The sequence below is a fragment of the Hetaerina americana genome, unplaced genomic scaffold (assembly GCF_022747635.1).
Source record: "Hetaerina americana unplaced genomic scaffold, ioHetAmer1.1.p SCAF_52, whole genome shotgun sequence".
Lineage (NCBI taxonomy): Eukaryota > Metazoa > Arthropoda > Insecta > Odonata > Calopterygidae > Hetaerina > Hetaerina americana.
In genome coordinates this window covers 487,892-559,980 of record NW_027287117.1, presented here as the reverse complement: position 1 = coordinate 559,980, position 72,089 = coordinate 487,892, and the positions used below count along the sequence as shown (strand labels likewise).

At 39.7% G+C, this 72,089-nt stretch overlaps 2 protein-coding genes and 1 non-coding gene across 4 annotated transcripts; 1 reads left to right on the top strand and 2 right to left on the bottom strand.

Annotated features, from left to right (window-relative positions):
• Positions 1-15,368: 15,368 nt before the first annotated feature.
• mora (CHORD-like protein) lies at positions 15,369-28,555 on the bottom strand. 2 transcript variants are annotated; one of them, XM_071593180.1, is made up of 7 exons: positions 28,425-28,555; positions 28,131-28,237; positions 27,874-28,023; positions 26,103-26,243; positions 23,229-23,402; positions 21,922-22,143; positions 15,369-16,164 (listed from the first exon to the last, which is right to left on the bottom strand). In XM_071593180.1, the coding sequence occupies exons 1-7, from the start codon at positions 28,507-28,509 to the stop codon at positions 15,955-15,957; spliced, it is 1,089 nt and encodes a 362-aa protein (XP_071449281.1). In that variant the 5' UTR covers positions 28,510-28,555; the 3' UTR covers positions 15,369-15,954. The 2 variants fall into 2 exon arrangements, with proteins under 2 accessions (XP_071449281.1, XP_071449282.1); XM_071593181.1 differs by lacking the exon at positions 15,369-16,164 and adding an exon at positions 18,366-18,580.
• Positions 28,556-50,390: 21,835 nt separating this feature from the next.
• On the top strand, positions 50,391-71,387 carry LOC139694666 (uncharacterized). The gene is made up of 7 exons (XM_071593161.1): positions 50,391-50,403; positions 66,421-66,729; positions 68,178-68,452; positions 69,147-69,356; positions 69,937-70,129; positions 70,172-70,231; positions 70,924-71,387. Exons 1-7 carry the CDS (start codon positions 50,391-50,393, stop codon positions 71,385-71,387), a joined length of 1,524 nt encoding a protein of 507 aa, XP_071449262.1.
• On the bottom strand, positions 68,103-68,212 carry LOC139694684 (U6atac minor spliceosomal RNA). The gene has a single exon (XR_011702196.1). It is a non-coding gene; the product is annotated as a U6atac minor spliceosomal RNA (small nuclear RNA).
• Positions 71,388-72,089: the final 702 nt, after the last annotated feature.

Genomic DNA, 72,089 nt, shown 5'->3' with positions numbered 1-72,089 from the left:
GTAAGGCACTTAGCGCTGCAAAACGTTGCGTAGTTAGGGCCCTTAAGGCAACCCGCCGTGGGTTTTTACGCGGTTTTGGTGGGGAGTGTTAAATGTGTATGTGTACTAATCCGCTTTCTCCACAGGTGACTTCAAGAAAAGAAGATCATCGATATCAAGAATGAAGAGAGAAGACATCTTTGGATGAAGAAAGAAGTTGGAAGAAAGCTTAGGGCGCGTGTTTTAGTTAGGCACTTAGCTGTGCTAAACGTTGCGTAGTTAGGGCCCTTAAGGCAACCCGCCGTGGGTTTTTGCGCGGTTTTGCTGGGGAGTGTTATATTTATGTGTACTAATCCGCTCTCTCCACAGGTGCCTTCAAGAAAAGAAGATCATCGATATCAAGAATGAAGAGAGAAGACATCTTTGGATGAAGAAAGCTTAGGGCGCGTGTTTTAGTTAGGCACTTAGCGGTGCAAAACGTTGCGTAGTTAGGGCCCTTAAGGCAACCCGCCGTGGGTTTTTACGCGGTTTATATTTTGGGGTAGTGTTATTTATTTGTTTGCTAATCCGTTTTCTCCCCAGGTAACCTCAAGAAAGAAGGGAGAAGAGAGAAGAAAGAAGAGAGAAGAAAGAAGAAAGAAGACTTCCTACGATGGAAATAGGAAATGTGGCGACGCTTAGGTCGTGTTTTAGATAGGCACCCAGGGTGCAAGAGTTTGCGAGATAGGATCCCGCCGTGGGATGTTACGCTTTATATATGGGGTAGTGTGATTATATTGTTATTAACCCGTCTTTCCACAGGTCTTGCAATATCGTGGAGTATAGGCCTGAAGGGAGCCTGAAGGGGACCCAAGGGGAATCGCCACGTAAAATAAAGGATAACGAGCCGATTGCACGGCCTCCTGGGCTCGGCATGGAATGTGCAAATATGTTTTTCTGGTGACTTTAGAATTTGATTCGAAAAAATGAACCTCTGCTTTTAGAATGAAATTTTTTATATTATTATTTGTTGAAATTAATAATAAAGTACTGTAAAAGTTTTCAAGGTTTAGTTCTTCCAAAAATTTGAATGAAATTTCTTTCAGCAACTTGTGATGGTGTTTTTTTAGAATATTTGGTTTTTAAATGTAAATTGTTTTGAATTGAATAAATTATTTCAGCTTTTTTGTATTCGTTTTCTTCTAATGAGGTGTGTTCCCTTTTTCAAATTCTTTGAAGCAACTTATCAATATGCACTGATATTTTATTCGTATGAAATAAATTTCGTTAAATGTTTAGGAGAAATTAATGTTGGAATGCTAGAATTTTTGGTGCCTTGAGGATACTAGGAAAAAACATGCTTCATCCTATTATGTTTCACGCTAAAGCTTTGGTTTTCGTACCCTGTAGTCTAAATTCAAGGTAATAAATATTTTTAAAAAAAGTCTTTGTAGCTTATTGAAATTCTGAAAAACCATACATCCAAGTTACAATTTAGTTGTGTGTAACGTTATATATCTAAGCAAAACAATACTTTTTCTTGGTTATAGTTAGTAGTAGTAAATAGTGTGGGTAATAGTTATACAGTGAAATGTGTAAGGAAAAAAAAGAAAAGTAAAAATTGCTCGTTATACACAAGCAAAGCGCCCCGATAAGATTAAGAAATTCATAAGAGAAAAAATCAAAAGTGAAATAAGTGCTCGCTATATAGAAGCGAACTACTTATAATTAAAGTTTCCTACAACGAAAATGTTACTACTTTTTTTCAAAACAATACCTTAAACCCCCCTGCTACCCCACAAACCCTTATTTCCCTCGACTAATAGGTTACATTTTAGCTATGGGTAATTTCATTTCATAAGCAAAACAACATCCTTTTCGGATAGATTTTTTAAACTGATTAGATTATCTAAACACGTAGAAAACATTTGAAGTAAATGAAGAGCCTACCAAACACCTTCGGATACGAACACCCGTACTTTGATGAAGTTGATACATTTTTGTTACCAAACCTACGGATTTTTAATCCAACACCAAACCCACCTTACCAGTTTGCTCTATTGAAAGTTACATTTGCTGCGATTGGAAGTCACATTTTCGGAATGCGTAACTTCATTTATTCAAGCAAAACATTTTTTCCTGGGTAATACATAATAATCAGATTATCACAATTAAAAGAACAAATTAAAAGTAAAAAAGTGATCGTTATAAAGAACCGAACCAAACACCTTCGGATTTTCAAACGAACACCTTTACCACCGTACCAGTTGGCCCGCACTTCGATGGAGATGTTACATTTTAGTTGTGTGTAACTTCATTTATTCAAGGAAAAAATAATTTTTTGATATGTTTTGAAAATGATTAGATTATAGAGATATAAGGAGAAATATAAAGAGAGAAAAAGTTAAAAATAAAAGTTCTCCTTGCATAGAAGCGATCCAATCACCTTCGGATTTTCAAGCAAACACCTTCAATATATATTCCAAATATAACAAAAAGTATTTTTTCCCTTGAATAACTGAAGTTACACACACTTAAAATGTAACCACTTCATCAAAGGATACTGGGAGCCAAGTGGTATGGTTAAGGTGTTTGGTCGGAACCATCTCTTTTTTTTCTCTACATACGAGGGTCATCCGGAAAGTAGTACCCGTTCGTGAAATAAAGACACAAAAGTAAATATTAACAAACATAAAAAATTTTATTTGAAAGAGGATACTTTAAACTACTTCTCAACATAATCTCCAAGCAAATTAAGGCATTTGTCATAACGTGTGACAAGTTTCTGTATTCCTGCTGCATAGTCCTTCGCCGCCAGCTCATTGAGATACGCGAGGGACCCATCTTGCACAAATTTTTGCATAATGCAGATGGTGTTTAACAATTTCATGAACAATTGTTCGAGAAACATTGGGAAAATGCTCACAGATGTCATCAATTGTGACGCGCCGATCGTTCCTCACGAATTCGTCAACTGAGCTCACCAGTTGGTCTGTAATGACAGACGGTCTCCCCGAACGCTCATCGTCGTGTGTGTTCCCCCTCCCCATGTTGAAGTTGCGACACCACCGCCGAACAGACGACTCGTCCATTACATTGTCTCCATACACCTCCTTTAATTGGCGATGAATATCACATGGGCGAACGTTTCTTGCATTGAGGAATTTAATCACTGCCCTCACTTCACAACTGGCGGCGTTCTCAATTTTTTTAAACATTGTAAACAATCACAGAAACAACACAGGCAATGCTAGCGTCACGCAACTTGGCTCAGAGAAGGCAGACAAGCCACTGAAGCTATCTGACCTCGTCCAGCGGCTACTCGCGTCGTCAGCACTTCATGCGGCACGAACGGGTACTACTTTCCGGATGACCCTCGTATTTTCTCTATCTTATCAATTTAAAAAAATATAACCAAAAAAACTATTGTTTTGCTTTTAATGGAACAAGACTTATGTGTAACTACTTTATCGAAGGATGTTGGTGGGACTCTGGTAGGGTGGGGGTATTGGTTTGAAAATCCGAATATGTTTTATTCGCTTTTATATTACGAGCAGTTTTTTATTTTATTTTTTTCTCTTATTATTTTCATTAATTAATCTTATTAATTTCAAAAAATAAATAAAAAGCGCATCATAGTGGCCACATCACAGTCTAGCGGCAAACTGTTGGCTAGAAATGATTACGTTATTCGTTACGTTGTCTTCGAGCATTAATTATTGGTTTTTTGTTAACAAAGAACAAAAATTACATCTCTTGAAACATTTTTGTTTTATTTTTCAGTATTTCAGGTAATGCATAAATTCTAGGTTTTTTTAAATGGTTACGGAGAATATTAACTCTTGAAACCTTTTTGTTGTATTTTTTAGAATTGAAAATTCCTATAAAAGCCAAAGGCCAAATACCCTTTTCATGGTGAAATTAGAAAATTCAAAAAGCCTAAAAACGGAATAAATGCCTTTTGAACACCTCAAGTATACTTACTATACAATTTACAGTATTACTATACTGGTACATATATGTCTTCGAGCATTAATAATGGGTTTTTTGTTTTATATGTAACAATTTTACACTATTGAAACTTTTTTGTTTCATTTTTCAGAATAATATAGTTCGTATTGAAGCGAAGGTATGGGCACTTTTTATTTTCCAACGAGAAAAATAAGAAATTCTAAAAATGTAATAAATGCCTGAATAATTGAACAGCTCAGGTTTACATTTACAATGGAATAAAATTTTGGTTAATCATTTACTATATTATTCTTTTGCCTTCGAATTCGGTTCTTAATCTTATCAATTTTTTAAAATAGAACCAAAAAGGTATCGTTTTGCTTGAATAAATGGAGTGACACAACGAGAACTTTCAATTTAAATACTTTTCAATTTAAAAAATATAACAAAAAAGTATTGTGAATCAATGGAGTGACAAACAACTAAAAGATAAGCACTTCTTCTTGAGGGTTTTCTTCTATGGTATATATTTTAGTCTTCTATACATCTTATGGTACATTGTAAGGGGAGGTAAAAATTGTCTTTACTTTTAATAGATCACAAATTCGCCTCATAAGCTGTGATGTGAAATTTTCGCCTCTTTCAGTGAGAAGATATGCTGGTACCCCATGACGGCAAATGATCTGCTCTACGAAGGCTCGAGCTACAGTTTCTGCGGATTGATCGAGGATAGGTATGGCCTCCGGATATCTCGTAAGATAATCTTGACATGATAGCGATAAAATGTAGCGATTGCCTCTATTGGATACTTTTAATGGACCAATTATATCCAAAGCAATTTTCTCGAACGGATATGACGCTTCGGTGACAGGTTGAATAGGTATTCTTTCCATTCTTCCCTTTCGTTTCTTGCCGCTTACGCAATTACTAACGTAATTCCGAGTGTCGGCGTACAGCCCGGGCCAATTAAAATGTCTTTGCACAATATTTAATGTTTTGTCTATTCCTAGATGTCCTGCTAGGGGGCTGTCATGGCATCTTTGTAATATGTAATCTCTCATGCTTACGGGTGCACAGATATATTCAGAGGTTCGTCCGGAAAATAAGTGTACTGATTTTTTCCCGCCGCTCCAGGCGCGCCCAGCACCGCTCTTACGGGCTGCGATTGGAGGGGGGTATGTTGGCAAGCGACGCTGAAAAAGGCAGTCGGCTCTGAGCTGTGGTGTAGTGAGGAGCTCTGTTAACGCGAACCTCCACGCTCGACCCAGGTCACGGAACGCGATGCCGAAGTTTTTGGAGCAGCGTTATTCCATCAAATTTGCGGTAAAGCTTGGGAAATCGTCTACCGAAACTGTCGGTATGATTAACCAGGCTTACGGGGAGTCAGCCATGTCCAGAAACATGATCTTTCGGTGGCGCAAGATGTTCGTGGAGGGCAGAGAAGAGGCCGTGACGACGAGTCTTCGAGAGGTTCCCGATGATGCCTTCGCGGGAGCGTTCCAGGAATGGGAACGCCGCTGGAACAAATGTATCGACTCACAAGGGTCCTATTTTGAGGAATATTAGCTTAAGATATGTAAAAGTGTAATAAATTTTTTTTCCTGAGCTCAGTACACTTATTTTCCGGACGAACCCTGTATAAAATCCACGTTAAGACCCCCGATCCACTATACACCCTATATATAGAGTACTCCATGCTCGTCTAAGAGATAGTTGGGGTTTCGTTCTTCCGCTAGCGTACGCAGTGGTCGAAGTTCCGGACAAATTGACTGTTCTTGCGCAATCTTGGTTTTATCCCAAACTGGCTCGAATTCCGTGTCTTCATGGAGGGCATTTACTATTGGGTTCACTGCGCGGGAGAGAGCGTCTACGTGCGGAATATCTTTTCCTGCTTTGTACTGTATTGTAAACGAGTATTCGGTGAGCTCCATTATCCACTTAGCCAGTCTGGGTTTCGGCCCGGAAAGCGTAAGTAACCATCGGAGCGGGCTATGATCAGTGATTTAAGTGAACGGACGGCCTAAAAGATATACTTTGAACTTTCTTATCATATGTACGACCGCCAAACACTCAAGCTCAGTGGCGGAGTATGCTTTTTGCTGCTGTGTTAACTGCTTGCTGGCGCATGCTATCATATGCTCGCCATCTTCAAAATTCTGCGACAGCACTCCTCCAATAGCCACGGAAGAAGCGTCAGTGGTCAAAATGAATTCTTTCGAAAAGTCAGGGAATCGCAATACGGGTTGACTCGTGAGACAAGCCCTTAATTTTTCAAAAGATTCTTGTAGCTCTCTTTCCCAAATAAACTCCGTATCCTTCCTTGTTAGCGAGGACTCGAAAATTGAGCAAAAGGCCAAATAAATTTCCTGTAATATCCCACTAACCCAAGGAACGATTGCAGTTGCTTAACGTTACGTGGTGCTGGAAAACTGCTTATTGCATGTATTTTTTCTTCATTGGGTTCCAACCCATTAGCGGAAACGACGTGACCGAGGAATTTCACATCATCAGGTACAAGACAAACTAAATAGTAAGGAGACCTTATTTATATGTACAGCAGATGTGGTTGGGGAGGGAGAGTCGAGTAGGGGAGAGGAGGAGGGGGGGAGGAGAGGCGGAGAGGTTATAAAGAGCGAAAAATGGGGGGTTAATGACAGGAAAAACCGCATAGGGGGGACGAGGGGCTGGAGTATCGGGAGCGGGTTGTTGTATAGCAGGGGGTTAAAGGCTTAAGGACATAGGGAAGGAATTATCAGTAGGAGATAGTGGGGGGGGAGATGGGTTGAACAGGTAACTTTCTAGGAAGCAGAGCCCACTGCTGGATGATTACTCTGTGAGTTGAAACGCGTCGTACGTTAAATAAACTGTGGAAAAGTGCAAATTGTCCTCATTTCATTAATTTCACACGTGTTTGGAAGAATTTACATTTTTGTGGTTTCAGTTTCATATTCGCTTTGCTCAGTCTTGAAAAAATTTCTCTCAAGCCTAGCCCATGGAAAAACACATACTGTCCAACAGTATGTGTTTTTCCATGCTCTCATCATGCCGTAATATGTCGTCGAGATAGAACAAAACTCGATTGATCATTCCATCTAGTACGGTGGTCATAAGACGCATGAATGTGGAAGGCGCGTTCGAAAGGCCGAATGCTATCCAGTTGCACTCGTATCCTGTCGTAAACGTCTGGAGTGCTAAAAGCGGTTTGTCCCCTGTTTTTTTCGTCTACTTCAACTTGCCAGTAACCTTGAGATAAATCAAGGCAACTGAAATATTTCGTCCCTCCTAACTGATCGAATATTTCGTCCATATTTGGCAGTGGGAATACTTCCTTTCTAGTGACGGCGTTCAGAGCGCGATAGTCAATGCAAGGCCTATACTTGACAGGTTCGCCTGGAACATGCTTTTTCTTTACTAGAATCAGAGGAGCCACTACTAGAAGCTAGACCTTTAAGCTAGATCTTTACTAGAAGCAGAGACCATGGACTGGTAGATGGAGATATGACTCCCTGATCAAGCATATCCCCGATCGCCTCCTTAAGAGCTTCTCTTTGAGAATGAGGGACGCGATATGGAGACTTTTTAATGGGTTTGAAATCTCCCACATCTATGGTATGCTGGACCAGGTTGGTGCATTCCAATTTAATATCCCCGTGGATAAAAATATCTGCATGCTCTAGTAAAAGTTGCTTTAAAGAGTCAAGCGCTTCGTTTGGTGTATCAGAAAACGAGAATAGTGACAGAAACTCAGCGGTGGAGTGGTGCTCGGGCCACATTTCTGGGGGTTCTGTTTCAATCGAATTTTCAACTAGTAATTCATGACTTCCTGAAAAAATGTTGAAACAGTATAAGGACCCTTTTCTTCACCATCGGGGGAGACGGTTGCTAGAACTGGAAGTATTAATACATCTCCCTCCCTTCCCTGAATAATGATATCCTCGCCATAATAGTCCTGAAATTTTTGGAGCGAAGCGCTTTCTCATTAGTTTAGAAAAAAGTTCATAAGACTCAATAAGGTGAGGATTTGACTTAATGAATTCGGCAGCGGTACCGCTCAGACGCAGCCCTGCTACGCCTAAGGTCTGATTCTCACTCCACCCGCTAAGATGACTCACTAACTTAAGATTGTTCAAAAAATCCTCGATACTTACGTCCCCATCACCGTTAAAACTCGGAATTAAATGAATGTTATGTCCTGAAAAGGTTTGTTGCATCGTTGGAGGGGAAACAGGGGCGCTTGTGGTGATAACTCACGCTCCCAAGGCAGAGAATCGCCAAAGCGCCCATATGTGCCCTTGCCACCGAAATCCATTATGATTTAAAGACAATACGGCTAGGACAAAATTAATTCGCCATATGTTAGCAATATAACCGATACTCGCTCGGGGTTTGTTTCCTTTTGGCATTACGCGCAACTACTTCTTAAATAGAAATTCAATCAAACGAATGAAGCATGATGGACGGAAGGCAAGTTGCATTTAAATAAGCCAGTCCAAGACTGCGCCACCCCACACCTGGCACCAATATGTTGCGTGGACATCGCGTAGGGTTGGGTTCGTGGAATCAAAGAGTGGCTTTCATTGCTATACATTTATTGGACTTGCAACACAAGGAGCCCGGCCCGGAAGGAAAGAGGAAGCGTAGAGACAAAGGCAGGTTCGGCCTCCGCAAAGAGAGTTCCACAACCTGTAGTGTCTCCGGGGAGGGAGCATCGTAGAGACAGCAGCAGGTTCGGCCTCCGCAAGAGAGTTCCACAACATTTAGTGTCTCCGGGGAGGGAGCATCGTAGAGACAGCAGCAGGTTCGGCCTCCGCAAGAGAGTTCCACAACATTTAGTGTCTCCGGGGTAGTGGGTGACTGTGTCCAGCCACCGTTCGCCATATTTGCTATCGCGGATTCGGCGAAAAGGACCCTAGCTTGCATGAGTCCTTCTAGATGTCCGAGCATCATGTCCCCGCAACATCGTGTATTGAGACTGCCATCTACTTGGCTTTTCCGAAACATCAGAACTAGAATCATGTCCCCGCGAAATACTGATCCGCTGACTGATCCGGTGACTTATCCGGTGACTTATCCGTTGACTGATCCGCTGACTGATCCGCTGACTGAAAAGTCGACTGATCCCCTGACTGATCCGTTGACTGATCCGTTGACTGATCCGCAGACTGATCCGCTGACTGATCCGCTTACTGATCCGTTGACTAATTCGCCGACCGATCCGTTGACCTATCCGTTAACTGATCCGTCGACTAATCAATCCGTTGACTGAACCGTTGACTGGTCCGCCGACTGATCCGCTTACTGATCCGTTGACTGATTCGCCGACCGATCCGTTGACCTATCCGTTAACTGATCCGTCGACTAATCAATCCGTTGACTAAACCGTTGACTGGTCCGCCGACTGATCCGCTGACTGATCCGTAGACTGATCCGATGACTGATGCGTTTACTGATCCGCTGACTGATCCGCTGACTGATCCGCTGACTTATCCGTTGACTGATCCACCGACCGATCCCCCGACTAATCCACTGACTGATTCGTTGACTGATTCGTTGACTAATCCGTTGACTGATCCGTTGACTGGTCCGCCGACTGATCCGCTGACTGATCCGTTGACTGATCCGAATACTGATGCGTTTACTGATCCGCTGACTGATCTGCTGACTGATCCGTTGACTGATCCGCTGATTGATCCGCTGACTGGTCCACTGCCTGAACCGTTCACTGATCCGCTCACTGATCCGTTGACTCATCCGCTGACTGATCAGTTGACTGATCCGCCGACCGATCCGTTCGCTGATCCGTTCGCTGATCCGTTGACTGATCCGCTGACGGATCCGTTGATTGATCCGCTGACTGATCCGCTGACTGATCCGTTCGCTGATCCGCCGACCGATCTGTTCAGCGATCCACTGACTGATCCGCCAACCGATCCGTTCACCGATCCGTAGACTGATCCGTTGACTGATCCGCTGACTGATCCGCCTGTCTGTTATAGTCTCAGGCCCCTCCTTATGTACCTGCCCTGGCCCGGGCGGTAATCCACTAAAATAGGGGATTAGTCCGATCGTCTTCTTTTTTTTCCCAGGGGTTTGTGTCAGGTGCCGGTTTAAAAGTTCTGGGGGATACCTTTTTTTCTGGTTCTGAGGTGTTTTTATTTTGCTTATATTTCTGTTCCGCTTTAGTTTAGTTTCCGGCCTCGTTTAGTTCTTCATTGATGTAATCCACATCTATTCCACGGTCAAGGCCATGGATAACATATCTTATTACGCCTTCCCCTTTGGCGGCCCACGTGGTGTATTGCGCTCCCTTTGCTTCGAGGAAATTTTTCACCTGCTCGTAGTCCTCTTTTGTTTTCAGCTGCACTCTGTTGCCGTCAATTGTCTTTTATTATGAACGTTTTGTCAGTGGCCAGTTCTCTTAACTTTTTAATAAACTCCGTGATGTTCAATATTTTATAGACAATGATGGCGGGTGGCCACTTGTTTCTTGGGATTTTCACGTGATCATTGGTATTTACTATTTTCTCGCCTATATTTTCATCGTCGGTTATGTTAATTAATGGCGCGTATTTATTTCTTGTCTCCACATTAAAGGATCTATTATTTGGGCTTTTTTCTTCCCTTCGTCTCTTTTTCTTGCTCTGTTCGACGGTTTCGAACATCGGTTCATCTACATTGTCGTTTCAACTATTTTGTCCCTCCTTGTCGTGGCAATACCCGTTTGAGCCGGTAACATTTAGGTGTCTGTCTGTTTTCTTTTCGTCTGTTAGAGTTTCGTCTGTCTGTTAGAGTCTCAGGCCCCTCCTTATGTACCTGCCCTGGCCCGGGCGGTAGCCAATGGGCGAGCCCTGTGGGGACTCCGGGGGAGGGGAGAAGTGACGGCACTTCCACGTGACTGTGTGACGCATCGCTCGCCACGTGGCAGACTCTCCCCCTTTCGCATCGGAGCGCGGGTGGAGGGGAAGCTTCTCCGCTGCCGGGAGATTTGAATTTCCTTCGCTCTGCGGAGCGGGCTTTGGCCACAGTAGGCGCACATCAAGGTATTTAATCGAGTCTACGCATTCTATTTCTGTAATTTATGACTACGCACTTGCGAGGTGAGATAGAAGGGATTACTAGATTAATTTACAGCGGAGAGGACGGGAGCCGTTGCCCTAACATTGAATAAAAAGGTAGGAAGGATCGTATTAAAAAAAGAGCTAGCAAAGGATAGAATTTTACCTAGATAAATTAAAAGCAGAATAGACGAACTCGGTCACATGTCTATCTTAATCATAAATAATGTCCATATCTTTCATGCCAATGGCAATATTCACTTATATTCGACTAGAAATCATAACATCCACACAAGTTATCATAAATTAGCAATTTCATATGAAATCCAAATGGTAATGGGTGTAATAATTTAACACAATACCAAACTCATTGAAAATGATTGATAAATTATGTGGTTTCCAATTGAAACTGGAAATCCCTTCTGATGAAGTGTTATTTTTCATTGAATAAATTTTTAAATGAGAAATAATTGTAATACTAGTCTTTTCATTTCCTTGATTGGTTGTCTCCCGTGGCAATGACAGTTTCGCTGGCCATCATGCCTCTGTCTTCAGGTCAATGGTATTTTTTGGAAGCTTTCTGGTCCAAGATCAAGCAATATCAACATGGACGATAGATATCCATTAAACAGTGCGTGGAAAAGGACTATCCAATCAAAGTGCAGTACTTGACCACCAGCCCTATATTAAGCAGACAAGAGAGCTTCTAAAAATACCTTCAACTTGAAGACGCGGGCAGGATGGCCAGCAGAACTGTCATCACCAAGAGACAACCAACTTGGATGGAGAACCCAAAAATGCAACGACAAGCAATTCAATGCCGTGTAAACCTACACACTAAGTAACTGTAATGCATAGTTTTTATTACGTACTTTACGTACGTACTCTCTATCTACGTACTATCGAGTGAACTCTGCCATCACTAACAAAACAGACATTTGGGTTGATTACTGTGTCTATGGTATATATATATAAACCATGAAAGCAGTTATCATCAGTATCAGTTATCAGCAGTTATATCGGTATTGAGTGGTTTTTCATGACATGGATTGATACCTCAGATACCCAGCATTCTCCCTTCTAACACACACACATTGAATTTTTATTTCCAATCAATATGCCCAGCAATAATTCCCACTTTAAATTATTCCCAAAAACCTTCTTCCCCATCTACTACCATGCTGCTATCTTATTGTTTTAATATCATTCTCATTTGATTTTTTTCCCATCTCCATACCATTTCATAAGCTTCCTATATATTTTCTTATCCACTGGCATTAACAACTGTTTTAAGTGATGATATAACAACACTATTTGTTTAAATCAGTGCTACTTTCCTCTGTTAAAGGATGTTAAGCAAGGCAGATGTAATGATGGATAACTGGCGAGACATTTCCTTGTTTACCCTCACTGTTTTCCAATTTCTACTGCCTTGGACTCCCCCAACACACACAGCACTATAAAGCTGCCATATAAAGCTGACATGGGCAGGTAAGGAGGGTGAAAAGGGAGGCTAAGCAGTGGTTTGGAGCTCCTATATAGAGAACTGTGAATCCATCAATAAGTCTATATTATTAAGTCGTTGTACATTGGAATGGTAGATTTTTGCTAACTAAAATATGTATATATGGTTTCATCTGTTAATCTTAGTGCCATGTCCTACCCAAATGGTCCCAAGTACAAACAAGGAGAATTCTCAAACGTATATTCAAAAATGATGATAGACAATGAATTGAAATGAAGATGGGTGGACCTGTAGGTGGTTGAAAACTTTCTTTCCTGTCACATTATATAATTTCTACATTCTGAGTGAGAAACTGCCTCATTGATCTGAAATCAAAACAATGCACTTCTACTTGAAGGCTGGTTTGATAAGAGAGATCTCCTTGGGTACCGTGTGTGAAATTCACACAATAGGATAATAAGATAGGGCTAGTTCCATTCCCTCAGCCAGCTCTAGCTTCCCAGGGAGATCTGGTTAACTGACAGATCGCACATGTAATCAATCGGTCTGTAACGGTTTTTTGTTAAGCTAAATTTTGTTCTTAATTATCATTAGAGGTATTATTTACAGAAACTGAGTTGGTGTCAGCTTGTAAACTAATTGCTTCCAACATTAGTGATGTGTCGAAAAATTCACCCTGATATGATGGTAAAGGAAGAAATCAAATGAACATATTATTGGGAGATATGGTAGTCCTGTGGTTCAATTCGAAGCCATGACTCTTAAGGCACCCTCAGCTCCAGCCAAGCTATTTTTTTCATTAACAGATCTTCCTGGGAAACCATAACCGGCACAGGGAAAGGCACTGACCCCCCCCTACCCTGATGTGTGAATTTAACACGCCGTATAGGGCTTAGTACTGGGTGAACTCTACCATCACTAACAAAACAGACCTTTGGGTTGATTACTGTGTCTATGGTATATATATATATATATATAAACCATGAAAGCAGTTATCATCAGTATTAGTTATCAGCAGTTATATCAGTATTTAGTGGTTTTGGGTTGGGTTGATTACTGTGATTTTTTGTGGTTTATATCATAGTGGTGCCTAGGATCAAAGTATTTAGTGGTTTTTCATGACATGGCTTGATTATTCTTTTGTTTTTATAATTTATAGATTTCTCCCAATTTGCTGTAATCAAATCTCTAACATGAAACATGTAAATAAAGACTTTTCTTATCTAGTTGTGGAGTAATGAAATGTCTTAAAAAATATTTAACTGGCAGCCATTCATTTTTTAACGGCCATAAACCAGCAGCAACCGATAGACCAAATGAACAGAAAGGTAGGTCGGTGCCTGTGTTTGAAAATATGAATTTTAGCTGATTAAATTGAAGTGTGATTTAATGTGTTGAATCATTCAAGCTGGAAAAACAGTAAACAAACACTGAGTTTATTGCAATTAAGTACCCATAGTGAAGGATCTGTTATTGAGTGGCTCTTCGAAATGTTCCTTTAAGACCCATGAAACCCAAAGAGCCTTAATCACTCACTCATATGTAGATGGCTTACTTTCATTTGATCTTTATTTCAAATGATTCTATCCAATTAACAGTCGCCAGGTATAAAGGTTAATGTTCTCCAATTCTTCCAAAGGCTTTTTCTCCCCTCTTTTATCCAATTATCCAATCCTACTTAGTCACATTTTTTGCTTTGGCTAACAAGTTCCCAAAAAAATTCACATTAAACTAAGATTGAAATCATTCCGTTCCGTATCTAGTTCTTTTATTGGCAGGTGTCTCTGGTCCAATAAATAACTGTCGATGAACAGTTTTGATCCAAAGTTACCCAATTCTTGTTATCTTAATTTCATGTGATTGCTACTTTTCCCCATTGCAAATCAAAAAAAGTCTGCATCCACCTTTCCTACCTGATTATTCCCAGCAATCCCCTCTCTGCTCCCATGATTCATAGTACTTCCTAGTTAGTAGGATATGCAGTTGAGAAATTCATTACAATCTAAATTTATCAAATCAATGCCTGTGCAACTAAGCAAGTGTCCCGGGTTCCATTCCTGGGCAAGGCACTCTGGGCACGTGGAGCTCCACCGAAGCTATGTGATTTTTCGGGTACAAGATCTTCCTGGGAAACCATACCCGGTACAGGGAAAGGAACTGGCCCCCCTACCCTGATAAGTGAATTTCACATGCCATCGACCTAAGTACTGGGTGAACTCTCCCATCACCTACCAAACCGACCTTCGAGTTGATTACTGTGGTTATATATATAATATATGCGTGGAATTATATATATAATAAGCGTGGAATATTTATTCTAGCACTTCATCTCGTCTTTGATGCATCCACCCAATTTAAAATAAGATATTTTGTGTAAGTTTATTATTGTATGCATGCATTCATTCATTCAGTGTCATGAATGTACTGGGTAAATATTTCTTGTCTTCCATAATAGTCTAGTACACTATTATACTGCAGTTAGGGAAACCTTGATTGTCACAAGTTGCGAGACACATTGGTATTGTCTTTGTACCAGCTCCTAGGTCATACGTTAATCAAACCAACCATATTCTAAAAATTATACATCCTTACCTGCTACTACGTGGCACCATAAAGGTTGGATTGCCCCTGGGTATTGTTTATGCCAAAGAACACAAACTCCTGTTTTGCATTTAAGTAGGTTTTCAAACACTTTTCAACCTTACAGCCAGTTTCATACACAAACTCATTTAGGGTTTACCCAAGGCTGGAAATATAATAAACAAGTAATTATTCTTTGCCATCATTATCAAAATGAGTTATCATTAAGAGGATTGCTTTAAGTACTTCTCTTAAAGCCTTTTTTAGCTCCACAGTGAGTTGAGGAAATTGCTTGACATTCGAAAACCAAAACTGATCATCTGACATAATAATCAATAAGTAAAACTGACAAATGAAAATGTCTTCCAGTAGATTTTAATTTCAAAACAATAATTTCACACATAGCAGTATAAATATTCCATTGTATCATGCTGTTAATTTAACCTTTTTCAGGACAATTACAAATGCGTCCATGGCAAACACGCTGTTATCACATAATCACCAGATAGCCTGCAACATAGCCATAGAAGTGGGGGAAGAAATAAATGAGATTTAAATTATAAAACTATACTGCTAAGAAAAATCATAATTTTCCTTAAATGCACCAAAATTTGAGGCCAGCTCTCAGTTTGGAGTAAGTGAACAAATCATCAAATCTCACAAATTCAGCTCCTGAGAAACTTAATCCATAATGAGATCTCATATTCACATTCATGCTAAGCAAGGAAAAATAGTGTTGCCAATCTACATAATTCGTGCACTACATACTTTAATCTTTCGCTTCAATGTCTCTTCAGTAGTTTGGCAAGCTGCTAAGGCTCTCAAATGTGCCGCTGTAAGTGTAATGGGAAGAAAATGACGGGGTTAGGCTTTGAAAAGAGATTTCACGGCAGGTGTGACCCTTTGTGTACATAAATAAAATTCTGAACCTAAGAAACAAAAACTTCATAAGTCACTCAGATCCACGCAATCAACCTCCTCTGCGAGCCCTTCCACACTCTTCTTTTCGGACAGGCTCGCTCCTTCACTGGGCTTGCTCTCCGCTGCCTTTCTCGGCAATGCTATATCCACCCAAGATCCAGCCTCTGCCTTCCGTAGCTTCACTTCTATTTTGGTGGCCAGGAAGCTGGAACTACTGCTGGCAACATCCACCACCTATGGATGATCATTTAGGATTTCTGTAAATTCACAACAGCCAAGAATGGACTCTTCCCAATATTGCACACTTTGTGCATGAATTGGTGACCCACCTCAAGATTTTCACAAATTTGCTATCAAACATTGACGCGAGATATAATTTGCATTCACCTTTGTCGGTGAATGATTTGTTTCCTATATTTTCCTCTCAATTCCGCAGTGCTTTGAGAGTGGGAGAATATTTTTAGGGATGAGTTGAGCCCAAAATACAATCGCATTCGAACCACAATCCCCCCTCCTTTGCACTGAATTTTCAATTATTTTAAAAATTCTGAATTCTGAAAAAATTTTCATTCTTCGTCTGACTCTTGGAGTGAAAGGACGTGCCTCACCGAGATCCAGACCTGTTCCGCCGCTACCCCTTGCGACGCATCTAGAATAGCCGCCTAGTCCTAGCTATATATTAAGACTAGTGATAAGTAGTACATATTTATATATATATATATATATATATTTTAATAACCTCATTTTATTTTGTTCATGTAACATAAAGTGTTTAGCTTTATCGTTAGTTATACTATTACAAAGTTGATTGTTTCCCCGAATGTAGCTTTTTTGCTGTGATAGTTGATTGTTTGCTCCAGTAATTGTATTGTAGTTCTTATCTTAGATAACTGTTTTTAATTATATCTACTTTAGAATTTACACCGTTTGAGTCTCTTAAATTATTACATTAGTAATTTTCCTTACGTAGAAACGTCTTTGCGTTTTGTTGATATAGTAACATCATTGTTCTAGTTGCCTTTACCCTTGCTTATTATTTTTAGCTTATTTTTCTGGTGTTGATATTATTCAAATACCTAAACTTCGTGAATCAAATTCTTAATTCTTATTTGGAGGGAATTTGCATTAAATTTAAGATAAATTATAAGTTTAGTGTTTAGAGTTGCCTGTGATTTGCATGTGTATTTAGCTCGTACTCGTCTATCTACCTGGTTTTGGTGTGTTTGAGTGTTGCATTAATTATCATGTATTATTATTATAAGGGCTTGTGCATATATATGTACAAGCCCTTAGTAGATGTAAGTGTATTCCTCGCGGTTTATACATATTTTTTTACCACTGTCATTTCTCTTCGTATTTAAATTATTTAGCTGTAAAGCTCACGCGAAACCAGTAGTGCACTTCTCCTACTCTCCCTAAATTCCTTAGTTTCCCCTCGCCCTTAACCAAGGTCGCCTTCCCCACCTCAACAGCCTTTCCCTTGGGTCACCCACCAGCTACTTAACCCCCCCGCTGCGAGGGTATTCGACCCTCACTCGACCACTAATTTGCAATAAGCCTATACTTTCGCACATATCGAACTTACCCACCTACTTGAGCTACTTGTACCTCAAGAGTGCATTTTCCACACCACCCGAGTTATAACAGTGTAAAACCTAGGCGTTAAAACATATATTAACTTTTCAAAAGTAATCGAGAATAGGATGGCTACCCGAAGGTCCTCCGTCCATGACTCGAAAGTAGCGGCGGAGAGCGAGCTCTTAAGGGCCCGCGTCACCGAGCTAGAGAGGATAGTGGCGGAGCTCTGCTACAGGCTGACGAGGTGTGTGGACGCCTCGGGCGCGGGGGACCGCAAGCAGCACCAGTTTGGTGTCCCGGGTGCATCCGTGTGCAAATGCTAATAAGTCGGTCTTGAAGGTGATGGTGGCGACCCCTTCCCCTCGGCCAGAGGAGTGGAAGGTGGCGATCCAGAGGCGCGGAGCAGCGGCGAGGTCGATTCCGGGAGAGGGAGTGGTGGAGGCCGCCCCCATCCCTGTCAGCAACGGCTTCGCGGCGCTGTCCGAGGACGGCGTCGAGACGCCTGTTTGCGCGGCCGAGAGCACACCCCGATCCTCGACGTCTTCCATCCCTAGGGGTAGTCGCACTGGGAGGGGGGGAATCTTATTGCTAGGGAGTTCCAACGTCCGGCAGTTGGTGGCCCCATTGCGGGAGAGGTCGGATAGGGACGTGACGAACCAGAGGGTTACCTCCTACTGTATGCCAGGGGGGTTAATTCCTAATGCCACGGCTGCAGTGGGGGCAGCGGCCCAAGGCACGAACTGCTCCATGCTGCGGTTGGTAGCCCATGTCGGCACCAACGATGCATCCAGTTACGGATCCGAAAGGATTTTGGGTGCCTTTAGGGACCTAAAATCCGAATTGGATCGTGTGCGGGAGGCATCTGGTGTGGACTTACGGCTGTCCATATGCAGCATTGTCCCGTGGACTGACTGCGGTGCTTACGTTTGGAGTCGTATTGAGTCTCTAAACGGAAGGCTGTGGAAATTCTGTCGGGACATGGGGGCCGAGTTTGTGGACTTGAGACCGGTGCTTGGGTCTTGTTGCGCTCCCTTCGGGCGTTGGTTCGGGTGGCTCATAGGATCTTCGAGCACTGTAGATATTTTTAAGGCAAATGAGTAGGTTAGGCAGTGGGATAAATTTAAATTTAAATTTCCCTGATAACGATATTATAAAGTGTAGGTCAATTAGTGGGTCTCACACAATACTAGGTTACCTAAAGAAATTTCTCGAGTTAAGTACAGTGCTAATGAGACAAAAGAAAGAATCACTTATCAGGATATGGACCGATCGTGTATTAAGAAACCCAAAAGACTTATAAATAACATCACCAGAAAGCAGACCGCAACGAAAACAAAGAAATAATTTCCGTAGTAGTAGTTAACTGCCGAAGTTTCAAAAATAAGATACCGGAATTTCACCACCTCATTCATAGCATAGAATCAGATATAATTATAGGAACTGAAAGTTGGTTAACAGATGATATCGCAGACAGCGAAATATTTCCCAAGTCCTTCACAGTGTATAGAAAGGACAGACAGAATAGAGCCGGAGGAGGAGTGTTTATCGCGGTAAAAAACTCTACCATCAGTAGAGCTGAGTTATTTCCTGATAACTGCATAGAAAGTGTCTGGTGCTCAGTAAAAATACCCAGTGCGAAAAGAATATATGTCTGTGCGTATTATAGACCACCCCATGCTGGCGTTAGCTCAATACTAGATCTAGAAAGGCAGATAAAAAGATTTACATCCCACACTAATGAGCATAGATTAATAATCGGTGGCGATTTTAATGTTCCCACAGTAGATTGGGATTCGTACAGTTTTGTAAATGGAGGTAAAGACAAGGATTTATGCGAGCCCCTCATTTTGACGTTCACCTCAAATTCCCTACATCAATTAGTCACTTCAACAAAAAGGGGAAAGAACCTTCTTGATCTATTAGCTACTAATATACCCGAAAGAGTCTTAAATGTCGGAGTTATTGATGGAATCAGTGATCACAGGGCTGTAAACGCTAAATTTTCCCGAAGCGTAGAATAAATTAACAAACCTAAGAGAAAATATTTATTCAATAAAGCTTACCATGATGGCCTAAAACGTGAGTTAAACTGTTCCTGTTCTTAAGAATGATCTGGTACTTTCCCGGCGAATAATGTTTTCCAAGAATGTTTATTAATGTTCCTTTCTTAGATTTGACGAATTAAGCAACACTAGGAGTGTCAAGGATACCTGGAATAATTTTCTTGCGATAACACATTCAGCAATACAGGGCTTCATACCTAGTAAATATATAAGAGAGAATAAGGAACCCCGTTGGTACAACTCAGAAGTTCGGAAATCACTAAGACGGCAAAGGGCGTGCCATGCCAGAATGAAAAACGCAGAACGAAAAAATTATGGTGCACATTATAGAAGATACCATCTAGCAACAAGTGAGTAAGAATAATTAATGAAAAAAGGTAGAGAAGAATCTTCAACCGACTGTAATGATGAACCCCAATTCAAGAAATTAAGAGAGGTGGGTTAAAAGTGGTAACAATAGAGCAATAGTATGGGACGTACATAGTACAGGCCCAATACTCAAGTGTACAACATAAACACAAACTCTCACAGGCTTGCCAGGAAACAAGTAGGAAGGAACCTCTGTCCACCAACTGCTGGTATAAATGGCGCATTAGGGAAACGGGAGATGTTGTTGCATCCACGTGTTCTGCCGTATGATTCACCGGCCAAGCAATGGCGTAGGTCCGAGCATCCGAGTCACCGCTGGTGACTCAATGTGGACATAGGCCCACAGTGATAACTGGTGACTCGCCGTGGACTACGGGCCAGCGGTCGATGCCGAACCCCCCCCCCCCTTTCTGCCTGGAGAGGGATGTTGATAACGACGACAGGTGACTGATGAAGAAGCCAGTCTGGGACTCGAGATCAGATGGGAAGGTTGGGCTGGGCCCCTGCTTCTGGTTGGAAGCGCCAAGCAGTGTTAAGGGGATATAGTATACATAGTTGTAAACTCTGTTTCTGCCTAGAATACATTAAATTTGGGTCAAATCGGGACCGCCGTTGTGCGCACTTTAGTTCTTTCTTTTCCCCCATTTCTATCAACGAAATCCTCTCCACATCATGACCCACGAAACTAAAAGCCCCCGTTTACCCTCGAGGCAGCCACTCGACCCGTGGGGTACTTCTCGTGTCGCCAATATCCCCTCGAAGACACGGGGATACGACAACGTAATTAAGTGCAACAGGTTGTCTGCATTGCTACACCTCAGATATGGAACCACTGTCATACTCTCCTAATGTATCATACACATAAAGCAAGGTGCAAATTATGCAAGGTAATAAGGAAATTGCCATAGTTTTCTGGTGAAAACATGGATGAATCTTCAAATTTATCTAAAGCATAAAAGCAAAGATTCACAAAATTCATTTTAACAGTAGAACAGGGTATCATCACATAACACATTGTTATACTTCATGCTTGAACTGCAACATCTCTTATGTTGGTTAAAATTGGAGGAATTTCAAGACAGGAGCCAAAGAACATGGCAGGGGTCACAAAAAGCAAAACTCCTATTCTCTCTCAGTAAAACAGCTCATAGATTGTAAACACAATAGCAATTTTGCCCTGGAAATACTGCATATCCTCCCCAATGGATTAAAAATGGATGCTCCTGAGGAAATCAAGATTAGAAGGTACTTGACTGACCCCAAAACAATACTTTGTGACAAGCAATTATATTTACATCCCACCCCTCTCCTTTCTGAAAAATTGACCTAGAGGGAAACATATCCAAACGTTCAATGTGCCTGTTCGCCCCTGACCGCCACATCATAACCTAGGCACTACTGCCTTTCCCTTCCCTTATCCAAATAACCCAAACCCCCAACTCTCACACACCCTTCAACTTCGCACCCTCCCTCTCCCTCCTACATAGTCACCCCCTCTCCACTGTCTTAAGGGATATTTCAACTTCTTCTGCAGGTGAACGAAATTTGTACCTGATGATGCCACAAGTCGGTAAAACTCTCTAGAACTAAAAATCTTAAAATAATTTGTAGAAAATTACAAACTCCTTCAATATGGATACATATAACACTTTGGCATGAAGCTAGCAAAAATTACCTTGATCTATAACAGAACTGGAAAAATGCATACGCTTATGTTAAAATTGATCGGTAGCCATAGATTCAATGCTACTAATATAACTATTTCCAATTTTCATAAATATAGCTAGCAAAAAATCACTTTAATAATTTAAAAATGCATCATTCCTGCTATTTCATAGAAAAAATATTACTTATGACAAAAATGGCACTCATTAATAACTATAAATGAAAACGAGGATATTACAAAACACCCTTGAAAAGACCACCAGAATGTCTTTAAGACTAAATCCTTAAAATTGCACCCAGTGGGTTATGAACTCACCCCACGAAGATGAATATCAAGGTCAAATGTTTTTGCCGTCACAGTGTCCTGTATACTAATGACGAGACGGACAGGATTAAGCTTAACGGTTGTTTCGACAGGGTCATAATTCTTGGCATACACTGCCACTACGACGTGAGAGCCCGTTTGATGCCAGTCATACCGGTACTGTAACTTGGAGGAGCCATCACTATTGCCTCCGCTCCCATCAGCTCCACTACTCTGTCAAAATAAAACAACATCAGTTACATTTACAAGAAGTGAGAGAAGAGGTGTAACTTATCGGCCAATTCCATGCAAGAGCTTGCAACAGCACACAAAGGCTGAATGAATTTGGATCCCCAAATGAACTAAGAACTGATATTTCAGGACATAAATTTAGATATCCAAAGCTGTGGAAGTCCATACCGAGTATGATTAGTAAAGAAAACAAGTTCTTCAATTGTTCCCGGCTCAACCTTGTGGAAATTCATTTTAATTAAATGAAGAATACAATGTATCTTTCCACTGTCATTGATTTGTGTACAACCTTTTTCATTTAATTAAACCTTCATTTAATTAAAACAAGTTCTCTTTAGAAATAGAAATCCATACTATCAATATAAGTTCTAGAGATGGAATGAATGATGCCAGGCTTGAGAAGAGAGCAGGTGCAACCAAATTGTCAAGCTAATACGATCTATAAACCAAGTCAAGATACTTCACATTCATCCTTTCAATTGTTCACCTGGCTCCACTGATTTTAATTCCAGTGATAGGCAATTGATACCTATATGAACATCACCAACTGGTGCATTGCCCTGTCATGATTATTTTTTAGTTTCAGGTGTTGCTATGATTCTGGTTTTCCACAGAATATTGTAAAATACTGTTCCAATATATTCATCACATGCTGTTTCTTTTTCCATAAACATACATCGTTTATTTTTCTGATTGTTTCCAAAAAATATTATTCCTCCATAATTCAATGCCCAAAAATGATGCATGGCTTACATGACGCATGTGACATGTAATTATAAAAGGAACACTGGAAAATTTGCACACTTTTATTGAAATTTGTGGATGATTATCATAGGGCTTTATAATGGCCAATCCAGACAAATAAAATTTAGCTGGAATCATTAATCAAGGGTACTTGCGAATTCATTATTTTGATTTTTACACCAACTTCCACAGTAACATCCAACTATCAAAATATGTAAACACTCAAGAATTTTTATCAACAATTATCAAAGGCAAACTTGATCTGCTTCAGTAAAATATAAGCACTATCATTATGGATTCCTTATTTCATTAAAATGGATTACCTTGTCCTCAAACCATTTATGCTTCCCAACATTGCAGCCTTTTTGCTCTAGGAAAGCATTGAAATCCGATGTTCGACGGGTGCAACAACTCCAGAATTTAAGTCCTTCGTGAAATACTGGAACACCAGGGTGAAACGTGCAATCTTCATATTTACTTGCTTCTCCTTCATATGTCTGCAAAGAGTAAATTACAAGTGAATTAAAGAAAAACAAAGACATGAGTGAATTGAAATAATACTGAAAAGAAAAAGGGACCTAGGTTGATTTGATGACAGAACTGGGATTTGTAGCTGATGATCAGGTTAAGGATTTTGTCTTCCTAATGACTCGTAATCTCCTTTAATGATAGCATTACACATTCAATGGACAAGATATTAAGTTATCAATAATTCATTTACCCCTGCGCTTTCAACATACTGCCCTTGCAAATGTTGGGGAACCATACACTATCCCCAACTTAGAGTGATGAGGCATGTCTACTTGGTTTGCAATACTATGCTAGGCGATAATCTCTTACAATTTCAAAATCATATTTCATCATCAAATGAGGCTCTGCTTAAAAAAAAGTTTGTGCAACTAAAATAAATAGCACAACCTTGAATTATGAAATTCTACTGACAATGAGACTTCATACAACATAAGATTTCACAATAGCTAATCTTTCTTTATAAGAGTGAACCTATTAACCCACCCAATAAACTTCATGTGTGTGCACTATAATTTCTTAAATAATTTGAATCTCTTTGCACCACGAAAGCCTTCACATTGGAATCTATTCATTTGTAATATTTGAAATCTTCTTTATACATCATTCAATTGTTATTGGGTGAAAGTTTATTGCAATTAATATATAACCTGACAGACTGTAATGTTTACTTTCATAATGCATTGAAAAAATACTTTATTATGTACTCAATATGGAATTACTAATTCTTCGGAGTTTTCATCCATTTTATCAAAAAGATTGTCGTACAATTACAGAGTTATTAAAATTATGAAATGTGTCAATAGTTTCTAATTCAACAACCATGAATAAAGACTTCAATATATATTATATATACAGGGCGCGGCAACATAACTTCCTTTTTTCAAATGCAAAATGCTTATAAAAAAGGAAGTTATTTTGCCACACCCTGTATAATATGTGGATAGCACTCCATGGCTCAGAGACCTAAGCTTATGGGAGAGAGATAACCAATATATAGGAGCCTTTTGAGGTGTGGTTAGGAGAAAGATTGACAGAATAAGCTGGTTAGAAAGAGGCAAGTAGAGAAGGTTTATACAGGTTTATTGGTGAGGGGAAGTTGGAGGGTGGATTTGTGGGATTATTGAGAGATAGAAAATTGTTGAAGGGGAACAGATTTTCATGTGGCATGAACAAGGAAGAGAATTACCGAGAAATAAAGAAGGAAAGAGAATGTGGCAAAAGCTATTTGTAGTAAAATTTTAAAAGGCTGTGGAATAGCTTTCATGGGTCGACTAATAATCAACAGAGAAACTACCTTAACCTGGTACACTACCACTAAAAAATACATAACCTTGTTCTTTGGTAAATATCTTTTACACAGGTGTGAAAGTCATTATAATTTGACTTTTTGAATCAATTCATCAAACGGGAAATTCTTCCATTTTTCTAATGGTAACTACTTTTTCAAATTACACTTACTGCCAAAATATTTTACAAAATATTGCATTGGGTGATGAGAAACCTCAAAGGGAACCTTGGAGTAACTATAGAATAGAAAATATATATAAAACCTTTATACGACTGAATTTAGAGTATGGATGAAAAGTATGGGAACCACATTAAGTTCTAATTACAAAACTAGAGAAGGCACAGAGAGAGGCCACCAGATGTATGATGGGGAAGCATGGGAGGACGGGGAGTGAGACAGAAATGTTAGATGTACTGGGCTGGGAATCTTTACAAATAAGGAGAAAAAGAACCAGACTCTGGGCAATGTTCTGTGTGAGTAAGGGAGATAATGCTTGGGGAGAATGAAGGACGGAAGTGGGAAAACTTACTTTTATAGGGAGACATGATTATAAACACATGATGAAATGTTGGGTCCAAAGAACAAACACAAAAATATTTTTTTTCTCAACAAAACGATCATTGACTGGAGCAGTCTGCGTGCGAAACTATTCTAGCCCTTCCCAAGCAATGTAAAAAAACATTTAAGAAAATATGCTAAAATTTTCCACCATAATTGCAAAAATGTGAAATTTTAAGCATACATGCAAAGTGCATGCGTGAATTATCACCTGTTAAACTTGTAACACTTTCCTAAATAAATAAAGAACAACCTGCATAGTTGCATTTTGTCATAGAAGTGGCCAAGTCGGATGTAGCTCAACTCCTAACCTTTTCCATTACTTAAAACAATAGTTTCAGCTGCTAAAGTATGACTAAATTTACCTGCCATGTCAGTTTGATGTTGTCCTTTTTCAAAGCACTCTATCAACTTGGGGTAATCCTCAAGATTTATTATTCTCCTTACAAATTTTGGATATTATCCGTTTCATCACACGCATATATCTTCATTTTTCCACTTATTTACTTAACTTCCTAAACAAACAATGATATAATGGACTATGGAGTCAACGTATATATTGTGGGCGATAGGACAACTTTGCATGCAATGACTTCTATCTGACCAATTAAAATGAAAATTACAACAAAAGAACACATACCAGCAGTGGCCAGCACCGACATTCATTTTACATGATTTGCACACAAAGTTAATTCAAAGTTCATTGCACTGTGGACTGGCGGGACAAAATTAATTTTTAAATATAACAACATTCTGCACACTGGCAAAATTGCTCTAAATAAAGTATGACTGCATCATACTCAATAAGTGTATTACATACCTGCTTACATCCCTTATTCTTGCATGGCATTCCAATCTGCAGTTCATTTTGACTAACAGCTGTTTGAGAAGAGGCCGACACTTCCACTGAAGCAGCCGACTGCTTCAGTGATGGTGCAATTACGGCTGGCTTCAAATCCACCTACAACAGCAAAAGAGCTTTGATATGCTGCACAATTGTGGAATATATCAGCAACAAGCACAATAGATAATTAGAGGGAATTCAAGAAGAGGTTGAATTAAGTAACTGGAAAAAGGTTAAGCAGGGAAGAATTGGCAAGCGTAGACAAAAGTTTGAGATAACGTAATACACCACAATTGGTAGGAACAATCAAGTATGATGCATGCTGGGAGTTTGCAGATGCCATCTGTACCGCCAAGGAAAGAAAAAAGAGGTGTATTTGTGCCCACTTTATATTCATTCACTACTACATCATTTATAGCTATACACCAGAGAGAGATACATATCTCACAAAAGCCACCAGGGGAATTTTTATGTTAATTCCAGGATATTTTTCCACATGCCAATCTTCTGGAAAATGCTCGCAAAGCCATTTAAGAACACTCAATGATATCTTGTACATTTTTTTTCAAGTTTCATCCTGGCTTACTCATAGAAACTTCCAACCGAGGGCCTTCATTAACCGTTTCAACTATCCATAATAAATTATACAAAAGGAGTAATTTTTGTACAGTTGCTTCTCTAAACAACTGCAATTTCCTGTGAATCCTTATTGAAGTATTATTAGCTCCTCTAATATGTTCCCACAAATCAACATCCTTGGCCAACTGGCTATTATTTGGAGATGAAATCAAAAGATTGCCGACCCCGGTGGCGGCGGGGCAACGTCCTCGTCTGCCTTTCCAAGGGTCGCGGGTTCGATTCCCGCCTGGGTGAGTTTCCCTCAATTTGGCTTGGGTGTTTGTAAATGTGACCATTGTTATCGTTGTTAATAGTTCGATGTAAAGGCCAAAATGTGCTGTTTTCGGACTAATACTGAATAAATAAAATAAATAAATAAAAGGACACAGGATGTGTAACACGAATGAAGAACACACTGTGTACATTTGTTTGAAAAAGTTTGAACACCTGAATCCATAACATTTCGACACCATCAACAATCAAATGGCTTTTGTGTGCTCTCCAGGTTCAATTCTGACTGATTTTTCTGTCTTCCCATACTATCTTAAATACAAGATAGTCCCATCTATTAAGTCTGAGGATGATTCCTTGCAGTAGAACATTCCATAACTTTAAATTAATATGAGAACTATCAACAAAGAATTTTTAATTCCATTACAGGAACCTTATAGAGAAAACTTGCTTGAAACTTCCCCAAATAGTAAGATGCTAGGAGTTGAAGGAATTAGAGTTTATGGAAAAAGTTTCCTAGACCTTAAAAGAAAGCAAATGGGAGGTATGCAATAGTCTGCAATGGAGGTGTCCTATTGCCAATACTGTTAAGTTGACATGGACCACATTGTACTTAATTACTAATTTTGGAAACAGCACCGTCACCAAAATACTGAGAACTTATTCGGAAACTATAATGAAATAAAACGCTCTACTGTTAGTCACATGACTGATTTCATCCATAATACTCGGGTAAAGAGATTGCCCTCATCAGCAAGTTAACTAATACCAAAAAAAGCGATAAAATACAATTAACAAAATTTTTATTAATATTTGAATACATGCAATTAAAAAAACTACATACTGGAAGATTATAGGTACACAACGCGATCTCAATTCTCATCACGTATGTACATACCATTTGCGAATCCAACGGAGGCCTTTTCAGCGATGGCTGTACCATGGGCTGAGGAGCTTTGTATACTATTACCTCATCCGCCTTGGACTTGTCTACAATTGGCTTTTCTACTTGAGGTTTCACATTGCTATGAAATGATTTTTCGCAACCCTGCAGGAAACACCAAATGAAATAAATCATCACAATGCACTGTATTCGGCGTTGCAATTATCGCAAAAAAATTAATGCAATATTAACCAAAATTTTCAAATATCCACCTTAATATTCAGGAATTCCGTGAAATCAGTGCATTTCTTTTTGCAACATGACCATCCTTTATACGCATCGTGAAAGAATGGAGCTCCAGGATGGAAAATGCATGAATCTAGAACAGAGATGTTTACACATTACAGTAATATGAAAATAGGAACAGTATAATTCAATTATTTATTTATAATTCAAAAAAGGTTACCTAGAACTTTCTAGAACACTCTTTCAAATGCAGGTCACCAAGCTGCAACCCTACCACCATACACAAGATCAAAGTTATGACATATACTCACTCTACGTACCTTCCTTATTATCCTCTGGATCATATTTTTGCCCACAGCCGAGATTGTAGCAATGCAAGAGCTCTTTCTCCGTAGCCATCGGCATTTCCACGGTACCTCACCAGGAAGAACGCAGATGTTTACCCAATTCCTCTTACTTAAGTTTTCCACCGATAGGGTAAAAATTGAAAGCTGGAATCCGCCGAGTTTCGCGAAGTAAAATAATAGGCGCGTTGGTCATAGGAGACTAATTTTTTTTAAATTGTATTTGTTACCGAACAAAATTGTTATGTATGCAACAAAACTATGATATATTAGTATCATTTTAAATATATTCCTATGCAAGTTTTTACATCTATCTCAGCGACTAAATACCTCAGTAATTTTCTATGGATCCTCAATGATTCTTTTTTTGCCGGAAATTCTTTGGCTTAAAACCATCTTTCGGGAATTTGATTTTATTTAAGGAATGCCATCGTTGATCACTGCATTTTGTTATGAAATAAAGCTTCACCTTGGACGTAATGCAAGTACTTTATATGTAATTAATATATCGAATAAATATCCCTCCTTAGGTGCGGATTATTGCATCCCCCTTTTGCCAGTCGTTTATCAGAGCACACTTTCCCTCTTATGAAAGACTTTCACCCTTCTCTCTTCCTGGCATTTTGAGCTTGTCTGAGGCACTGTTGCTTTTCATTGCCGCTCTGAAGCCGAGGACTTCAAACAGTCCACTCTCTCCCTCCCGAGAGACATGTTATTCTGTGTGCTCGTCGTTTGCCTCCTTCAGTTAGTGCATTCTTCATACACCCCGACGCGTCGACAAATTAGATATGGTGAGTACTACTGTATTTTAGCAGATATAAGTTCACTGAAGTTACAATACCCTTGGAAGTAGCCGGCAGAATGTTCACTTGCTTATTGTCTCTTTGGCGCGTATGATTGAAATAACGTGTGGATAACAGCGGAGCCATTCTATTTCGGCGTGTTTGTTTAAGAAGTGAATTGTTTCATATAAAATTAAACGGATTGCTGCAACACTAATGCGTCGAGATTTTCGTACCCATCGATCGCGTAATTTTCATGCAAAAATCATTTTATTTGTTTGGGTTGCCAATTGAATATGCTTACTTTACATTTTTGTTAGAAACTAATTATTCTTTCACCAATAATATTAGTAAAATTTAAATGCGTTCTTAAAATAAGGGAAATTTTGTACAACTAATGTGAAATGTAACATATTATGTAATAGTCGAAATTGTTCCCAACTAAGTGGTGTATTACACCGTTAATCTAGTGATCACCTAAAAACAAGGCTACATTGCAATAATGCTAGACATAAATAACCTAAGTTCATTCCATACATTGCGAATACGATAGTTTATCCTCCATAAATGTTCGTTCATTTTCGAAACAACACATACTTTTGCGTGTAAATGCTCATCCTACAACTTCCTCCGTGAACAAAAAAATCATTATAATGACTCATCCATTTTAAATTAATATCACTTAGGCTACCATCCTCGAAATTATTTGAACATATGTACCAGGAAAAATATTCACTCCTTTGACGAACATCCACCACCTTAGGGCGTTGGTCTCGCATATCTCAAAAAAGAGGTTTCGCGCACAAAGTTGATTTTTTCCTGCATTCACACACCCATTTCTTTAAATTTCCATCAAAACTTTCTAATAAAATATGTTTCATCCTCTCCACACTCCACTTACAGGTATATTTTCCATCGCACACCCAATGATTCACACTAGGCTTGTTATTATAAAAAAAGAAGCCCTTCTCTCCATTGATTGTGGAATTCCTGAGTGAAGGCAACTTAAACGAGAACTTTCATCGAGCAAATCAGGAATCCTTTTAAAGTAGGATATTGTGACGCCCTTCAAGCGTCTTCCGGAAAGATCAGATCCTCTGGAAATACCGTTAGAGTCGTATAACGGCTGCTGCCATCCGGTCCATCTCGCGGTAGAACCGGTTACCCCGAAGATGCTAGACCTTTCTCAACTAAGTAAACTTGACCTCTGCTCTAATCAGGCTCACGAATACATAATACTTACTCGCCGTTTTCCAAACCACTCTTTCGTCTGCTTTATAACTTAAGTGGAAAGCTACCTCCAGATGACCCACATAGAAGGGATTTTAACTCTTTTTTATTCAGGACAATGAGTCGACTTTATCGATGCCGCAAAAAATTGGGACGTCTATGATTTAGGTGATGGTGGGATGCTCCAGATTCATAAGATATTTTGTTTGTTAAATCCATGTTGTCAACAAGAAGAATAAATCTCAATATAGATTTAAAGTGGAATGCTGTGGTCAAAATCCATTCCGAGCTGTTAAACCTACTTAAAATGTGAGGGGGGGCCTTTTCTAAAAATCAGTTCACGAAATTCGGATGGACATGAAATACATACAGCTGAAAAGAGGTATAAATGAAGCGGATTTTTGAAGCCACGCTTGCCTTCTATTACTAAAATGCCATGGATAGTACTCCAGAGAGAGCGCTCATTAGAGCCACGGCGCTTTTAGATACCAATTTCCATCCCACCCAGTAATTAGGAATAAACGTTTCGTCATTGATTATTTCCAGGTTCTGTTTTTATGTTACTTTGATACTAACGACTGATGGTTATCTCTAATGTGCTGTTATAGAAAATAATTAAGCCTGAATAGTGCCTACATAACATTTTGATAGATAACTGCCCGGAAGTTCTTGGACCGCTAGACGATAAGGCATGGTGGGTGGTGGAAAATACACATCAACTCAACTGTCACTATTGCAGCGGCTAGAATTTTTCTTGTTCAACATGGTCCCTGAGTTTCCTACTTCCTCTCTCCTCCAGAGAGACTCTTTATTAAATGATTTGGTACTCAACCGTTCCGGGTAGGTTTTATGTCGACACAAACTTAACACCCTCAGGCTTTTGAGACGTTGGTGTGAAGGGTGCCATAGATGGAAAGGTAAACAAACGAGGAAGTGCTAAGTATGATGGGGTAGAAAAGGAGATTGCTGATATAAATCATTTTGATTGGCAATGGGATATTAGAGATTGTGCTAGAGGCGAGGACGCTAGGCAAGCGATGCATGGGAAGGAATAGGATAAGCATGTTAGACGTAATGAAGCGAGCCAGAAGAGGGATTTGTTTAAGTGTGGGATTATATATTAAGAGAGCTTCTGCCTGGCAATTTGAAAGATCCTTGGTTCCAGTCCCGGTCCAGGAAATATTTTAGCACTTGTGATCTGTTAGATTCCGCCATCTCCACCTCCCCTGTGTTCGTCCTTTCCATGTGTTCCTATCCCTTTTCCTCACATCTATTTCCATTATATTATTATGATTAGGTAATCTACCAGTTAGGGTATGTTTTAGGAATTTTTAAAAGATAGGAACACAAAGAAAGGGCACCCACATATGTATGAGGGTCATCCGGAAAGTAGTACCCGTTCGTGAAATAAAGACACAAAAGTAAATATTAACAAACATAAAAAATTTTATTTGAAAGAGGATACTTTAAACTACTTCTCAACATAATCTCCAAGCAAATTAAGGCATTTGTCATAACGTGTGACAAGTTTCTGTATTCCTGCTGCATAGTCCTTCGCCGCCAGCTCATTGAGATACGCGAGGGACCCATCTTGCACAAATTTTTGCATAATGCAGATGGTGTTTAACAATTTCATGAACAATTGTTCGAGAAACATTGGGAAAATGCTCACAGATGTCATCAATTGTGACGCGCCGATCGTTCCTCACGAATTCGTCAACTGAGCTCACCAGTTGGTCTGTAATGACAGACGGTCTCCCCGAACGCTCATCGTCGTGTGTGTTCCCCCTCCCCATGTTGAAGTTGCGACACCACCGCCGAACAGACGACTCGTCCATTACATTGTCTCCATACACCTCCTTTAATTGGCGATGAATATCACATGGGCGAACGTTTCTTGCATTGAGGAATTTAATCACTGCCCTCACTTCACAACTGGCGGCGTTCTCAATTTTTTTAAACATTGTAAACAATCACAGAAACAACACAGGCAATGCTAGTGTCACGCAACTTGGCTCAGAGAAGGCAGACAAGCCACTGAAGCTATCTGACCTCGTCCAGCGGCTACTCGCGTCGTCAGCACTTCATGCGGCACGAACGGGTACTACTTTCCGGATGACCCTCGTAGTTTTGACATTTCGATGGCTGGACCGTCGTCATCAGAATACGACTCTCGGGGTAAGAGTGGAAAGGATATGTGGGGGAAGGGTGAGTGAAGGAGAGGTAAGGGATGAATAGGAAAGGGACAAGGGCAGCTATTGGATGGATTTAGGGGGCTTAATTCAGTCCGGGAGGTTTAAATGACTGGAGCACACAGATATGCGCCTTCTATGCTATTTGCAGATTTGGGAAGGGTTTCACCGAAACGGAGAAGCAGTCATCGAAAGATTGGTTGTGGGAAGCAGTGTGAGTAGGGATGGGATAATTAAGGAATATATGAGATATGGTGGAATATCGGTGGCATTTCACACTGAGGGAGATGGTGGTGGTACATTCACTCACGCAGAAGGCAAGGTAGAAAATATAAGATAATGTTTTTTGAGGTGCAGGTGGCGTCGGGTTGAGAATTGGTAGAAAGGGAGGGGGCGGGTCTTAGAATATGGCAGCATGGTGCGTACAGGGGCGGAGAAGAGACAGGGGTGGCTGCAGGTGGTTATGTCGACTTGAAGACGTCTCGCAAGTTCGACGGGCGTTAATACGTGACAGAGGGACAAAGTGGGAAAAAGTGATGTGGATAGACTGTTATTAAAAATTGGGAAGAGTTCACAGATTATATGTCTAATTTTGTGGATTCCGGGGAAGAAAGTGAAGTTAGGGTATTTTGGGCGGTTTTCTTTAGGGAGAGGAGTATATTGGGAGGACGGTTTGAGAATTTTACTGTTCAGTAGTTTATCAGAGTACCCGCGTTTCCTTAGAGAGCCATGTCCATGGTTTCTGAGAGCTGGTCCATGTATTTCTGTTGGAAGGGGGTGTTGTTGTAGAGACAGAGGCCACGGATTGAGAGTGAGAAAGGGATGAAACGTTTCGTATGTGATGGGTGGCAGCTCTTGAAATGAAGGTATTGTTGGTCGGTTTAATGTGGACTGAGGAGTTGAATTAATTGTTCTTGAGGTGATTGTCGATATTTAGGAAAGTAATATTCGAATAAGATATAGATGAAGTGAAATATAACGAGAAGGAGGGACAAAGAGAGGAAATGAAGGAAGATAAAATTTCGAGTCCGAGGGACCAAAGGAGGAAAATGTCATTATGACGGCCGCGCCGTCGGAACGTCAAAAACCTTTCACATGCGAGTGGCCTTTCTTTGTGTTTCTATGTTTTGAAAATCGTTTGACCGTTTGCGGCAAGCATCACGATTTCAGTCAGCAGCATAAATTGAAACTAAATCCATAATATTAATTCGAAGTTATCGTGGGGTTAAACTGACGAATATTGATGGCCGAGTTATGATGCCACAGCGATCATCGAAGCTGTGAAGGCCTTAAAGAGTGAAAAAAATTAGAAACATCGAATCTAGGGCGGAGGAAAACGACTTAAAAGAAAACACCTGCACGCTTCCTCGAAGTGAAAAGAAAACAAAACCTGGATGGAATACTTGTAGGGAGGGGGTTATGAGTTGGCAGGAGGGGAGGGAGGGTTGAGGGTCATCTCGCTCGTCGTCCTTTTCGAAGGCCGACGTCGAATTGACCTTGATGCTGCCACATCCTCGAGAGAGAGAGAGAGGAGGAGGGGAAAGTCGCCAGCGAATACGTAAGATCCAGCGGCGTGTCCAATCGCCGTTGGCAACGGCTTCACGTAGTACTCAGCGTTGCAGCGGCATAGTAATAAATCGACCCCACTTCCAATCACAGACAGCTCTGGTATCTTCGGGGAACTGCGAACGAGACCCTTGACCAGGTGAAAATTCTGGGCACGGGTTCCGAACATAACACAATTTGGGAATGGTAACGAGGGCATCCCGGACTTAAGGGCGAGTAATCGGGCGTATGTAGCAAATAAATTTCGCATCCCACGGTCCTTCACCCAACCCGAGTATGACCGATCACATCTTGAGGAGAAATGCGACGAAAAGCCCACTGGATAAGTCACTTGCCTGCTAATGTAAGGGTCACGAGTTCGAATCACTTCTCGGGCATGTTAATTGATTAAATTCAGGTGGTTAGAAACCTAACAAGGAGACGGAAGTGATGCTTCTGGATTCCAGGTTCTCACGGGTCACTAGAGGCGTCCTCAGAGCACAAAGAATCTCCATTTCACTCGATAACCATCGAACTTTGAGTTCATTAATCTCACGCTGACCAAGGCAATTGTGAAACCACGGTTTATCCTCCCCCTCAACGGCCTGCAGTTGTCGCAGAGCCAGGGAGATGGGATTTGGGCGCAGACCCAACTGATGTCATGCAACCCACGAGACACACGAATCTTGTCATAAAAAAGAATGCTATAAATTTTCATTCACTTACGGTATTCTACCTTTCGGCAGGATTTGGATGGTCCCTAAAAAAGCTAACATTTATGTATCAATGTAAAAGACCCATTCTCCTCCTTTCAGTACCCCGACCACCCAACATTCTCCCTCCACCCATATTCTCCGCCTTGATCGGATTCCCCCGGAAAACGAAAAAGGCTGAGTCTCTTCGTCTATCTAATTGAAAAACTCAACGTTTGGCCATCCTCTCTATCCGACTTCGCCTTTTCGCCCCACACTCACATTTCAAGAGCCTCCAACTACCCTCATCCTCTTGTCTCAAAGACTAGGTCTCCCATCCGTAAGAGCCCTACGTACGACGTCGTGTGATTTATGTACTTAGGTTAGGAAAACTTTATGATTTCCTATCGGAAAAAAGCAAAATTTAAGAAGATGGAACATTATTTTATTCTCGACCACCCAACAAAAAGTTTTTTCACCGAATGTCTCCGATTGCTTATCAAATCGTTCCGACCAACCGACGCCAAAAATTAAAATTTCATATATTCGAATAGAAAGTTTGCTGACAAATATTAAACCCAATAAATCCTCAAGGCCCGATCAAATGCTCATCCTTATATTTAAGGAACTAGCTCCGTTTAGAAGATGTCGCTAGTCCTTCATATCAAGATATCATATTTAAGAAATCGCTAGTGGATCAAAAGGTTCCCAGAGATAGATGGGTAGATAGATAGAGGTCCTTATTTGGAAGAAATTGAGACCAAATGGTCCCTTCTTCCATTTAACCTATCGTCGTATACATATTATATTAGCCATAAAATTTATAATTACATGGATACACATAAATACGTATGCTCCATATGAAAGCTTTTACTGATATTCTCTTCAAATTTTAACTTATTGTACCTATCATCATTTATCTTCACCTTGGAAATGCTTGTTTCGCCAATGCAATTCTTCTCCGAATATTCGAAATGCTATACCCCTTCTCTGAAATACTGCCAAAAAAATGAACCACTCTGCTCTCATTTATTACCTCCTACTTTACCAATTCACTCAGCTTTCTCACTTATCGAGAATCCTATTACTATGCATTATTGTGATTAATCTTTATTCCATACCTCTTGTGGAGATAGGAATGGAAGTCGGTGGGGAATTAATGAAATCAGTTAGGTTTGCGGGTATTCAAGCTTTAGTTAGCCAGTCAACCTGGGGGCATAAGTTAACTGGCCTTTGCCATTGGCCATTGACAGCCATTGCTGAGTGCATCGGAAAATCAGTTCGACAGATATGGGATGCGAATAAATCTAAGCTAAATAGAATTTATGAGGTTTTCAAGGAGGAGGAAGGCTATGTCCAATTTGAAAATTGGTTGGCCAAAAGTAGAGTAGGTGGACCTTGTCTTGGAAGTATTTTGGACCAAAATGATCAAAGTAGGCGGGGCATATGGAGAAGGATCGCTCTAGGAAAAGGTGCTTTCACAATGAGGAGGGAATTGATGACAGGAGCGTTAAGTAAAGAGGCTAAGAAAGGGCTAAGGAAAGCGTCAATACGGAACGTGGACTCTTTTATAAGACTCAGAAACATGGACGTTGAAGCAAGATGATAGGCGTAGATGAGATGCTTTTGAGATGTGGAAGAAGGATGAACGTTGGATGGAATTTTGATTGGCGATAGAATACTTAAGGCTTTGAAAGAGAGCAGGGTGTTTGGGGAATGGGAAAGGGATAGGGATGCTGGATGGAATGAAGGGAGATTGAATTTACGTGAAATTGATGATCACTTTATTGTAGTACTGGGTGTCCTTAAGTGTACCTTACCAGGTAAGGCGAAGAAATGTAGGAGTGAACAGTACGTCAATCCGAAAAACTATTAATGCGATAGATTTCAAAATAATAATATCCGCACCGTTCCTATAAAGCACTCAATAATAACAGCAATTCCTTGGCTGTCTGACTGACATAAATACTTGGTATCAGTATACCTGACTGACAGTATCATCTCGCCTCCCACTTTCATTCCCAGCTCAAGCCCTTTCCATGCTACCCTTAACGCTTCTCTTGCGTATGTGTTAAAATGTCCGAGAGATAACTGGAAACTCCCTCTTACTCCCCTACCTATCTACTATCCGACTCGAATCTCCCTCTGCTACCCTTACCTGGTTCCTACCCTCTGGCCTTCTGATTCATGCGCAAATTTCGCATATGTCGCCCATCCCTCCGGTCCATTCCCTTATTTTCCATTATTTCCATCAAATTTTCTCACCCGGTCGAACTCCTCAAAATTTGCGAAGCACACAAAGACATCCAGATTAGATCCGATATCTCTTTCTGCTAATGTTCTGTTCACTGCAATGACATCACGCGCTCCACTTACCTTTCTAAACCCAATATGATGGGTTTGCACTATTTTGTAAACTTCTATAGATGATTCTCAGAACTACCTTTGATGCAGGGAAAATTAAACTTGTCGTATTATAGTTCTCACATACTGCCGCTTCACCTTTTCTTGGGATTGGGGTCAATGTTTATCTTTGGAAATTCTGTGTTCAAAGTCCTGCCTCATAAATACTCTATGTCACTTGACAGAATCCCTGCCTTCCGTAAACTATTCAGTAATTTGGAGGGAAAACCATCTATTGTTACTGCCTTGTTCGACTTCATCTCCCTTAACTCCAGCTTTTTCTATCTCTCTGTCTAGCGTTCCTGAACTCAGATCATCCTCGTCTATGGCGCATTCCCTTTCTATTTCTAAAGGGACGGCCCAATATATTTTTCCACGGAGCTCTTCTGCCTACTTTCCATTGTTTCTGATTTTGCTCTGGCTCTATTGATATTTAATTTCAACGCCACAATTTATTATCGCCATAATTAATTATATACCCTATTTCCTCATATTTAGAAATCATTTGGATTTCTTTACTGGTTCCCTTTAATAGTGTACGGTCAGGAAATTTTATGATGGATTATTTCCACGAATTCTAGTCGGCCAATGAGAGTGATTCTCAATTATTATCTCCCGGGCAAATACTATTTGTTCTCGGACCCGAGATTTGCTTATGCACCTATCTTCAATAATCTAATGTTTTCCTTCTTTGTTAGTATGCATCGTTTGATCATATTATTTGTATCAAGCATTGAGTATTTATGGGTCCATAATGTATATTATACCGCATTTATTATAACGCCCTTCGTTACGATGTTAATTGAGTAACGTACCGAAAAGTTTTCTCTAGGTATGAGACTTTTTCAACGCAGTTTTAGTCATTACTGTGATATTTTTGCGTTTGTTGCTATGCTTAAATTTTTATCTAGGACCTTGATATGATCAGCGGAATCATCTTAAGAGTTGAATCATTATAGTATATGCTCGTCAGTGGAATTATTATATTAAATGCTCGTATATTTTATTTAAAGAGACACGGACGCTTCAACCTGAGGAGCAGCCTAGCATTCCGTCATAAAAGGCACCTTAACCTTCAAACCACCGGGTCGATATATACCATATATATCTACATATCGATTCGTTTGCATCAGAAGTACGAGAGAGATATTGAACGACCTTTTTCAGGCCAAAAAAACTCCACTTTGTTTTCGAAAATGTCACGCTCAATCTTTTGCTATGAGAAGAAATAATTGAAAGCATTGCGATGTGTCCATCCAATTAGCCTGTTGAATAACGTTCACAATCGGACCGTCACATACTTGGCTTTGATACTTTTCTTATATTTACATATTTACACGTACGGGGGCTGCCACAGGAGCATAAGAAGGGTGGTTGTACATGTACTACAGACATTACACAATCGTCAACTTGCAATGGCAAAGAAATCAAACCACGTTGCCAAGTGACCTCATTCGTCGTACCCAAGACTCAGATGTTATTGCTAGGTACTGCTCTGGCTCTATTGATAATTCTGGAGTATTCCTCTTCAAGAGCCGAAAAATATAAAGTGTTTGCTTCCAATTGTCATGTCATGACAGGAATCAAAGGCTCAGCAGCGTCGAGAGAGTTGTATGGAGGACACAGTCATCTGGAGCACAGATAGTTATACAAATATATCTTTTGAGGACTGTGCCCGTTTTCAGGGACAGATAAGGAGAAAAATAAACGAAACCTTTCAAAGCCACTGGGTGCGTTTCCATCTCCTCTCTCTGGTACTTTATGAGCGGTGAAAGCTATGACCATTCGAAACCACCTTTCCCGACCACACTTCCTCCTTTGCCAATTAGAATTCTCGCCACGCGGCCTCGTTGTGGATTTGTTTATGAAAGCTCCCGTCTGTGTAGTACGATACATTAAATGTTAAGTCTGTTCTGCAGGGGAGGAAGGCACGTGTGTTACCGAATATGGTGCTCCGTCGTCGGCCACACTGCGCATGCGTGGATTCAAGCCGAGGAGTTTATGGCTGGTGCAGGTGAAAGCGTGCCTGGTCTGTACCATCCGACACGCATGTAATTCTAACAAACGAATCCATTGTCTGTGACAGAATCAATGGGTTCTCTTACTGTTTCAAAGCTAATTTTTTATTTAAAAAATCTAAAACGACCATATTTTTCTGTACTGCAATCTGTCGCCAAGTTTCTGATCAATCGGCGGCAAAAGGTTGAAGCTAATACTAGTTTACTTAAAGGTTCGGGATGATTATAATTCCGTAATTGGCATTCTATCGCCACGGTTTTATTTTCGTCAGGACTTCCCGAGTATTGTACTAACGACGGATAGGCCTACTTTCCCTGACACCCCTTATATCAGCCAGAGTTGGCTCCAGTCAAAGAAATGTAATGAAGCATTAGTCATCCCAGGGAGTGTGATGACAGCATTTTTATTTTATTTTTGAGTGGAGGGCTTGTAGTAAAATTATCATAAAAACTCATTAGGTACCTTTATCTATCTACGGAATATATAATCCAAAATTTGATTTCACGATACAGTGATTGACTTCATGACTTAACTACCAATAGTAGGGGATGTGCGCAGAGGAAAGTATTCCGTTTTCTAACGAACTGCTTTGCAATAGTTGACTTGCATCGTACCTATTTACAGCAATTATTTATAGCACCCAAACTTGTTAAAATCCTGAACACATCTTCCAGTGATTATTCTACATACTTTTTTAACACAGGAAATGCGGAGTTTTGGGGCAGGGGGAGTAAAGAGAGATGAGAAATACGTGATTTTAAATAGGCAACAGAAAAGAACTTGAAATTATTAATTCAAATTAGTAATTTGTGATGCAATAATAGTTCACTAAGTTTAAAATGGATCAAAATATTCGTATATGCCATTATGGTAAATTTATTTTATTATTTTCGAGATTTTGACATCATAAGCATATGCAGGGTTTAGTATCATCGCACTGCATGCTCGTTATTTCTTTGTGAATTTTTATGGTGTGCAGAATTGAATTTGTCCCTGAAGTTTAGAAAGTTGATCACTGAGTCGTGCAGGTGAAGTTACGGCGAAATTTTATCAAACGAAAATGCAAAAAATAAATCTTCGGATTTTTCGAAGGAAGAAATATTCTCCCTCTATCGTGAAGAGACGTCAGTTTACGTAACATGCCGGTTTCTGTGATGCATGATTATCAAACAATGCCGTAGGAAGTTAAGATTCGGACGCTCAAAATGTTTATTAACCTCTGGAATAAAATTCTAAAACAAAAGTCCATGTAATATAATATGACGAGCTTTATGTTAAACCGGCCTCACATAGATGATTAATGCGATTCTAACCACGAAAAACATCCTTAATACCACTAATTAATGCCAAATTAAACTCATTGTTAGTTAAAATTCTAGAATACCGCACTATACCCTCTACACACTTTTCTTTCACGGAGGGTACAGTCTGGAAGGAACTTTTTGCAGGCAGAAGCCGCCCAAATTGTACTGTTTTCTTCGAGTCCCGTTTTGTTCCAAAGTTTCGCACCACCGATTTATAACTCGGTTAATTTATGAGTTTGGGTTTCACAGTTTTTCCGAATCGAAGCCCTAGTCCCCGAAAAATAGGTAATCCTCCACGAATACAACTTCGTCATAACTTTGAGTCTGGTGAATAGGCCTCTGCCTAGACCTAGTAAATCTCTGTCTTGTCGTCCTTTGTTCTCCATTTAAAATTAAAATAATGCATAATAGTTTAGGCAGACCTACTATGGTGTTAGTATTGAGAATGGAAGTTCATGAACTTGAAATTTTGTTCAATTTTTATTTCTTTAACTTGCCCGTGGACTCAAATCTGCTTTCTACAAAAGAAAGTGAACTATTTCTTTTAATTTGTGAACTTGTAAAACAATACCTACACATAGCAGTATGCAGTGATCAGGCATTTGAGTTTTCAGAGCGCCTGAGGTCAGAATTTAAATCTATAACGGGAGATCACATCCATGCCTCAGGAGATATTTAGCTCCTCGCAATCAGATTAATCGGCTAGATTAATAGCATACACTCGGCTTCAAATCAAAACAAATATTCTCAATGAAAATTATTCATGACAACTACATAACTTGAAGTCTGTTATGGCGTTTAAAAACCTGTTCCACCTAAAGACACACCTTTCATTTAATGCCAAGAAAATTAATTTGTGGTTGATGGTCGCACAGGAATTCCCTTGCCAAGGAAGGCGGAGAAATTTCCCAACGGCCTTGGCATTGGTGATTCTCATGGTGCGCGTAATGCTCCACTTGATGAAATAATTACCAACAGATGAAATACTACAATATCATGATTAAAATATTTTATGAATATGGTGATCGAAATGAAAAATCTCACGAGGTCGAGGTCATTCTTTCATATTCATTTCTGTTATGAAAAGTCGCAGAACACATTACAATGGCGCTCTTTTGCCCGTAAAATGTTTAGATCTCGAGGAGGGATATGAAAATACGAACCAATAGTTCATTGTAGTTCGTAGAACATAATGATGTCTAAGAGAAAAAGATATAGGTAAGCTTTAAGGGGCTAGCCAATAGAAAAAATGGTTGAAGGGTTGCCTTAAATGAATATTAGATTAAATTAGTCGTGATAATGAACCGCTGACAAATGCCATCAGCCCGAAGTTGGTTTTTTAGACGTGAGAACAACTCGCGTTCTACGAGTACTAAATCTTTCGGCGCGGGATATTCACGCATCAGCGGAGTGATTAGGGAGTCATTTTTTTTCGCTGCGCAGTCTCTCCATGCATACAGGGTTCGTCCGGAAAATAAGTGTACTGATTTTTTCCCGCCGCTCCAGGCGCGCCCAGCACCGCTCTGACGGGCTGCGATTGGAGGGGGGTATGTTGGCAAGCGACGCTGAAAAAGGCAGTCGGCTCTGAGCTGTGGTGTACTGAGGAGCTCTGTTAACGCGAACCTCCACGCTTCGACCCACGTCACGGAACGCGATGCCGAAGTTTTTGGAGCAGCGTTATTCCATCAAATTTGCGGTAAAGCTTGGGAAATCGTCTACCGAAACTGTCGGTATGATTAACCAGGCTTACGGGGAGTCAGCCATGTCCAGAAACATGATCTTTTGGGAGCACAAGATGTTCGTGGAGGGCAGAGAAGAGGTCGACGACGAACCACGGCCTGGACGCCCATCAACGACACTCACCGACGAAAATGTGCGAAAAGTTCGCGATGTACTGAACTCTGATCGTCGTCTTAGTGTTCGGATGATAGCAGAGCAGTGTAATGTGCCAAAAAAAATAGTGCACGAGATTATTAGGGAGCAATTACAGATGCGAAAAATTTGTGCAAATTTGGTGCCGAAAGTGCTCAGTGATGATCAAAGACTCAATCGTTTGGAAATCGCGATACAACTTGCGGATCACTGCAAAAATGATCCACATTTTTTAGAGAACGTTGTTTCGGGTGACGAGACGTGGATCTTTGAGTATGACCCGGAGTCGACGCGATACGGGACTTTGAACGCCGTCAAAGAGGCCGTGACGACGTGTCTTCGAGAGGTTCCCGATGATGCCTTCGCGGGAGCGTTCCAGGAATGGGAACGCCGCTGGAACAAGTGTATCGACTCACAAGGGTCCTATTTTGAGGAATATTAGCTTAAGATATGTAAAAGTGTAATAAATTTTTTTTCCTGAGCTCAGTACACTTATTTTCCGGACGAACCCTGTATGGTGCCTGGAAAAATGAACGACTGGCGTAAAACTGAGGGTTCCCAGAGCTACCCCGATTTGAATTCGCGTCCTCTGAATAGTGGTAGTCGATTGCTCTACCCCATGGGCTGCCACGACTTCATTAACCGAATTTTTTTCATGAAAAAGACATCGTATTACTCTACAGAATTACGGCTTCGACTTTTTTTGTTTCTAGAACCAAATTCCCTTCCCTTTAATGGTTAACGCTTCTAATTTTGCCACCGGAGAACATTGATCAGTAGAAGAGGAGTTCGTCGTACCTATCCTATCCTGCAAGAAAGCAGTGCCTACCCTTCGTACAAGAGCAAGTGTCATCCAATTTGCAACAGACCAAAACAACGTTCGCGTAACGGCTGAGTGTATTTATCACGTGACACTGATTTTTTAACGACGAGATAAAGGGAAACAAATACGAAACCTTTCATATCCAGAGATGCTTACTTTCCTCGTTTAAAATACCCCCCCCCCCCCCCTCACTCGTTTTATCAGTCGTCTTATCCGCCACACACACAAATTCCCTCCTGGAAATCTACTCAAGACTTTGAAGGAATCAATTTAAACAAAGCCTTCGCAGTTCACGATGGATTTCCGCGGACAAGTTCTGAAAGGTTTTCCAGGAGGATTCGTAGTGGAGGTGGGGTTTTCTCAAAAACTTTAAATTGGCACGCCCTGCCATCAATGAAGTTTTACCGTCACAACCTAGCTATTTTCAAGAATTAACAATTTAAAGTTCTTCCTGAAGAAAGCCCCCCTCGAAGTAGCCTTCTCAAAAGTAGGAGGAAGTCGTCCGTTTCTGAAATCAAGTCATACACTTTTGGCTAGAGTGGAGGTTTGGCCCACCGTGGGACTCCGCGGTGATTTGTTTGTTTACCTCGGACGTCGCGGTCAATCGGTACATATAATTGATTGTCAGCTTGGTGCAAAGTCTTCACTGTCGATGGCGGTACATAAACGTTTTTCCCCTGAAAATTCTTTGCTCTATGTGTTGGTCAGTTAGCATTTACGATACCCACCTTGCACACAATGTGTGATATCCGAGCTTTTTCGTAAGAGTCGTGTAAATAATGGTGCGTCCAGCAAAGGGAATTTTATCGGTCAGAGTAATCGTCAATCATCGATCAGGTCACAGCTCTTCAACCACTTTTGGAACGATTGCATCACCCATCCGGATACTGGGCCTGCCTCTCCGCTCTTGCTTATGCACATTTGCGCGGCCATTTTTGAAGTCTCGACGCATTTGTGCAGTCTTTTTTCACTCATTAATGTGCGTAGGCCCATAGGTAGAACCCCTAATGAATTTGGCCAGCACTCCCTGCCTTTCAAACCCTTTGCAAACACAAAAATCGAATCACAGCACCGCACTCCGCAACTGGCGGGAGCAACGATTTTCTCTGACATCGTTATTTGCGCTCACCGACAGGCAAGCAACAATTGTACCAAAACAATAAACTCAGTGGCTTCGGAAACGTTCAATAGATGGCGTTGCATGAGAAGAACTGTGTTCTGACCCGCCAATAATTAAATAGAAGAAAACGGCCTTCACTTTTCAATTCTGCCTCGTAGTCTACCGTTTAAATTTGGTTTTGGATGGACCCAGACGAACAGGCTTACAGCTGCAAACCACGCCTATGGAGACAATCTGATACCCTAAACACTACAATAAACACTTCTCCAAGTCAAAATAAGTACATTCTACCTCCCTTTATTCTGTAAAAAAATGCCAATTCTTTTCTTCCATACACCTCACTTGCTTAATTATTCTTTTCCCTCTATCTCAGACTTCAACATTTCATCCACCATTAAACTGTCCTACATCGACCTCCTGCCTCCTTTGGATTTCTTCCAACAACCTTATCTCCTCTACCACCGCGACTAGTAGATGTACTTCATTAGTTTTCCTTTCCACCCATTTTACCTGTTCCAACATTCTCCACACCCACATTCCAAAGCCTCCACTCTACGTCTATCATGGTGGAAGGGCTTATGCGTGGAAGGGAAGACCTGTGCTCTCGGAAACAATGATATTTGCTCCTAGAAGGGTCACCCATGCCAGAAAAGTTGAAGGGCAGGGGCCAGATGAAAGGTAGTCCGCACTGTGTCCGTTCCTCCGTGAGGCGTCGTGACGGTCATCGAGTGATGGTGTCACGCCAAAAAACACTATCGAGGAGGGCAACGGGAAATCAACTCAATTACTCATTCCACGAGCAGTGATGGATTGAAACAATAACATGCAAAATAATTGTTATTAAGGCTTAGAGACATGAGTTTATCGATAGTCTACTCTGGCATAACAGGGGATGTGGGTAGGGACATCGAAATACGGCCATTAACAGCGTGATAATTTATGTACGCCGTCTTCTCAGTGTCATTGACTCCACAAAATAAGATCACAGTTCGATCCTCACAATCGTACTGAATGAGCAATAGAGTCACGGATACTTGTACACACGTGCAGAACAGATACATGGGGAATAGTGGACCACGTCTATGGTCACGATATGGTTCCGTGAGGCCTGGCTGTAGTAGTCGTATTCTTTAAATGATAAGCGATGAATAGTAATGCCTGAGAACAATGGTGCCCAACCCTCGGCCGGCGGCGGCACCGCTACTGTAAGGATAGCCCCTCCGTTCCTCCAGAGAATGAATGTTGGGTTATCGTACAGGTACCTGTATATGCAGGAATTCGTCGGCAGTTATGAGGACGTATGATGTATGTACTTAGGTTAAGAATACTTTATGATTTCCTGTCGGAAAAAAGCAGAATTTAAGAAGATTGAATATTATTTTATTCTCGACCACCCGACAAAAAGTTTTTTCACCGAATGTCTCCGATTGCTTATCAAATCGTGCCGACCAAACGAAGCCAAAAATTAAAATTTCGCGCAAACGAGAAAAGGGAAGGAACAGGATAGGGATGTTGGACGGGATGAAGGGAGGAAGGAGGTACTCAGAGATGAAGAAGGACTTGATGTAGGGTAGGATGCTGGATTGTGTTGTGTTAGGAGTCACAAAATATTTATTTAGTAGTTATGTCTATCAAAAAACCTACCATAATCGGTAGATTACTTAATAATAATAATAATAATATAAACAGGTATCCATGTATTAAGATAGTTCTCTCCTAATTTTTGATTAAGGTGGTCCTCTCTCCTGGTAAAACATAACCCAACATCGTGCTTTACAACAAGCCTCTCTTCAACTCCGCATACCTCCTCCATTTCCTACCCTCATTCAATCCCAGGAAGGGGTATAAATAGTATAGGGGTGTTTTATTGCTACTATCGCCAGTCTTTTATTTCATTTAACAGTTTTATTCTGGAAATCAGAGGCCAAGAAGTCTTGTGAAAGTTGAGAACTTTACGATAAAACTACGGTTCCCTTTCTTAAACAATTTGAATTCTATGGATAAACTCTTTAAAATGTGTCATTAATTTAATTGATTGCTATTAGCGGGTTATTTGGGAGTGTTTAACAATGAGTAACCCAGATAACAGAGCAAACAGTAACGCTCGACAAGCAGATACCGGAATGACAAGGCGAATCAATTGGAAGCAAGTAATGAGAACTTACTGGGAAAGAAGCGCACATGAAATATTATTATTATATTATTTAATCGTATCAGGACTAAAGAGGACCAACGTGCTTTCACCGACAAATATCCGTCTTCCCATTTCGCAAAATTTCTTATCCATGACAATGCAACAATTTCAGAGCGTAAAAATCATTCGCCTTAGCCGAGATGCGAACCCAGATCCCTCGATGTTTGGCCGAGTGCTTTAACCACTTAAGCTACCTGGCTTAGGTACTCTTACATTCCAAAATTTCGGGGGCTTTAAAGGAACAATATTTTGTGACGAAATACCGTTCATTAATGTCCCAGGCATTCGTAGTCGTGCCCAATGCGATAAAGCCAACTTTAAACACTATGGTATTTTACCTTTGACAAATCGAAGAAACATCGGGAGATGCCGCGACATTAACTTTTAACGGAGTCATCCACTAAATAGACATCGAGGGATCTGGGTTCGATTCCCGGTCAAGACGATTGGTTTTTTTACACTCTAAAATTTTTCCATTGTAATGCACATTTAGCGGATTACTTCGTCAAAAGTTACTGGTATTTCGCGTAGTTTCTTAGAATCTTATCTTACCTGCATGAATCTAACTCTCCAATTTCACCAACAACTTTCTACTTAAACGAAAACTCGATAAAAATCTCGACTCTCAAGGATTCTAGACGGTGCCTCACAGTAGCGTACCCTTCGTAACCATCGTAAACAAGTGCTCTACCCCTTTCGCATTCCTCCCCCATTTACATCCCAATCTGGGGAGAAACTACAATAGACATATGATTTCGATAATGAGTAATATATTATAAAATTAAAAACATTCTCACAAAATGTTTTTTCCAGTTATTTTCATTTTACCGTCTTCTTCCATGTCACATTTTAAACCTGTGGCACCCTGCGAAGTTTCTTAAAAAATAGTTGTATGTATACATGTATTTGAAAAGCATGTAACTCGGCAGTTCCCTACGGAATGAAGGACGTGGGAGGATGTCTCTTTAGCAATGACGTTGAAAATGTTTCATTAAACCTATCGTATTACGGTAGGAGAAATTATGTCAAAAAATGCGAGAGACTAAGTGCAGAGCAAGTAGATTTAAGACGTCATTTTTTCCACGAACGAGGAGGGATCAGAATAAAATAACGCTTGTACGACCGCGCGAGGAGGGAAAGGTGTTTCGGGACAGGGGTAGTTTGGTATGCCATCACCCCCTGCCACACACCCTAGTGGTGCCTCGTAAAGTGTTAAATAAATAAAATTAAAAAAAAATAATTACGCGGAATCGATGAAGGATTTACTGTAGGGTCAAATGTAAGGTTCTGTTTTGCTAGGAGAGGCAAGTTAATGTTTCGTTGTTCAGTTTTATAGGCTGTGTTCATTTATTACCAACGTTAACCGGTAGAATACCTGCAATTACAACTACATACTTGTATTTGCATAAACATTCATATATTTATTCATATTTATATATGAAGCACATTCCGATATCGAAAGTTCAACTCTACGAGGATGATCCGTTTTTCCTTCCTTATTTTCACTTTGTTACAAAGTTTTGGTTCGCTTCAAATGTTGGCCGTGTCTCGCTGATTGTTCGTTTTATTTATACCGGCCATGATATCAGATGAAAACTCGATTTTAAATTGCGTAAATATTCCGCACTCATCACCATTTATTGCATGGCTTGTAATTCCACTGAGTAATGAAACTGACAGCACAGGTTGAGTGCAGGCCCAAGCGGCGCGATTTACTCAGACGCCTGTGGGAAACGGCGCAGGGAAAGTAACTGTCCTCGATGCACGGACTTCGTATTCCGCACACGTGCCGCGGTCGCACGGCACGCTTTGAGGTCTCTCAACCCTCGCCAAACAAAACCAAATTCGAGTTGATAAGTTCGATAGTTCAATAAATTGTTATTAAGACAAGACTTTACAGAATTGCGCCCGATTCCATTAGATTTTTTGGAAGTTGTGAAGAAGTCTGGTCGTGGTTCGTTTTCCGGAAGACGTTGAATCATTCGTTAGCTGCGACACGTGCGTGCTCCGCTTGGCTCCTTTTTTTAAGACTCATGGAAACGTGATCTTTGAATGCGGGCGGCGCGCGAGAATTCACTTTCCCCGCTTCCTGGAGCGACCGGAGGAGGTAGCCGGTGGGGGAGGGGGTCTCACTTCCCTCCCCTCTCTCAGCCTTTGGTCGTCGGGGTACCGTCATCGAGAGGACCGTGGTACGGGCCAACCAATCCATGCATTGGCAGTGCCGTGGCGTTAGTGGTGCCAGGCAGAGCTTTTGGCAACCCCATTCAACCCTCCTCTTAAAAACGTGAATTTTACATGGTTTACCTTATTATTATTACGGGTAGACTACCAACTCCACTAGTACGAACATTCTATTACCCTTCATTCTATCCAACCTTTTTTTTTCGCTTCCTCCAGTACTTTCACGCAACATTCTCCTTCTCCTTTCTCACAGTTTTCAAAATACCACTGCCACTCACCATGCACTGTACCAATTTTCACTGCCTTCTTTGATGGTATCCCAACAATATTCTTTCTTCTTCCTCCTCCTCACATTTCTTCCAGTCCATTTTAGTTTTTCAATCCTCCAACAAATCCGCTTCTCAAAAGACTCCATTCTGGACTTACCCTATTGCATCAGCAATCAAGTTTCCAAGCCGTTTAGAAACACTCTGCATATCAAGGTTTTCACTTATCTTTTCTTTGTATCTATGCTCAAGTTCCTCTTTGTCCTCTCTCTTTTCATTGCGAAAGTTTCTCCTTCACCCAACGTGAATCCTTCTTCTAATATCCCAGCTCTTACTTTGCCCATCATTGACCAAAACTGTTTTATTGCACCTACTCTCTATTTTTGTCCTTTAACTTCAATATTGAACTTACCCTCTCTATTTCTTGGAAACATCTTCACCTGTTTTCTTATAATCGTCTCTCCTCCCATAGTAATGGTGTGTAATACGTTAGCAATGATTCAAATCCCAATATTATCACAGAGGAAGCAGGGAAGTCGGTTTAGGAAATGGAGAGTAGAAAGACTGACTGATTTGAAAAGAAAAGAGTAACAGCAGGCAGTCCATAAACAGTACCATATTTAAAGAATGGAATTACATAAGAAAGGGGTGTCGAAAGCCGAAAGAGAAACTATAGGAACTGTTAATAGGAAAACACCGTGGATTACGGAAGAGGAGGATATGAAGACAGATGAGAGAAGGAAAAAGAAGAATGTTAATACGGTTAGGTGTAATGAAGTAAAAACAGTTGTGTAATATATTAAGACGGGTAACAAAGAGCAAAAGAAGCACTTGGGAAGTGTTTGGTGCTCAATTATAAGTCCTGATTCCAAAATAATTTATGTATGCGCATTTTGCAGACCGCCAGTCGACGGAGACAACACAATGCTAGAGTGAGATCAACAAATCAAAGGTTTCTTATCTCAACACAATGATCGAGACGTTATACTCGATGGATGCTCGATTTCAATGTCCCATCTATTGAGTGGAGCACATATAGTAGTTTTAAAACTTGCGGTAAAGACAAAGGTATCTGCGAATCGCTATTGAACCTAATACGTTAAACTCATTGAATCAACTTGTCACTTCACCAACTGGGGGCGATAACATTCTGGATTTGTTAGCAACGAATATTCCCGTAAAAGTCTAATTATAGAAACTGTAAAAAGAATTAGTGACCACAGTGACCAGTAAACGCTGAGTTTTCGATTTTTGGGGTCCGAAATAAGAAATCTAAAAGAAAAATTTACTTTTAAATAAGGGGACTTTGATCGCATAAAATGCGTGCTACAGGTATGTAGTTAATTTGCAAATTTTAAGAAAGCCAGTAATCACCGAAAAACTGAGGATACGTGGAATCACTTCTTTGAGATCATGCGCTCAGCAATCAACAAGTTAATTCCCAGGAAATTTATAAAAGATAGCACGGAACCTAGATAGCACAACTCGGATGCTAGAAAAGCATTGTGACGTCAAAGGCTATATCATGCAAAGATGAAAAATATTAGGACAAAACGATTGAGATCACTTATGATTACAAGTTATCTGGCGCGAATGCAAAGAAGGGATTTTGGAAAGCCTAAAGCGAATTCAAAAGGTGCAAAAATTAGCGGAAAATTTGAAACAGAATCCGAAAGCACATTGGCTATATGTCAGAGAGGTTCAGGGATCAAGTTAACAGTTAATTCACTCGAAAACGAAAAAGGCGGAAGGGTAACCAGCAGTTTGAAAAAGGCTAACTTATTAAATTCCTTCTTTCAAAGCGTCATTGCCAGTATCTCACCGAATGTCTCCGATAGCTTACAAAATCGTGCCGGCCAACCGATACCCAAAATTGAAATCTCATATAATGAAATAAAACGTTTGCTGAAAAATATTAAGCCTTGTAAATCCACCGGGTCAATCAAATACTTCCGTCACTTCTATTTTTCAAAGCTCCTTAATTTTAGGAATACTGCCATCTAATAAGATATTTAAAAGTTTTAAGTAACAATACATTATGCATATGAATACCAAATAATAATTTAAAATTTCGATGGAAATTCTGGTGCCTGAAATACCTGTATGCTTGCTAATTTAAATAATTCCCGATTACATTTGGAGCGATTTTTGCCTGTCTCGTTGCGTTGTGCTTTATCCGAGCGTGCATCCAAAACCTAATGGGAAATTTTGTAACCTTTTCTGAGTATTTTTTAAAATAGCGTACTGTGAAATATTTCTAAAATCTTCGTCATCCTATACTTTGTCACATGTTATACTCGTCAGGTATTTAATTTCTTGCTATATTGTTGTCTTAGATTATCTTTTGCTGATATCTTTCGGTCGACCTTTATTGATCAACCCCCAGGTCGGCTTGATAGGTCTAATACTAAGTCCTGCGGTGCTTGGTAAGCATTAGCAGGTTAGGGAGGCCAATTCCTTTCCCTTCCCGCCGCCTGAGGTTTCCCAAGGCATGATGGAGCTGTGGTGATCCAGACTCACCATTCTTGTAAGCCTTGTCTCTCTGTTCATTAGGTCCTCTGATCGAGCTCGTCACCCAAGAATCACCACCGGAATCCATTTCTCAACGAGGAACCGACAAAAGTTATCCGAAGGGAAAGTTGCTCGTCTCGTTGTCAATTGTACAAATTTAATTTTAACATCAATTATTGAAGAAATATACAGATATTATATAATACATGTAAATGCTTCTCGACAATATTATTTTGCAAACATTTCTACTTAAAATTTAAACAATTAGGCGCCAAACTTCCCGGATTTGTGATAAAATCTTTCCTTTCGCCAACTAATTTCGTCTCGGTCGTCACATTTTCCGAAGAATGGGATCGCTGTGAAATGAACAGCCGAAAAACTTTCGGAAGGTCGCGGAGCGGTGGAAGAGCTAGGAACCTTTTTTAGCACTCCGTGCATAATTAACTCGGAGCTAATAAATCACACTACTTTCCCCCGGAGGATCGAGAGTGTGAGTAGCAGTGTACTAATTCCAGCTGACTCAGAACACCCTCTAAAAACACGACGAAAATACATGTCGATGCGCAATCGATTTACGTGAACCAATTCGATCAGCAAGCTTTCACCTTGATGGGATGAATAATATAAAAAAGTGAAGTGGTTACTGCAATGTGTTCACTTGAAAATCATTTCACCCAAGAATAAATTAACTGGGTGCAAAGGGATTTTTTACTGCTAAAGAGAACATTTTGCGGTGCTTTGTACGGACTCAGACAAAACGCTCTACATATTTCCTTTCCAGATCGTTAGGAGCTCTGATGAGCTCGAGTGGTACGCATGAGTATTCATACCAGGTCAGCAGCTGCTGTAAAATTGATTTCGATATATATTTATTTTTTGGGACCGTAAGCATTAGAAGCCCACATATAAAGTTAATGGAATTTTACAGTGGATGGGAATTATCTTAGTGTCATGTTGTATTTATTATTTGTTCCAAGTACATATTTGCACAACGTCATTTCGCGCATTCTCAAATCATGGGCACATGGTTTTCCTATTTTCGGATGGAGGACATTAAACATTAAATTATTTGGCTAAGCTTCCACCATGAAAAGGGTTTGATTCGCTTAGATATTTTTTCAATTCGGCGAAATAGTATTCCTGTGTGCTTACCAGTGAGGCGCACCTCTATGAAACACGGGTAATTCACTAGTTGAGTTCAGTTCGACCCCTTTTTCAATCACTGACACGTAAACTTAGTGGACATTTTGGCTGGTGGAAGTACGTCGCTTTTCGCGGATCACGCCGTGACTTTTACTTGGGTATTATCGATCTTACAAACAGTAAGCTCAAATATTCCATTTAAATTGTGCAAATGTGCAATAATAATGTTATTTTGAATATGATGACATATATAGTAATGAATTAATGACTAGTTATAATAATGGTATAAGAAAAACTTTTATTGGTATATGTATCAACTTTTTTGAAACAAATGCCTGTTCGTATATGACGAAGAAAAAGTGGGACAGTAATGCAGGTTCTGTCAATAATATAATAATAATGTTGGAAGCATAATATTTCTGCCAAAGTAGAATGTGACATCATTTTAATATTAATATATGACAACTCCTAAACTTCGTCGCAACGCTTTCTACGCGCCAAACTGAGAGAAAAGTGCATTACTTCACCAGAGCAACAATAAAACTACGAGTTTTCATGGAAAACTAGAAAGCGTGGCTCTGTTATGATGTATAATTCTAACTTTCGCTTTCTCCTTTTGTCATATTTTAAAAACCTTTTCAAATACTGTTACACTAGAAGAGATGGAAAATTTAGAAAGAAAAATTAAGGCCAAGCTGGAGAAGTTCATCCAATCCTGACGAGAACCCAACTTCGACGGTCAGGCCGTGAACATTTCTTTTGCGTGCTTCTTTTTAAAGCACTATACGGGGTTTTTTTCGGCGTCTTATTTAATTTGAAATGCCAATTAAATCTTTTTTAGCCACAGTTTAACTGCTTAGAATGGATCCAGCGTATGATTTCAAAATGGAGCGGAAGGACAATTTGTACATTTATATTCTGTACGTGAGTTTACCTTTATGCGTAAACGAATCTTAAATATCATTTAAAAAAAATAGAATTTTCACAAAAAATCCGGGGGTACCAAAGTGGATAGAGTGTTCGGCTGGAAATCAGAGTCTCGGGTCCAAATCCCATGTGATTTCTTTGGGTAACCCCATTTAAAGGGCAAGCGATTCCATCTTCTGTTTGGAAGAACCTGATTGGCCATTGAGCCGTGGCCAAGGGAGAGGAACTCCCTTCCCAGCGTATCCTACTGTACGTACGTGTGTGTCGTATGTTACACGTCTTGGGACTTACAATTACTAGTTTAAGAAGAACTCTACCCTCACCTGTCAATCCTAACCTTCGAGCTGATGACATTTACAATTATGATTCAAAAATTATGTAATCAAAATGGTAAAAGTCATTGTAAACCAGAAACGCTTAATGATTTATTGATACTTCTAAAGTATGAATTGTGATTTGTACGTAAATGAGCAGTATTTTTGAGATTTGACATAACCATCATAAGGAAATGTTCGAGCTCTCAAGGAAGGAGTCCCCTCCCAAAATGTTGCCCTAAACTGGCATATAAATACGCCTGGGATGACCTTAATCCCTCAAATGAACATTTTCCGCTCATTCCATGTTTCTAATACATGAAAGGGGAGGTACACTCATAGGCTCAATGGATTCAGCTTAATGTATGTCTCCAATTAAAAATATCCATTTACTGCTTTAATGGCAAATAAAAGGGAGGCTCTTAATTTACACCTTGGTGCATCAGAGCATTCAACTTTTAATGGAATATGACAAATTGCTGTGGACGTGTAATACACTTTTTCCCTCAAAGCACATAAAATCATCAAGACGCATAGTTCAAAATACCTAAGACTTTTTATCACAGGAATAAATTGGTATTTTCAAGCATGGTGAGTCATAAAAAAGTACAGACAGAATGTATCCTTACGTCCAATTCCACCGCTTCAATAAATAGTTTTAAATTGATGCAATTATTCAGTAACTATGAACCCCGTGAATGTCCCCATCTGGACTGTCGTTCTAGAAACGCTAAAATAATATTAAGATGCAAGACTCCAAGCTCAATTGTGGTAGAAGACGCGACGTGGCGATATTAATCGATAGAAATTGTTTCAACTGCGTAGTTCTGAAGTGGCGGTTTGCCAGAGGCCCGGAACTCTTCGCTTTCTGCGTAGACTTCGATCTGGTCAAAATGATATCCCGCCCATGGTGTTGGTTCAACCCCACGGAGGTTTTTCATATCCTAGTTCACGAATCTAAAGTGATAGTTCCTTTATTCCAAAGTTTCCCATCCCAAGGTCTTTGAAGTCAGAGGAGTTAGAATCTCAGAAAATCCTTTGAAAAAATAGAATTACAAAGTGTAGCAATAAAAGAAAAATTAAGTATCCTGGTTCAAATTTATCATGACTGATTATGAAATATCATACCGTTTAAATTCTACACCTACGTTCTCTGGAATGGTTGGAAAATGGTTATATTGTAGTTGCCTTGATATCTAAGACCCTTCTGCATGATTGATGCCTTTAAAAAGTATTAAACCTCGGCACACTGTTTCCTAGCATGAAGAGATAGTCTCGAGGTTAGCTGGAGAGATTATTTAACTACAGGCTATGTTGACCAATCAATTCCTTCCATTAGCGAAAGCATTTTTTTGTTGCTGGGGTGATACATTTATTATGAAATGGAACATTGCGTGGTAATTATTTACCGATGATAATAAAGGGGTGCGCAATAAACGTTTGCATCATAAAATTAAGTCCTAATCCTAAGTTAAGATTTCATTTTAAAATCAAATGTTGCCCATAAAATGATTTTATCTGTTGATAACATTTAAAGTTACGTTATTCTATTGCTTCATTGAAATAACTACAAGAAGTCACATTTCTAAGGAATAATTTGATAGCTGAATATAAACTCTTCAAACTATGAACTCTAGAATGTGGCGATTTAAATGACAAACACTTTTGTCATGGGATTAATGAAACATGCATAGGCCCCGAAACATTACTGCCATTAACCTATTATGCATGAACTCTCCGCATGACTTTTGACTCCTGGCCATCTTAATTTCGAATACATGAGTCTCGCATCAAGTTACGCTTGTAAAATCATTAGCGTCCGTTCTTCTTGAGCTGAATGTGGTGCAAAGCGACGGCGGCACGGGCTAACTCGTTCTTCCGTCACTTGGCGGGAAACGGACGAAGCAGGAAATTGCTCGATTTCACGACTAGTTTCACCGATTCCCCGTAAACCGTGCGCTCCCGTCCGAGTGAGCTGACGCATTGCGAGTTCGAATGGGCGCGGGGATCCCGTTTCAGGCCGGGAGATAGCGGGAGTCCAGCGAGGGAGCGAAATCTCTTCGACTCCCAAGAGCTCGCTAAGGGGAGAGGAGCCCGGAGAAAGTCCCCGGGAAGGGAAGTGTCCCCACGCATACGGATGGCAGCACCACCGCCCGCCCGCCTCTTCCACCTGCGTAATCCACCTCACCGTGAAAGGCTCACGCAGGAACGCTTTCGGGGGAAACTGTTAGCGTACTACATTTTATAATACAGCCGCAAACTCCTCCGATATTCTCGGAAATACGACCGCGAAGAGGTGTGGTAGTAACATTCAGGCTTGAGATTGGAATATCCAAGTTTCTATCTTATTCGAGTAAAATTGTTCGATATCGTGGCGAATCCCATTTGTCTTTCGAGAGAATTTTTCAACCCAGGACGTCTTTTCACGAATCTTTTCCGTCGTTGGGGATCTATTAAAGTGGCTTATACTATCGCATTTTTATCGTGAACCTCGATAAAAGATTCGAAATTCGGCACCGAATTTTTCCACCTATGACAAAAATTTCCGTAAAAAAACTCTCAGGAGCACTTTTACTCAATTGTATTAATTAATCATGAGGTACCTGAGGATGACGCCGTAGCGTCGAAACTAGTCGTACAATAAAGTGGTGGATTGGAACAAAGTGTTTCTTTTTCATTTATTAATTAATCATATTTGGAGATAATTTTTTTCGAGTCTCGGGGATTCTATTCCATTGCGCTACGTCAGTTCGGATGACGCGGAAGTTTTTTCCGTCAATTATTTCACGCACACTCCACCACGGAAATGTATTTCATTGTTAAAACATCTATTTTTTTCAATCAAAACGTATTCTTTCAAAAAGCCATTTATGTGCACCCACTGACGACGCTTTCTGGTACTAAAGCTTACGCTCAACGTTCTGCACTTCGCATTATCTGCATTAAAAGTTTCGTGGCATTGACATTGGCATTTGCGGCTCTAGTTGGCAGCTTTACATGCACATTGGTTCACTCCTGCAAGCAGAGAGGCTTAGTAATTCCATTATAAGTACTAGGTCTGTCCCCATTGACTTGGTGACATTATGTCGGTGTAAGGGCTTGTGTGTTCTGATTGCTTCTGCAGTTTTACTAGCAGGGGCAATGATAACTGTTCCTGGTTATGACAGGTGCGTGACAGTGGAAGGGTAGGAGCCAGCCGAAAGGTAAACCATGCAGCGTCTGCTCCTCAGCAACGTTGCAGTTTAAGGCTTGGAGTCACATTAAAAAACACTATCGAGGAAGACACCGGAAAAAACCTAAATTGTTTTACCACGCCAATTAAATTGACGGAGACAAATAAATAAGGAACCCTGGCAATTATGAAGCAGCCCACTGGGCCGAGTGCAATCCCTAAAAGCGGAGGAGGCAAGGTCCCTGAAGTTATCCTCACATGAAACTAACCTATTTGACAGTAGCAGAAAAGAAAAATGAACGGACTGAAGAGGACCGTGATTATTGGAATGTGGGATTGGAATATTAATAGGATGCTGAGGATAGGGAAGATAGAAATCGTCAACCAGATAGAGTGAGGAGATGGGTAGGTGAGGTAGACCTGAGTGAGATGAGATGGGAAGATAGCGCGGAATATTGAAGCGATAGCAGGATAGTGAAATCACAGCGGAGGAGAAGAGAGGCAGGGTGCGGTAGCAATAGCATCAAACAGAAGGATAGGAACATAGTTTAGAGTATATTATGTAGAAACTAGTTTTATACTAGAGATAATGTGTTTTCGGTAGAGATAAAATCAGGTTCTACAAACTTAGTTCGTATTGAGTCTTACACCTAGCTAAGTTTCCCAAACGTATTGAGGACGTGATTATTGAGGTGAGGACCTGGTTTCCCTGGAAGAAAACACTTGATAGTGATAGGCGACTGGAATGCGGCAGTGGGCGAAGAGAAATATGGGAATACGGTGGAAGAGTACGGTTTTGGAGCCAAAAGGTGTAAAGGAAAAAACAACACAGTGGATGTGGAAACTTTTCAGTAGACCTGGACCTAAAGGAAGTATCATTAGACATTGAAAAAAACTGAATGGGGGAAAGCGAATGGGACAGAACGAGGTAGAAGGGAATTAACTAAAATATGATAATGAAAGCCGCAAACAAAGCAACACGTACGGTTAATAGTAAAAGCTAGTCGGCCAATAATTACAGAAGAGACGATAAGAGAGGAAGTAGAAAGAAATGGAAAAATGAAATCACAGAATTAGGAAAAGATACACACAGCTAAATAAGGATCTTATGCGAGTGGCTAATACAGCGAAAGAAATGTTGTGGAAAGAACATGGTGAGAACATTCAAAGTTTACGGAGACAGGGTGAAATGCATTCACTGTATAAGAAAGTGAAAGCACTGTCAGAAACTGAGAGAGGAAAACTCGTGCGCGTGCCATCTGATATATGGAAGGAAAAGGATGAATCGAGAAAAAAGAGATTCAGGTAAGATCGAAGCGCTGCACATAATGACTTAATAGATAAGATAATAGACTAAGTTTTTGGCTTAGAAAGTGATGATGATTTCGATAAGAATACCTCAGATCCTGGCATACTTGATGAAGAAATTAAAAAAGGTTGCGGAGGTCAATGGTATTCCTTCAGGAATTATTGACCTTATTTTTATTTTATCGTATTAGCTAAGGCCATTATTTATCTGCTTGTTTCTGGATAGTTTGAAGCTATACTAAAAGTGAATCTTTGGATTGATAACCACTGATCATCGAGGAAGGGAAGTAAGAAATGGTTTCTCATGCTTACTGCCTAAATTAATGTACACCTATTCACTGAGAAGTAATGATGAAAGATACGTGAAGGGTAGCCTTTAAGTTAGGTTGGAAGCTGATAAATCTGTTAGATAAGCGGCCTATAACTTTAAAGTTCAATCCCTTATGGATTACAATTCTTGGCTAATACTGTACCAGATTGTACAGATACATAACAGCTAGAGATAAAATGAAACCAATGGCATTGGCAAGAGACATGGAGATTAGTAAAGAAGAGTTTATTTATTATTTTTAATTATTTAAAAAAATGTATATATACCCTGCAAGCCACCGCCAGGGTGTGTGGCAGGGGGCGAATACACAAAAGAATAATTTAACCCGAACATGGCTCTACCGCGGTCGAATAATGTTATTATGATTCCATATCGTTCGTGGAAAAAATGACATCTTAAAAAAATCCATTCTACACTTAATCTAATTTAATTCACACGATCTCTCCTATCGTAGTACGATGGTGGTAATAATACACGTTCAACACGACTGCTAAAGAGACCTCCTTCCAATTTATGCAAGAGATTTAATGTGTAATTTAACCTTCGCTCCGTGAGTGATTCTCAGCCTAGCTGCTCGGATAATTTGGACACGCTACTAAGTTTACCATGTTACCAACACCGTTTTACAACTGTAGCTCCTCTACGTTGCATGCGATCCAATTCGGTAATTAATTCAACTTCTTGAGGATCCCATATACTTGCAGCATATTCTAAATGAGGCCTAACCAACGATAGATAACATTTCTATTTGACCTTTTCATCATGGTTACCAAGTACTCTTCTAATATATCTTAACTTTTTGTTAGCTTGTCCACATATTCCCCGCATGTGTTTCACCAAGGAGGGTTCGTGAGTGAGGGTAACGCCTAGGCATTTAATTCAGTCTACACATTCCATTCCGGGTTTCCCAATACAGTAGGCGTTCGGGTGCTCTTTTCCAAATAGTTATGACTACGCACTTTTTTAAGTTTCATTCTAATTGCTAAGTGTTGCACCAGCGTTGCATAGCATTAAGGCTATCCGACAAAGCTGCTGTGTCCTCAGGATCACAGATATCACTGTAAACCACTGCATCGTCGGCAAATAAACACATCTTACTAGTGACTACGGAGTCAATTTCGTTAACGTCAAGTAGGAATACAAGAGGTCCGATGGCACTTGCCTGGAGACACCTGGAGTAACTTCTATTGCATTTGAGCTAGCTCCATCTATCACTAATCTTTGAACCCGACCATTCAATAAGTCTTCAATCCAACCCAGGATATTTCCATCTATGCCACATGCTTCCAGCTTTGCGAGTAGTTTACTATGAGGTACTTTGTCGAAGGTTTTCTTGAAATCTAGAAAAATCGCGTCCACTGGAACATTGCTCTCTCCCGAAGTAAGAATATCATTAACAAAAAGTGTAAGTTGTGTCTTACAGGACCTTTTCCACATCCACCTTTTCGGAAACCGTGCTGATTTTTCATTAATAACTTTTGATTATCGAGGTATCTGTCGATCAAACGAGGAACTATATGTTTCATGACCTTGAATGACATGGATGTGAGGGAAATAGGCCGTTAAATGGTCGGTTCCTCCTTGTCTCCGTTTTTAAATCTTGGTGCTACGTCCGCCGTTTTCCAACCAATTAGAACATTGTGATCTACTGGTGATTTTTTAAATATGATTTCAAGATACTGGGTAATTTCCGACACCAGTTCCTTAAATATACGAGCGGGTATTTCTTCGGGCCTGTAGGATTTGTTAGGGTTACCTACTATTTTTCAGCAAGCGTTATATTCCATTATATGAGATTTCAATGTTGGGCATCGGTTGACCGGCATGATTTGATGAGCTATCGGGGTTATTCAGTGAGATATTAGTGAAGACGCTTTGAAAGCAGGAATTTAATAAGTTAGCATTTTGCAAATTGTTGGTTGCTCTTTCGTCTTTATCATTTTTGAGCGAATTAACAGTTGACTTATTTCCCTGAACTTACCTGACGTATGACCAAAATGCTATCGGATTCTCTTTCAAATTTTCCGCTAACCTTTTCCTTTTGCATTTCCTTAACGCTTTCCGAACATTCTTGGCATTCGGCCTGGATATCTTGTAATAATAAGTGATCTCATTCTTTTTGTCGCTAGAGATATCATTCCTAATATTTTTCATCTTGGCATAACATGACCTTTGACGTCGTATTGGCCTTCTAAAATCCGCGTTGTACCACCTGGTTCCGCAATAGCTTTTATAAATTTACTGGGAATGAACTTGTTGACTGCTGAGCGCGTGATCTCAAGGAAGTGATTCCACGTATCCTCGGTACTTCGGTGATTACTATCTTTCTTAAAACAATTTGAGACAACAACAAAAACGCAATTTGAGGCTTAAAATTTCTCTATTCTACCACCAACAACAAGTTCTGAACTATATCCTTCCTCTCTTTCCACTTTGCATACCTTCCTGCGCTACATGCAACAGTGACAGATACCTAATTTTTGGTCTATCACTATCAAAACAATCTTTATTACACTGTTTCTTTTAATGATTGAAATCACTATGCCTAACCCACCCCTAAATTGTTCCATACACCCTTAGTCACATTTAATCAATAGGTTTGAAGGCATCACATTCATGTGGCACAGCTACTTACAAGAATGTAATGCATGTATGTAATGTATGTAATTCATCTGTATTTTTTCTGGAAAAGTGTCCAATATTGGCATCAAGATGAAAATTCACAAAAATGTCGATGCAAAATTATTGTCATTATGGAAAAAGAGGAGAAACACCAGAGGAACAATTAAACTAGTTGACAGATAATGCAGTTTCTTGTCAACCAATACTTGGAATTTCATGGACAAAATGAAGGCAATTATTATTTAGCCAAAAGAATCTTTCAGGAGTTACTGAAAATGGTATCAAAATATGATCAATCCTAAAAGAGCAGATAAAAGTATTAATTAATTCAATTCTAAAGTTAAAATATCACTTCATATGTTACACCAGGAACTCTAAATTAACTCGTAAGCACTTTGACAAATCATTTTAAATTGAAGTTTATAATTTTAAACAAATTTAGGTGGTTCTTCAGGATGATGGTTCTTCACCTATGATCTAATAGCAGGCAGGTTTTGTCTGAGGTGATCAAACATGGAAAAAAATATATTAAAAAAATTAAAGCAAGAGAAGAAATTCCACAATTTTTTCTAGAGAAGTAAAAGAATGCTTAAGTTAGGAGTTCCAATATCCTTAAATAATTTGAAAATTATGTTCTGGGTATTTTCTGCTCTCATTATGATGATGGTACAGTGAGTGGTAACCATAAAGTGGTGCAAACAATTTTAAAGAAAAGAACAAGACAGCAAAACTTGTTAGGTTTAAAGACCATGGCCTTTAATTGTGCAGTTTGCTGAACAAGGAATCATGAATCATATTTTTGGAACCCTTATATGCTTTCTTCTTTAACTACTTCTATCCATCAATGGGATGCATTAATTATAATCTCATTTCATCCTTTTTCCTCAAATTCCATATTCATCTCATACTTCTGAAATTTATATTTAAATGATCCCAATGGTGATGGTGCTCCCTTGATGTAGATATGTAATGTTTATATGAAGCTTTACCATATGGAAATATGACTTCATCAACACCTAGTCTATTTTAATTCCAAATTTTCTTCCCATTTCCTCTTGTCATTAATATCAATACTGGTTGGCACCTGTAATTTTTTTCTTCCAGTCTACTATGCCATTTGTTCTTGGTCCACTCAAGTCTTTTCATTTATTGTTAATATTTTGCTCCAGCAGCTTCACATTCAGCTTGATGCCTTCTAGCCTTGCTCTCCATATGCTCTTTCTTCCTTAATTACTATTATTTGGTAGTGCACTGTGTAAGGCAGGTTTACAATCCTTACACCACAGCATTTCTTAGCCCACCTAACAAGGAACTACATGATATCCTGCACCACCAAAAAACCTTCTAATATTCTGCTTACATTCTACCTCCCTTTATTCCACCCAATATTTCTATTTATTTACTCACCCCACCTATCTTGCCTAATGCTCTCCTTTATATCACAGTCTTGAAAAACACATTGTCGATCAAAATGCTCTGCATCCACCTTTCCTACATCCTTTTGTTATCTCCCAACAATGTTTTCTCTTCCTACAATATGCCTTACACCCCTTCATTTGTTTTCCTTTCCATCCTTTTTACCATATTCAATCTTCTCCAAGCAAGCATCTCAAAGGTCTTCAATCTATAACCCTGTCATCACAATTCAAAGACCAAGATTCTGGGCTATACAAAAACACACTCCATATCAAAGTTTTCACTAAATTTTTCTTCACATCCTTATTCAACCATTCCTGCCATCAACACCCTTCTTGTGAAAGATTCTTTGTCTAATATCATTCTTCTTACTACATCCCTACTACTTTGATTATTTTGCTCTAAAACACTTTTGATATAGGTAAACCTTCTCTAGTTTATGACGTCCTATTTTAATGATCCTAGCATATCTCTTTCTCAAAAGCATCATAATGTTTGTTTTTTTACATTAATTCTCAACCAATCTCATCCCATCTGATATGCTGTTTTTCTTATGTGCTCAGCAATGATTGCAACCTCTTGGTTGACCGGCTAGTTAAGGATTGATCATCTGCAAATCTAACTTATTTTATAAATTTTACACCACTTTAATTTCTATCCTATCTCATGAATCTTTTGTCTTTCTTCTATGCATGCATTAAAAACCACAGGTGATAATTGATACCCCTGCTTTACACCTCTTCCTTACACCGCCCATCCGTACTCTTCATCCTTCACTCACATCTGAGCAGTCTGAGACATATATAGGTTGTGGCTAAGTCTCCTATCCCTCCAAACTACTCCTATCTTAGGGACACATTCATTAATTCAAACCAATTTGCTCTTTCAAATGCCTTCTTGAAATCCCCCCAAAAAAACAAATACACTCTGATTGTACTACGTGTTCATTTCTAGTAGTGACCTCACTACTGTTATGGATCATTAATCCCCATTCCCTTTCTAAATACAAACTGATCATCCCCAAGTAATCATTTGCCTTTCCCTCAAACTCCATATTAAGGGTCCTAAGGCATTCATACCACTTTAGCTGCTTGTGAATTCAACATAATTACTCTATAGTCCTCCCATATTCCATTTTCTTCCAATGGGAGTTGATGTTGTTCTGCCAAAATCTTCCATCCAAATTCTCCCTCATAAATGCTACAAATTGACCAAAATAAAACTATTCCTTCCATGCTTTCCCATATCCTTAAGTAGTTCAACAGGAATTTCATCTATTCCCATGGCTCTATTTTATTTTAATGTCCTTAATAACCTTTCTTTCTTGTAATTAAAATATGCCCAGACCTAAGCTAGCCTCATCTAGATCATATTCTCCTCCAGTATCTAAACTTGCTGGCCTAAATTCCTTACCAAAGAGTTCCTTTATGTGTTCTTTATATTTCTCTCAGAACTTTTCTGGGTCAATTAATAATTTTCCTGACTTACGTTTAATAGTGTGCACAGATTTTACCTTCTTACTTTCTGATAGAGCTTTCACTGTTGTGTACAGTGTACCACCTGTCTCCACTAAACTCTCAATATCCTCACACTGTATCCTCCACCAATCTTCTTTCATCCTATTAATTTTCCACCTCAGTTAATTTTTCAACTATTTGTGCTTCCTTCTCCCAATTTCTGTGTTTAAATTATTTAATTTTCTTCAATCTTCTTAATTGTTTTGGCTGTAATCTTGTCCTTTTCCTTCTAACTGTCCCTATTGTTTCCCTGGTAGTTTTCAATATCCCATTTTGAGATGTTCGCCCTTTCAATTTACTTTGCCCATCTTCTGTTTGCACTCATAAATCTTTCCACTATCTTCTGGTACTCATTCATTTGTGTCATAGTTTATATTGCTTCCACATTCCATTTTTAGCCTTCATTCCTATTCATCCTCTAGAGTGCTAATGAAGTGTAACTTCATTAGCACTAAATTATGATATGATTCAACTTACTGGGAAACTGTGCACATTAATTAATTTATTCCACAATCTGTGCCTAACCATAATAAATACTCACTGCCATCTTACGGAATCCCTGGGCATTTTCTACATATACTATCATCTCTAGTGGTGTTTAAACCTAGTGCTCATTATGATTAAAACATTATTTCTGCAGAATTCTATTGTTTTCCCCAAAGGTATCCCTTGATTCTATGTTCTAGTACCTTACCTCACTCCCATCACATCCCTTTGCCCATCATTACTGTTTATCACCATGTTCTAATCTTTACCAAATGTTTCCTTCCAGGGAATTGCACAAGATATTTCCTCTTATTGATCACATTCCATGTTTCTTCTTTCCTATGGTTACTTGTTGGCAGATAAACCTGAATAATGGTTGAGTTTGCTTGTTCAGCCTTTACCCCTACTTTGTTCTTTGGTCTTTGTTCACTTCTCTTCTTCCTACATTTTTGCTCTGTATTACTGTCACCCTTATCTGACTCTCCTCTCCTCTGCTGTAGATTTATTTATAACAATCACTCCAGTAATCCCTGCTATCCTCTCATCTCATATTAGCTAAAATGAAAAGGCAATAATGAATGACCATTTCTTACTCCCTTCTTTATCTGGCTCATCCTAATTTTCCATCGGCTATTATTAATCGTGAATTTTGTCTTATGTATAAGCTTTAAATGAGTTACTTATCCCTGCCCTCTACTCCTATAATCTGCACGACTTTCATCACACTTGTCATATCTACTCTGTAAAAATAAGATTAGAATCCACAAGACTAAGAAAAATATCTCACTGTGTTTTATATTCCTTTTGATATTTATTTTCAAAAGAGCTAAGTGTTATTTATTTCTTTTCAAATCTACAGTTCCAAGTGATCTTCACCTAGGTAACCATTTGACCTCTTCTTCAATATGTCAATGAGTCAAAGAATTATCTTTGCTATGTGCACAATTAAACTTGCTTTTTTTTACTTCCGATATGACAATACTCAGCTCTTTTTCGCTATGAAGATTAAAATTAACTAACTCACTTCACATAATATAGCAATCCTCATTTATGCTGTACATGTATACTTTATCTATATCTAAACATCTGGAATGATATTTCTATCTTCTTCCATTTATTTTCTTCACCTTTCTTGAATATTGTTTGATAAATTTTCTGCCAACATTTTGTAATTTGTACAATTTTTTCAATGAATTTCAATAACTCCCTTCCTGCAAATACCAAACTTTGGAACTGGAAGTTTTATTATTGGAAGTTTTATCTTTGGAAAAAGGTGAAGGGTGCATTGCTACTCTTTTCTCTCAATATTTTTACGAGTCAACTGAATGGGTGATGCTTTCATAAAATTAATCTGTGGCATCCAAAACTGTTTATTGTGAGTTAATTTCAGTGACTCAATCCTGACCCTTTTCTCCCATTTATCAGATTCCAGGATTTTAGCAGGTGAAAAGAATTAGAAATTATATCAACACTTATTCTGTAATGGAGTGGTTTACATGGAGAGTGACTTTCTCAAAGTATAGGACATTGATAGGTTTCAGGAGAGAGAGATATCAATAAACTTGCAAAACTAACAGTATCAATTCCTTTCTATCTTTACAGTGGACTCACTCGTACGTCGATGGGCTCCCCTTGTCTGGTTGGCCCCTGGTGAAAGATTCTTTCCTGGTGGAGTGGAACAGTTCTTGGAAAATGTGTCCCCTATTCCCTACAAGCAAGCATCAAAGCTGAGAGAATTGCTCAAGGGAGACCTAAGAGAAAATGGCACAATGGATAAAAATGAAAGTGAATCATGTGACCAATCATGCAAGCTCCATCTGGAGGCAGATATACAATCAGCCAGAGAGCCCCAAAGTCTTCCTCTTGGAGCCAAATCTAAAGAATGGTTTCTCTTAGCAAAACAGGAAATGGGTAATCTATGCTTTAATGAGAAATATCCTATATTGTATGAAATCTCAGCTAAATATTTCATTAATATGTAAGGTATCGGCAGCTATACAGCATAAATTTGGCTACATACTTATAATAATTCCCACTTAATGCATATCTACGGAATATTAATTTGATGGAACGTATCCTGAATATTGAGCATAATTACAGGAAAGAGCCATATATTCAAATTTCATATTATCAACATTTATATTTTCTGAATAATATCTTGGAAGAATTCCTCAGTTCAGAAAAAGGAGTTGTGTAATAATAACAGAGATAAAGACTACAACAATAAAGATTTAATCATGACTAGTTTTGGTGCACTACATCATTTTCAAGGGAAGCTCTCACTGTACAGAGTTCAATATATATATTAAACATAGGAGTTGGGGAAACCAGGGTGTCTCCACATGCCGGGAGGGGTTACCCAATCGGGAAAAACTGACACTCGGATGATGAGAGACATAAACAGGTAAAAGTAGGGGTGGAGGTTGAGGGTTTGTAGAGGAAGAGGGAAAGACAAAGGAATATGAAGAGTCCAGTTGGTTGCGATGAGATGGTCTTTTCCTCTAATCTGAATTCCTTATGGCGTCCATCGTCCTGTCATCCCACAGTGTGTGGGCAAGGAGTGGTGGTGGTGTCCTGTGGTGTTGGTTGGGGTCCATTGGCTGATCGGTCTCTTTTGTTGGGAATCATCCAGGTGCTGAGAATCAATTCACTCTGTACTTGTAGTTTGTGGCAGGTCGGTGCCTTCCTGCGTGGGGTCGGGACTAAGCTGTTGTGTGAACAGCTGGTCTCAAGGGTCTGTCTGTGGGGGAGAGTATGAGAGAGATGGGGTAGAGTGTGAGAGAGAGGTCTGTGGGGTGTAAGTCAAGAGATCATTAGGTAGACAGGTGGAGATTTAAGTCAATCTTTACAAAGTAATATAATTATATTTTCAAGATATAAATTTTCCTTAACGCTATGAAATTTTAACTATTTCCTCACAGCAAAAGGGTTAATAAATGGGTACCTAATTAATGAAACGAAATATTTTAAAAATGAACAGGAATGAATGAGAGAGTAATTCAAAGAATAAAATCTTTCATAAATGAAAAAAAGAGCAAGAAATAATGTTTAACACATGTGGAAATGCCACAAAAAGTCACTTCTATGTTGGTGTACAGAGTATAAAAAACTGTGATTGCTTCCAGAAAGAGAGACTCATAAATCCCCTTCCTCCTCCCAGAGGACACCTCTCACTTGTGTTCTTCCTCAGCCATGAAGATACATGGATAGGTTTTTTAAATAAGGAGCTTAAATATATAATGCATTCTTTGGGCAAGCAAGGTTCCTGATATGCTTAAATATGTTTAAACTCTCAAGATAATTTAACTTTTCTTGTGCATGTAATGGAAAAACTTATGCATATTTCTCCTCCTTTCCAGGGGCATTGCTAAAGAACTCTTCTTCATTTATACATGGTTATAATCCTCTCTTATATTCTGTGCCTGTTTATGCTCTTGTAACTCACTGCCCTCCTCATAAGAAGGTGAAGTCACCAAATTCAGTGCCTGCCCCTCAAACTTCGCAACATAGTCATCTACAAAGTTATTGGTCAACATTTAAAAAGCAGGTGAATGGTTTTTCAGTAGAAAACACTGAAAAATACAACAGAAAAAACCAAGAAGTGGAAAGGGCCAATGATGAGCACAAAGAAGAGGTCCATCCACCTGCTTTCACAAACCATGGCATTCCGGTAAAATCTGATCGAATGGATCAACTTCCTCCTGACTCTCCAGAAATTGCCAATGAAGACATTGAGGTTGGTTGGGATGAAATTTAGAGATCATAAGCATATTAGATTTTTCAATGAGGCAAAATTGTTTTGATGTCTTCACATGCATGCGTATTAATTGATCACTAGAACAAACCCATTTGCACATTTGTGTGTGTCATTTGCAGTGTAGTTGACAGTCATTAGCATGAATCAGAAGGAACCAGGAATTCTCTTTTTTGAAATAGCAATATTTTTGGTAAAAGAATTTCTGCATTCTTAATATTTTCAAAGGAATCGGTCAGCTTAAGATTCACTGAGGAATTAAATAGTGCACATTGGCATTGGCATTGTGATCTACTTTGAAATAATTCTCATCATTGCTTTGGAATTGTGTACAAATGAAGTTATTTTCAAATGAAAGGTCTGATGCAAGCTAATGATCATCCAACATGAACATTTGTAGGAAGCTTATATTCTGTTCATAACACCCAGAGATGCTGTTCGAACTGGAAAAATGAAAAAAAATATTTGTTATCTTCTCATTCATGCCATACTTCACTCTTGTTCTTATTTTAAGGTTGGGAACAAGTTAGGTACTTTTACTGTTCGTCTGAAGAAGAGAGATGTTCACAAAGAGCAAGGGACGAGTCTAAATGGGCCAGACTTCATGGTCACCTACTGGCTTTTCTTTCCCTTTAGTGAGGGTAAGGATGTGTGTGTGGTGGAAACAGGGCCTCGACTCCTAGGGCCCTGGCCCCTACCACTTCTTGGAGGCCATTGCCTCGGAAAACGACGTCGCTATGGCAGCCACTTGGGAGACTGGGAGCACTTGAGCATTCGTTTTGTGGTGAGATACCAGAAAAATAGTGACCTTGAATTATTATATAATCTTTTTGTTTAAGAATCCAATGAATTATTGTGTTCATTGTCCCTTGACAATTTATGACTGGGAAAAATGTCAGCCAGATCACTCCATTGGGTCAATCAATCCAGATGGAATTTTTCCCCTCTATGCATGCATCTACATAAGTGAATATGCTTTAATCCACTCATAACTGTATATGCGCAAGTTTTGGTGAAATTAAAAATTTTTATTTTCACTTTTAGTTCTGTCACAAAATAGGGAAGGTGTCAGAACATGGTTAGGTTCTACGGCCTCTCAATTAAATAAGAAAGGGGAGGAAACATTATGGACATTTTTACGGCCATTGGAGTTTTCTTCCCCTTTCTTATTTAATGGTTAGGTTGTGCATCTTGATGAAGTTGAAGCTGATATCCAGCAAATTTTAGAATTTGCTCAGTTTTTTCTTCACATAGTAGCCCATTTAATCCTGCATATGATACATAAAAACCTTAATGAAAACATGAATAGCCTTGAAATGGTTAAGCTGTTATTATAGCTTATGACAACAATCTGATTTGTGTAGAATGGGCATCCTCACAGTCTCTACATATCCACCCACAAGCTGGGAGCCTACTACAAGTACCTCAACCACTGGAATGGCCTCTTTGCCCTATACAGACATGAACTAAGGGAGGGTGGTCATGTTGAAGGATGGCTTCAAAGGCCACGGTTCCCCCCTGTGGTTCATCTCACAAAACCACAGCAGGCCACACCAGGTCCCAACATCCCCAATTCATCGTGGATGGGCAGTGAAACAGAAGCACTTCGACCAACACTTTTTGCAGCCAGGGGATCACATGGACTATGGGCAGCTCCAGGTAAGGACATCATTCACTTCAGCAGTTGTGCATTCACACCTCGAAAGCCAGCTTCTATTTGGCTGTAATCTGTATTAAGCTGAAGCTCTTTGATTGAGACAATCAATATCGACAATCAATATAATATTGAATGGAGAGGTACTTTACTCTTTCTTCTTACAAAATCCATTAACTTTAGGAAAACAAAATGATTCTACCACCTCCAGGAAATAAATCTTAATGCTCAGACTCAGCTGCTTTACTCCAGCCATCTTCATAACTCTCAGTGCATTGTGGGCAATAAATCCTTCCAGAATCCATCCTTCTGTTGATTTGCATATTTATCATAACTTTCTGAAAACATCAGACTTCTCAATTGTCAAAAATGTAGCAGTAAAACTGTCACTGATGTATCACTACAACCCAGGGAGAGAGAGAATTGTTTCTTACTCTGCAAACTTGAACATTCATACAAAATGTTTAAGATGATAGTTAGTACATAAAGCCTATTAATTAACTGTACATGTATTTCAATCGATGGGGTTGCAGTTATATGTTGTTTTCTAATATATTGTTTGATAAACATTCATTCCAATGCTGCCATAAACTTGAAAGTGATAATTTTAGAGTAAAATAAGTATATAATTGTTGGTACTTCTGACTTTCATCTGTGATGCTTGATCAATGAAATCATGTGTTAAATCTAACTGCAGGACGTCATCAATATGTGAGGTATCCCAGACTTGAAGATTGGACTGGACATGGTATCCCTTGGGCCACCTGGACGAATCTCCAGATCCTTCACCACATGAAAGGCCCTCCATCAGACTGCCTCTCTCAAAAAAATGGATACCCAAAGTCCAAAGGGAGGAACCCTTCAAGTCAGGAGAGACAGAAAAACCATGGCACGAGGTATATGGAGCATGCAGAAGTGGATAGGACCACCATTAGGAATGAAAACATTGTGGTGGGTGAAGGGAACATGAATGACTGCAGTCCTGGAAGGAGTGACTGGCCAATGTGGATGGCTTATGAAGGTCACTGGGGTGAACCACGGATGGGATGCCATGAAGCTCTCTCAAAGTTGGGTGTGGGAGGCTGGTCTTGCCAATATAGTGATGGACCAAGAGGGATCCCAGTCAAGAGAAGCCATTTCTCTTGCAATTATCCACTATGAGATCATGAATGAATGCGGTTATGGAAGTTGCTATTGAACAGCTTGGCTTGTTCCATTCACTGATATCTGATAAACCGTTAGCTAATACCTACCTATCCAAGGTTTAATGTAACCATTGGTATTGTATTGATATACATGTTTGATTATGCATAAAAGGTAATGAAACTATTTAAAGATGCAAACAAAGGAGGTCAAATGAGACTCTCACATCCTTTTCCTCTAGTATTTTCAAGGTACCACAGTAACTTCATGGGAAGCAGTAATTTATTAATTGTGGAAAGCAAGCTCAAAGTAGCTAATGATTGGACATGGCCCATCAGTGAAAAGCAAAAGCAAAACTGAGCAAGGAACAAGTCTATGGATCAAATGTTTGTTGATCAAGAATATATCTAGGATTTTGCAAATGTTTGTGCTTTGCTAACATGGATGGTTGCAGAAGTAGATTTTAATTCATCAAAATTTTGTGTACACTGAAACCTGGCTGATTTTAAGTTCCAGGAAGTATAAAATCATAGTGTGCATGACTCCTGGAAGTACATCAGAGTTTTATCACTTAAATGCATACATTATTTAGCATTATAACTATGTGATTGACTTTTCCAAAAAAGTGATTTTCACTTGAAAAAACTGCTTTAATTATGTTAAAAATATTAATGGCATCAATGTACATACAATGAGTAAAAAGAGAAAATTTACTTGTAC

Coding starts and splice junctions, on each gene's coding strand:
- mora (XM_071593180.1), bottom strand. CDS start 28,509: ATGCCGATGGCTACGGAGAAAGAGCTCTTGCATTGCTACAATCTCGGC. Junction 23,403..26,102: donor AGAATAAGGGATGTAAGCAG/GTATGTAATACA, acceptor TACTCTTTGCAG/ACATATGAAGGAGAAGCAAG. Junction 22,144..23,228: donor ATAAATGGTTTGAGGACAAG/GTAATCCATTTT, acceptor TTATTTTGACAG/AGTAGTGGAGCTGATGGGAG.
- LOC139694666 (XM_071593161.1), top strand. Junction 70,130..70,171: donor ACCACAGCAGGCCACACCAG/GTCCCAACATCC, acceptor GCAGTGAAACAG/AAGCACTTCGACCAACACTT. Junction 70,232..70,923: donor TGGACTATGGGCAGCTCCAG/GTAAGGACATCA, acceptor ATCTAACTGCAG/GACGTCATCAATATGTGAGG.